General features: G+C 36.3%; 1 protein-coding gene across 1 annotated transcript; it reads right to left on the bottom strand.

Moving 5' to 3' along the window:
• Positions 1–35,461: 35,461 nt before the first annotated feature.
• Positions 35,462–42,654, bottom strand: LOC121416136 (RNA-binding protein MEX3B-like). The gene is made up of 2 exons (XM_041609609.1): positions 42,283–42,654; positions 35,462–39,543 (listed from the first exon to the last, which is right to left on the bottom strand). Exons 1-2 carry the CDS (start codon positions 42,503–42,505, stop codon positions 38,297–38,299), a joined length of 1,470 nt encoding a protein of 489 aa, XP_041465543.1. The 5' UTR covers positions 42,506–42,654; the 3' UTR covers positions 35,462–38,296.
• Positions 42,655–60,948: the final 18,294 nt, after the last annotated feature.

Below are 60,948 nucleotides of genomic sequence, written 5' to 3' on the forward strand. Positions count from 1 at the left end.
CACTTCGTGTTTTTTAAATAAAATTTTGGGGTGTTGTTGAATCATTGTCCCTCAATCTAAATGATGAGTTGTCTGACCCCCCAGCAAGACGTTAGTTTATGTTTGCCACTCTTCATCCAGGTCATACAGGACACTACCCCCTACAATTTTAATAGTAAATATAACATTGATTTCTTATAAATGTCTTTATATTGGTTCTGTGACAAAATTACTCCTACCGATAATCCACATTAAGCCAAACATACATTCACACTTCAAACCCAACCTCAATCCCATTCCTAACTTGATCTTGAACCAAAATCCTCTGACATCTTCAGAGAGATCAGAGTGAAGCTATTGTCTGTGTGAGCAAAACTCTTGCTTGTTACCTTTATATTGGACATGAGTTTTCCAAAAATCTACGTGCGGTAATGGACTGGATATTGTTGTTAATTCAAGACAGTGAAATAAAACAAACCAATAGTGAGTTGAGAATGTCTAGAAAGGAATTGCCTGGATTTTTTCTCCCTGGTAATTTATTCCTGGTTTTGTCAAAATTCTATTCTATGAAATCGCATCTTAATATCCTCAATACTTGTCCCTGGTGTGCAGAATCAAGGGGCATACGACAGTCCCTGGGAGAAGTTGTAGAAATTATGGATAAACTCAATATTTCTATAAAAGGAAGCATTAATGGTTGTTGAATAGGCATCCTGAAAAGTGATACTTTTTGGCATGTCTCATGAAATATTTATCAAGCAGCATTGGTAAGCTGTGAAAATAATCTAGTTTGAAAAAGCATTGTGTGTGTAACTATTGAGCAAGGCAATTGTCATATAATGATTTATACATTAAAGTGATTGGTTAACATTGGTTTAACTTTTTAAAAATCTGAGCTAGAAGGTCAAACTTGTCACCTGTGTCTTTGATATGCTACAAAAATGAAGCCCAGAAAAAATTGCGTTCGTAAATAATTATTTAGTGCTTCAAAAATTGAAGTATAGAGTGACCGGAAACACCTTCTTAATTTCATCCCATACACTTATGTGTACTGTTTAGGCATCTATAAGACACCTATTTACAAAATCGGGGTTTGCCTTGTAGTTTTGGCATTTCATTCTCAATAATGGTTGTTTTCAGGGTTTATTAGTTCTAATACATGCACTTGTGCACATGTTTCATCTTGGTTTGAGAATTTTTTAAATCTGCTGCTCACAAAGTTAAACAATACCTTTAATGAAGGATGAATTTCTGAATGATACTCATGCTAGTTATTGCATTGCTATGAACAATTGAAATAGCAGTAGTATACAGTGCGTATCCAAAAAAGCTTACACGTAGAAAAAAATCCTTAAAAATTATACATTTGTAATATCATGAAACTTTTAACACATTTAAACATTTGTACAGACCCATTCAAGCAAATTACCATATAACTGTCTAATATTTCCGCTTGAGTGAGCACAACTTACTTTTGAAAAGTTCGTGAAAATTGTTTGCGCAGAACTTGAAAATAGTTATGTGAATAAAAATAGATTTTAATCATGGAGAACACATGGACTTTAGCTAGGAAAATAGATTTGTAGACATCTTTTACCTTTTAAGTTGTTTCCTTGCCCAAAACACTTCATAGAATGTCAATGTGCCCCAACCCCACACACCGAGGCCATCGTGATGATATTTGCTCTACACTGAGCTGTGATTTATATGAAATGGCTTAGGATTGATTTTCGTTTATTAATCGTTGTCGAGCTTGGGAAAAATGTGGAGAAACAAGTATTAAATGAAATATGAAATGTAAACTCATTTTTAGTGATAAAAACTTTGTGAATGAATGATGAAGATGTCTGATATATTTTTGTGTTTAGATTCAGTTATGTCCTCAGATCCAGCTGACACAAAAAGGGTAAAGGTTGTGCTTTCCTTGCGTTAAAATTTGAATTTTTGTGGCAAAATTGTTACAAAATGTTCAAATGTATCCATTTTATTTCAATTGACTAAAAGTGCAAGGAAAATGTATGAGAAATGTTTCGCAGGTTCAGTTTGACTTCGCCTTTTCCCCTAGACACGGCATAAAAACTGCAAACAGATTTCTGCCAGCATTACAAAAATTGACAGTGCTCACTCAAGTGTAACATTCTGTCAAAACTTTTACTTTCAATGGATAGATAAGACCCAAACCCAAGAACATATGTGAAAGAATTATCCACATGTTGTATATTTTTCAATTCCCTGGACTCTTTCAAAGTGTAAACTCTTTATTGTTACACGCTGTTGTATGATGAATAGATAGATATATTATAGATAAGAATTTACATTTCATTCACTTTCCATTTGTTGGTAAGTAATATTGTAGCTTTTGTTTCCTTTCATTAGTTTCTAGCTTTCCTAAAGCAGTATTTATCATATTTATAAGAGAGTTGTATTGAAATATATATAGAAATGGAAATAATATAGAACATAACTTTCTCTTAATTCCTTTAATACGTTTGTACCTTCCGTGGCCCGCGTCTGCATTCTAGCGGCGTGTTTGAATAGGCTCTGATTCATCATGTGTCGATTCCTTTGATTGCCCACTGCCAGAACATTCTCTGTTTGCAGCATAAATCAATAATCTACAAATCAATATCTTCATAGAAATGGACACTCAATCTATTGATATTGTGTAATGGGATCGACTGTGGTCTGCGGTCATTTCTATTTAATTCCGTCCTTGGCTCGTCCTGCATCCAGAAAAAGGGGGTTGACATCATTAGTCTCTTGCTCATACAGCCAAGGGCGATTATGTAATCATGTACCTCCTGCTTGGGGTTTGGATAGCTGTTAGCATCAAGTCAATAAGTTTGTATTTTATATGGTTGGCTCTGTAGAGAAACAATATGATATTAAAACATACATTTCTACAGTAGACAAAAAACATATTGCAAGTCAACATATTCTTTTAGATATGTTATGATTCATAAATTCTATCATAGTTTTATTGATTGGTTAATGATATAATGAACTTTTCTAAATATGTTTTTGAACGGAAAATAAATCCCTAAGTTTTCTGATATTAATGCCGATGATTGCTTTTAATAACACAAGTTTTCTAGTGTGCCAAAACATACCTGCATTTCAAAAATGAAACAAACAATTTCAATTTATGGTGTATCTTCGTGTATAGTTAAATGGAAATTTCTGATTTTCACTACTGACCAAATGAGTAAAAGCTTGATTATACATCAGTGTTATCACAGTTTTCATTTACGAATGTATGACTTTTTTTAAAAGTATGCTTTCTGATATTTCCTCAAACCTTCTCTGATCTGTTTTAGTTTTCCTGTTTCTTTTTAACTGTATGATATTATAGCCCTCAACTAACAGACATTATAGAGAGCTTCAGTGGAGAGGTTTAGTACCGTTACTCCATTCATTTTTTTCTTGAATTAAAGTGGAATCATTGATGGAGCTCAAGATTTTGATTCTTATTGTCCTTGGCTAATGTTTATGAAAAGTATAAATAATCAACAGGTAGAGAGTTACAGCCTACGAGCAGACCTGTACAAATGGCAAAAAGCAAGGTCTATCTCTCACAGGACTTCACGGTCCAACGTGATTATATGCAACATATTGATTCATTTCAAATGGAAATAACTTTTGTCACGAATCGGTACAATCGTCCGTTAATCATCCCCAAGGTCATGTGACCTATCAATATGCACTGATCAATCTCACTGCAATCAACAATGATTAGATAATGATTTTGATTCCAGGTCGACCTTGGTTGGTGCCCCATCCCCAGACCAACATACGGTTAGACTGGCGTCCTTTGTGCAGCGTGGTGGCCTTTCTGACCCGTAGCCTATGTCCGATTGAATCTAACTTCTTCATCAATTACTAATGAGGTCCTACAAAGACCCAATCAAGGGTGGATTGAATAGAGTCAATCAGTTTTAGCTCTATCCAGGGAACTGACCTAGACAGGGTAGTCTTATCATCATTCTATAGATGTGTTCTTATAATTAGGCTAAAAGAAAAACTTTGTATGCCTTAGCCTTACTGACCCTTTTATTATTTTATTCATATTTGACCAAACAACAAATATTTTCATCCATTTCCAGTATTTGTTTTGTACAAATATAGTTGATAATAAATGGCATGAGGTGATGAAATGTCAATATCTTAATCAGTTGACATTTGTGCATTAACAAACTTTAATCTCCCTAAAAAACATACAACCTGGTTGACCCTACTTGTTTTTCCTTACTGCAAACAAACAATTGTTTTGCCATGACTATATGTTTGTATGTTTTCTTTCATGATCACATTCTTTTTTCAAGTCCAAAAGTCCTTCAAAATTTGCAATTAGAGCTTTGTTTGTCACTACCCTATACATTATTCTACCCCCCCCCAAAAAAAAATGAAGAGTTTTAATTCCCCCCAGTATTTTCTATTCTTTACTTTACTAGTTTCCATCTCTGCTTTTATATGATTACATTTACAATTTTTGTCTCACCTGCGAAGCAAAGTGAGACTATAGGCGCCGCTTTTCCGACGGCGGCGGCGACGGCGGCGGCGGCGGCGTCAACATCAAATCTTAACCTGAGGTTAAGTTTTTGAAATGACATCATAACTTAGAAAGTGTATGGACCTAGTTCATGAAACTTGGCCATAAGGTTAATCAAGTATTACTGAACATCCTATTAGAGTTTCATGTCACATGACCAAGGTCAAAGGTCATTTAGGGTCAATGAACTTAGACCATGTTGGAGGAATCAACATCGAAATCTGAACCTGTGGTTAAGTTTTTGAAATGTCATCATAACTTAGAAAATATATGGACCTAGTTCATGAAACTTGGACATAAGGTTAATCAAGTATCACTGAACATCCTGCATGAGTTTCACGTCACATGACAAAGGTCAAAGGTCATTTAGGGTCAATGAACTTTGGCCGAATTGGGGATATCTGTTGAATTCCCATCATAACTTTGAAAGTTTATGGATCTGATTCATGAAACTTGGACATAATAGTAATCAAGCATCACTGAAAATTTTGTGCAAGTTTCAGGTCTCATGATTAAGGTCAAAGGTCATTAGGGTCAATGAACTTTGGCCGAATCGGGGGTATCTGTTGAATTACCATCATAACTTTGGAAGTTTATTGGGCTAGTTCATTAAACTTGGACATTAGAGTAATCAAGTATCACTGAACATCCTGTGCATGTTTCAGGTCACATGACCAAGGTCAAAGGTCAATGAACTTTGGCCGAATTGGGTGTATCTGTTGAATTACCATCATAACTTTGAAAGTTTATGGATCTGATTCATGAAACTTGTACATAAGAGTAATCAAGTATCACTGAATATCCTGTTTGAGTTTCAGGTCACATGATCATGGTCAAAGGTCATGTAAGGTCAATGAACTTTGGCCATGTTGGGGTTTTTTGGTGAATAACCATCATATCTCTGTAAGTTTATTGGTCTAGTTCATAAAAAGTGGACATAAGAGTAACCATGTATCACTGAACATCTTGTGCGAGTTAGAGTAGTATTCAAAGTCAGCACTGCTGCTATATTGAACCGCGTGATGCAGGTGAGACGGCCAGAGGCATTCCACTTGTTACTTATCTAAATGATATTTTCCTCCTCCGTTAACCAACATTCGTCTCCCATTATTTGTTTACATAATGCCAACATTATTATTCATATTTTTGAAATATTATATCATCTGTATTGTGTTTACTAATCTCTATTCACCTATTACATCACGCAACCTTGCAGTTCTCTATGTATATATGTATATATATATATATATATATATATATATATATATATATATATATATTTTTAAGAAACTTGATGGAAATAAATAACCAACTGACCAAACAAGCAAACATATTTCTTATTCCTTGACTTTGTTGAACTCCTCTTGTATTTTTTAAAGAATTTGTCAAAAGCTAATTAAGAAATCCAGCCTATCCATGAATCAATATAGTTGAGGAATAACGCAAAGGCCAGAGCCGTCCTCTTTTGCATCACCAGGTTTTGAAATGTATCTATAGATGAGAGTTGTGATGATGATGTCTCAATGAAGTCTGGTATAGCTAGACTAATGCCCTGACCCAGACTGAGGCGTTAGTTCTGTAATTTAGCATGGCCCTATTGTCCATGGTTTTAGTGGCTACTCATGAAATATTGATGGTAATCTTCATAGTAGACAGTAAACTGCCAATTCGTCTATTGCCAGCTCGTCCACTCATCACATGGTCTACCTTCATTTAGTCTAATGCCATTCTGTCCACCAATTAACATTTCATCTAACAGCATTTGGTCCAATAATCACTTCTCCTAATCACTAGTCCGTCTATGACCATTTTGTCTCATAACCAGTTCTAATATCCATTTCATTTTCATTCATTTCGCCCAGTTAACACGTAGTCCAATTAGACCAAATGGTAAATGGACGGAATGATGATTGGACCAACTGGTTTTAGATGAAATGGTAGGTGGACAAAATGTCAACTAGACCATGTGGATAGTTGACGAACTGATGGTAGACCAAATGATAGAAGAGTTAATTGGGAATTGGACGAATTGGCATTGGACCAATCAGAAATAAAACAGTGACACAGAAGAATCATCAGTGGTGTTGTTCAATAGGTCTGCCCACAAACAATAAGGTGAAAATTACGAAATCCTAGCTGGCAGAAACCCTGGGGGATAGTATACAAATCAACCATAAAAGTCTGCTCATATTCAAAATGAGAATGATAAATGCTGGTCAGAGAAATGCAAATTATTATTTTTCTTGTCAAGGACAAATAAGCTATTTAAGGTCTAGATCGATATTCTTTTTGGGAGATAAAACTTAACCCATTGCTTTGTACTAGAAGTGGGTGTTCATTCTGCAAAGTCTATGGGAAATGTGGAATTTGGTAAAGTCAGTGAGCTCAATGAAAGCAAACAAAAAAATGCATTGCTAGGTCTAAGGCTTGCTTGGTAATGATCGCAGTATTCAGATTTTGAATAGATTCTGATCTCCCCCTCTTTTTATTCCAGAAGTATCAAATTATGCACTTATGTTCTCCATTACACCCAGATGAAAATTGATAGTAAATCATGGGTTATTCACGTGAAAGATAATATCTCTATGCACGGAGCACAGATGTTGTTTACGCCGGTGTGTTATAAAGTGTATTTTATACCTGATAATGATCATTATGCTTATTATAGAATAAACTCATTCATCATCCTTTATTCAATTGTGGTTTATCTAGATGGCTTCCCTTATTTTCTGTTTGCAAATAGAATGGTGTTAACCTAGCCAAGGAGATATTATTCAATACCTCATTAACTTGACAATTTCTTATATAAAAGTATATGGCTTCAAAGCGTGGTTTAATGAGTAAACAGTTGACAGGACATAGGCTCCTGCTTTATTTTCTCCTGTTGCAATATCTCATAGGGCATAGGGTTAGAGTTAGGATTGAATATTTGATTCAAAATATGGTAAAGATGAGGATAAGGGTTTATTTAGTTTTGGAGGTTAGGTTTTATATTGGGCTCAATGCGCAGATTTTGTATCAGAGAAATTGTTGCCGTAGCAAGTGTTATGCAGCGGCCTAATGAGCCAAAATCTTTGAGAGGGCCAAATGTGGGGTATTGGGCAAAATTTATAAAAAGTTGCAAGCAGCGAGTGAGCAAAACAAAAATTTCATTATATCTATTACAAAAATCCAATTCTGTCACAGATTTAGACATAATTTGCGGAAAATTATATCATATTTTACCCTTCTCTCCTTCCTTTTCTCTTTTTCTCTTGGTCGTGAATTTTAATTTATTCATTTTTTGTGGGGTGCTGATGTCATGGAAACTAGTAAACAGTAGTGAGAGTTGCAAAGGGAAGGATTTGGTAAAACCTGTTTGTTAGTAGACCTTTTCTTATATGTGGGGGGTAGGAGTTTGGATCTGTTACACCTTTCTAAAAGCTTCATGAACACACAGGAATTGAGTATTGAAGATATAACTCCCTGATATAAATTTAGTGTTACAGCAATCAGCTAAGGAATTCTAGTACCAAGGAAATGCTCTATCCACTCTGTTAGCATATGTAGATTCGACTCTACTTATTATGCAAAAACTGCTTTTTCCATCTCCAGGAGTAACCAGTAGGGGAAGGCAAAGTGACACTTTGCTTTTTGCATGTTAGAATTGATATGATTAATAATCTTGTAGAAATAAGTACCTTGCCTTAAAATTTAATTCTTCTGAAATATTTTTCACCTATATATAACTTTCTACCCCCACACTGAAAGTCACTGTCACTTTGAAAAAAGAGATGTCAAATGGCTCAACTTGCCCCATCTGTGGGGTAAGTTGAGCCATAAAAACTATGTACAAAGTGTATGCGGGAAAAACCAGCTTGTCATTTTTGTCTCACCTGCGAAGCAGAGTGAGACTATAGGCGCCGCTTTTCCGACGGCGGCGGCGGCGTCAACATCAAATCTTAACCTGAGGTTAAGTTTTTGAAATGACATCATAACTTAGAAAGTGTATGGACCTAGTTCATGAAACTTGGCCATAAGGTTAATCAAGTATTACTGAACATCCTATTAGAGTTTCATGTCACATGACCAAGGTCAAAGGTCATTTAGGGTCAATGAACTTAGACCATGTTGGAGGAATCAACATTGAAATCTTAACCTGAGGTTAAGTTTTTGAAATGTCATCATAACTTAGAAAATATATGGACCTAGTTCATGAAACTTGGACATAAGGTTAATCAAGTATCACTGAACATCCTGCATGAGTTTCACGTCACATGACCAAGGTCAAAGGTCATTTAGGGTCAATGAACTTTGGCCGAATTGGGGATATCTGTTGAATTCCCATCATAACTTTGAAAGTTAATGGATCTGATTCATGAAACTTGGACATAATAGTAATCAAGCATCACTGAATACTTTGTGCAAGTTTCAGGCCTAATGATTAAGGTCAAAGGTCATTTAGGGTCAATGAACTTTGGCCGAATCGGGGGTATCTGTTGAATTACCATCATAACTTTGAAAGTTTATTAGTTTAGTTCATTAAACTTGGACATATGAGTAATCAAATATCACTGAACATCCTATGCGCGTTTCAGGTCACATGACCAAGGTCAAAGGTCAATGAACTTTGGCCGAATTGGGTGTATCAGTTGAATTACCATCAAAACTTTGAAAGTTTATGGATCTGATTCATGAAACTTGTACATAAGAGTAATCAAGTATCACTGAACATCCTGTGCGAGTTTCAGGTCACATGATCAAGGTCAAAGGTCATGTAAGGTCAATGAACTTTGGCCATGTTGGGGTTTTTTGTTGAATAACCATCATATCTCTGTAAGTTTATTGGTCTAGTTCATAAAAAGTGTACATAAGAGTAACCATGTATCACTGAACATCTTGTGCGAGTTAGAGTAGTATTCAAAGTCAGCACTGCTGCTATATTGAACCGCGTGATGCAGGTGAGACGGCCAGAGGCATTCCACTTGTTTTTTATTGAAAGTCTTTTCACATCCTCTAAATAGAAAAGAACAGTCATGTAAATCTGCTCCTTTCTGCCTGCATATTGATGGCTTTTAAAGGTTCATTTTTTTTTATATATATACATTACCATAAGAATTACCATGGCTCAACTTGCCCCATGTTGGCTTGCTCAACTTACCCCAGTCCTAACTTAATGCGATAATTTTGCATCCACACATTTCTTATGCATCCATCATGTAAAAAACTATGACAAGAATGAAGATCCATACCTGGACTAACAATGTTGTTCTTATGTCTATATTATATTTAAGGACATGTGCGTGTAAAAAGCACTTAGCTATTTCACACCCTTTTTTACTTTTTTGGCTGAAATTTGTATTTTTCCCTCTAAAAAATTACCTTTTGTTTCATTTCAAAGTTGAAAACAATTTGGTGGGGTTAAGGGTTATGCAATGGGTCATCAATACATGACACCACCACAATGTCTTGACTCATTTATTATTAGCCTGGGGGTGGTAGCTCAACTTACCCCGCCTTCCCGTACTGTTCTCTGACCTGGATCATTATGACTTGTTATAAAAATAACAATGGCACAATTTCTATAGCATTTACTATCAGCCAATCAGATTGAAGGATTTCAGTAGCTTTTAACTGTTATTATGAATTTGTTTTTATAACAAACAGACTCCTGTGCCATCATACTGGAGGGTGGGGATTGGGAGAGGTGGGTGATAGGTGTTAAAACTTCTTGCAACATTATGCAAGTGCCCCCTGGTGCTTGATAATGAGGGGGGGGTCTCATTCTATCTCCATCTGTTCTAGATCACCCTAAGATGCCTAGATGCCATCCCATTTCATCTCATCATCCATTCTTCTTCTTTCTCTTTTATACCCACAGTGGGTTGACCATTAGCCCTGTCTTTCTATTTTATTGTTGTTCCAGCGCACAACACTCTCAGATAATGCAGATGCTTATTTTGGCTAGCGTGCCGCCTGGTTCTGGCCAGAGCCCAGGATGAAAGATTTGTTATGACATATGCCGCTCTGTATACATAAACCTATCTTTAATAAACAACTCTATATAAATCTTTGTAGGTTAAAGGAACACATCAGTCATGTATACTCATTTCAACTGTAAATTAATATAAACAGTGATAGACAATGCATTCTGACTCGGTGTACTGTAATTGTCCGAACTCTGATCTTCTTCTCAATCCACATGATGACTAATATAAGATATCATGTTTGAAATATATTTCAATATATTTAGTTAGGGATCAAGGCCACAACCATTGATCTCAAAGTAAAGGATGCTACAGTAAGTGATTTCACACCTGCCCAAGATATCCTGCAAATTAAAAAAACTTACTCAGGCCTCAAAATAACTGATACAATTAGGAGAATGCACACCAGCCCGGGCCTGAAAAAGTTATTATAGCAAAACTGCATTCCTATACAAAGGATGCCCATCCTTCTTGCCAGATATGTACATTCTTCATTATTTCCTTTCACACTTTATAAATCCCCACAACAACAAAGAGAACATTACGAATGTTCTTGTAAATATGTGGGTATTACTTCCAGAGAAATTATAACTGTTTTGTTTTCACACCATCAAATTAACAGTTTTTTTTTTAATTGAGGTCGAGTGTGAAAGCATCTTTGACTATGAAAAGTAGGTCCTTGATATAAGATATAGACCTGCACTATTGTTTATCTATTATAGTCCTATATCAGAAGTGCATTTCTTTTGCTTCTACCTATTACTGAATATTATCGACAATTGCAAAAATAGAAGAAACATAAGAATGAAATATATGAAGGATTTAAAGGGCTCTTGTTAAGCCATTTTAGATTGTATATTGACTCAGTCTGCGTTGGAGCATGCCATCAAACAAATTTTGTCAAAAAACTTTTTGGCAAGAGTAAACAAAGTGTTTGTCTGCTTTGCAAAAGTAAACATCTATTTTAGTCAACACCAGGGAATCTTATCTCTGTCCTTTTATTACTGTTAAATGTTTGTTTTCGGATGAATGTTATCGGTGGATAATTTCCTGTATTGGGGATGGACTTTGAAGTTTGAGTTCCAGACCTAGTCAGACAGTTTGTCAGAAGTTTCGCGCCAGTATTTACCTCTGAATATGAACTCAGCAATGGAAATCCCATCTATTTGAATACCTGGAATTCTTTCGACTTTGTCTATTTGTCAGAAAGTATATAATATTTGATATTTTGTATTGTTGCCAGTAAAATTGCATCTGTGTTCAAGTGGGTCTTTTTGGAACGGGAACTTTTAGCATTTGTTCAATTCACAGAGCTTTTCTTGTGTGCAAGCATGGGTATTTTGTTCCTTCCGTTGAACTCATATTTTCTGGGTGATACAAATATGCTGTCAAATGGCTTATGTTTGCATGCCCCTAAAGTCATGGAGTGGAGGCCTATGTTCAGAAAGAAACATATATGTGTTCAAGTTAATATCTAGAGAGAGGGAGAGATAGGAGAAAGATAGAGTGTGTTACCAACAAATTAAAAATTTCTTATATCTTATTTTGTAAGTTTAAGATTTAAAGAGTGATAGAAAAAGACCATTTCTTAAACAGATATATTTAATGATGCACATTACAGGGAGAGAGAGAGATTAAAAAAATGTACTCCCCAGAGCTTTGCAATCGTTTGACCCCCTCCCCCTCTAAAAAGAGGGACACTATTTCCCTGTTTTAGAAATCTGCAATGTGAAAGAAAATCAATTCAGAAAATGTGAGCCATAGAATAATTAATTTCTAACAATAGGCACGTACCCCTGCCCCTCATTGGCATATGCTATTTAAAGGAAAAGTCCACCCCAACAAAAACTTAATTTGAATAAAAAGAGAAAAATTCAACAAGCATAACACTGAAAATTCATCAAAATCGGATGTAAAATAAGAAAGTTATGACATTTTAAAGTTTCCCTTCATTTCACAAAACAGTTATATGCACATCTCGGTCGGTATGCAAATGAGGGCACTGATGACATCACTCACTCACTATTTCTTTTGTATTTTATTATATGAAATATGAAATATATTTTTTTTTCGTCATTGTCATGTGAAATGAAGTTTCATACCTGCCTGAACACGTGGAATTCCATTATTTTAACATTTTGTGCTTCGGGCAAGGAGGTCCTAATCATCAAATTCGTAAAAATTGAAATATTGTATAATTCAAACAATAAAAAAAAAAGAAATAGTGAGTGAGTGACATCATCGACTCTCTCATTTGGATGTAACTGGCTCGTTCATATAACTATTTTGTTAAAAATAAGCGAAATTTTGAAATGTCATAACTTTCTTATTTTACATCCGATTTTTATGAAATTTTCAGCGTTTTGCTTGTCTGATTTTACTCTATTGGTTCAAATCAACATTTTTCTGAGGTGGACTTGACCTTTAACATAGGGAAAATGAAATAAACAAATACCTTTTATTTGAATTTCTTATGTTTGCTGTTATTTCAAATTACAATTTGTATTGAACCAAATAGCAATTAATAAAGGATATTTGTAAACTTACAAGGTTGAGGGGGGGGGGGTGAATCACCATGTAAACTCACATAGTTCAATGCTGTTCCTGATATATGGAGATTGTATGGCAGGGAAAAGACTCATGGTATATCAGTATATGCCTACTCATTACTATTTTGACATGCAAACAGATGAGAAAGTGATTTTTCTAAGTTTATGATTCATTCCATCCATATATGAATGCATAATTCATGAACTTTATGAGCATAGTGAGAAATATTACTTCAAGCTCAGCGTTTCTTACACAAGGCAATCAGCATCCAGGCACTTTTCATATTGGCATCCACTCATCATCATTCAGTCTCAATCATCATATTTTTTCTGCTCAAGATAAAAAAAAATAATCGCAGTAATTGCAGGACTTCATTGGCCCAATGTCCTTACGAGGTACCTGACACGGACGTTTGTAGGGAAAAGATGCTAATGCGGGCAGCGCAACTCATGCGACAAATCAACCAGATTACATTGCTCACTCTCGACCCAAATAATCTTGAGCTGGATCGGACTAATATATATACCTTCCTGCGTGATGATCGCTTTTCCCAGGGATGAATTCTTCATGAGAAATCAGAGAGATTTTCATATTCATGGAAAAAGTATATGATGCATAGATGGGAGAAGTATTAGGAATTTGCATTTTGACAGGAAATGGAGCATTACAAAGTGATATATTTTGTGAGTCCAAGAGCTTTGTCCCAAGGCGATGCTTCGTTCTCAAGTATCTGTGTTGAACTTGGTCATTTAGGAGTAGTTTTTAAATAAGAAAGTGATTCACATAAAAGGGTATTATGAAATTTTATACTTTTTCATATATATTTTTTTTTTGGTTGGTAGGCCTAAATTTGTGTCCTCCCAAAGTCTTTGAATATAATTTATTCCTCAGAGCCATTGCATTAAAATTACCGGTATTTACTTTTGCTTGAGGCTTGCTATTAGTACTGATAATAATGTGCACCATTGCTCTGGTATTGTTTTATAACAATATCTTAACAATGCTCAGAAAATTAATATTTCCACTAATTGTATTGTTTATCCAATACCATCTAAGAAATGACTTTGTTTATTATATATGTAATATTTTGAGGTGATCCTCACCTATTAGCTGGTGCTTGGTGTCATTCTACCCTTGTTATTGTTTGTCAACGTTTCAATTTCTTCCAGGGTTGGCACCACTGTGGGGGGGAGGGCAGAGGGGGCGAGTTTTCAAGTAATGAAGAAAAAGAGGAAGAAAAGGGTTTTAAAAATATAGAAAAAGAAGGGTCTGGGCTATGTGACTCCATAGTTATAATGATAATGACCAAATTATTTAATTGTGAAAAATTTAATGTCATATTTAGGTCCCCCCCACAATAAAAATATCCTGGCACTGCCCCTGCAATCTTATTTGTTTTATCATCTTGCCTGGCAATAAAACTTGAAAAATAATAAATAAAATTGATATTCAGACAATATTTGTCATCTTATACAGTATTGTATCTCATTGAGCATCTTTTCCAGTGGTAATGAATGTGGATGCCTTGCTAATTTGTGTACAAGATTTACATCAACAGTTTACTTGAAAATGAGACCATCATATCTTATGTCCCGGGGGTAATAAAGATGAATCTAGTGGAGGTCAGTATTAGTTTCAAAGTGTAAGAGGAAATATGCTAATCTAAATGCATAGAGAAGACAGTGAGCTTAGCCATCCATGTTAAAAGATCCATTATTGAATGCCATCCAGAACCCTTGAGAAATGAACTCACAACAAAATGAGAGCATGACTTCATATACACATGAAGGATGGAGAGATGGTTAGAAGATGGAGAAGGGGGAGGAGAAGAAAGATGTGAAGAAGATGCTAGGTGGAGGAAGAAAAGAAGAAGAAGAAGAGAAAGTGGGAGGGAGGGAGAATGTGAAGGTAAAGGAGAAGGGAAAAGGAGTACAGAAAGAAAAGGAGTAGAAAAAGATGGAATTGAGGAGCATAAAAAAGAAAAGGGAGGAGGATAATGGAGAAATAGACAGAGAAATGAAACAGGAGCAATAGATAAAGGAGAGGAAAGGGTTGGAGTAAATGAGATATAACATCCATTGACATTGTTGCTAATTTTCTGCGCTTGCTCAAGTAATTTGAAAAAAAAAATAATGACAATTGTTGTGTTGATAACTTTCTCATAACTGTTTTAATATCGACATTGATATTTTTCTAACTGCTACAACAGGGAAGGAGATGAATATAATCAAGAAGATTTACAATTTAATGACAAAAATTTGTATTGATGCAAAATATGTACAAAAGTTTTTTTTTATTGGATTGATAATTCACCATAATTGTACATTATTATCATTTCTTATTTTGAAGGTACATTCTCATTTATTCTAAGCTCGATTAGGGAAAAAATAATTTATTTTTACAATGTATTTGAAGTTAAACAGTATGCCTTTAAATCACTCAGTTGGAGGTAATGACCATTGTCATGGTGTCTGTTATTCACTATTCAAGGATGTATTGAAAAGAGCTGAGATTAATTCCTTACAAGGAAACCTAAATAATGAAGTATTTACAGTTTTGTTTGCGCCCTTTATTTGACCAAGGACCTTTACTGTCTGTATATTGCATAATAGATAATAGTCCTTGACCCTGTTCTCATTGAGAGATAGCTGTACATCCAGGGGGTCAGTATAAACAGGACAGTGAAAACAGCATTCTGTTTTGTGGATCATTGGTGGTCCTTTCCTGGATCATCTTTCACAGAGACATTAAGATCTACAGGGGAAACTGCAAGCTAGTGCTCATCTATTCTCGATTCTGGTCAGATTCCTGAGCTGCTCCAAGTGACTGAAAGTTCTACAAGCTCCAAGAAAAGTCCAGCCGAAGACTCTGCAAGGATTTGGAAAATATCTATTTCCAAATCCTTAAATTTATTTGTTATTGTTTATATAAATTATGTCTATATCTACTTAACTACTATACAATTGCCACCTTTGTAATTCGATCATTATGTATGTTTGATGTTATATCATAGTTATAAATATGTAATTTTGATTTGTTAATAATAAATGCAGAAATACCTACTTGAATAAGCCTAATGTTATCTTCAGCTTCTGATGAGTCAAAGGACTGGGAGAATACTGCATGGCAGTGAAGATGTTATAAAATTAAAGATTATTCTAGGGCAGTGGGCCCTGCACTAGGAGCCCATGAAGTTCCCTGGAAATATTACATAACTTATGATAGATTGACCTCTTGAGGTGAGGGGTCATGACATTGACTCTGAGATCAAACTGTGTTATGAAGAGGTTAAAATGTATTGCTATCCAGACTCTCTTCACAGTGACGTCACGGACCCATCCACACCAGACCGATTTGACAAAGATAACTCCAATAAAAGTGTGAACGCAAAATGTATTTTTCATGTACGTTCTGATCCATGCAGCAACCCTGTTTACATCATATATTGAGCCCAGGTTTACATGTGGAATTGTATAAGTGATACTTGGGTTTATTTCCAATTGGTCCAATTACCAACTTGTCTACTATCATTGATACTATCATTGATACTATCACTGACATACCATCAGTTCGTCCACTATCCATGTGGTCAAATTGTCATTTTGTTCACTCACCATTTCATCTACTAACCAGTTTGGTCTGATAGCCATTTACCATCTGTGTTTTATAGTTCCATGCATATACCATTTGGTCTATTTGGAACATAAAGTGTTAATTCGGCAAAACGAATGAAAGTGAAATGATTATTGGACCAACTGGTTATGAGACTAAATGGTCATAGACGAACTGGTCATTAGACAAAGTGATTGGCCCTAATGGTTATTGAACCAAATAGTTTTAGACAAAAGGTTGATGGATGGAATGGCATTAGAGTAAATGAAGGTAGACCATGTGATGAGTGGACGAGTTTGCAATTTACCATATTAGAATTGCACTATTTTGTGTAGTGAGAATGGGGTCTCTTTCTCTCACCTTCTCTCTTTCTCTCTCTATTTCTCTCCCTTTCTTTCACTGTGTAATTATTGTGTCATCTCTTTACTGCTATTCAAGTCACATTTCAAAACAGGACGACTCATAGTATCAATAGTTGTGCTTTCCATTCCAAAGGGGATGACTTACAATGACAATATGTTTGAAAAACTGATCTCTCCAGCTATGAGTCTTTTTTACCAGACAGTTTTTCAATGCCTATGATCCTTGGCAAAATAGAACACTTTTGCCAAGCAAAAGCAATTTTGTGCTTCACCAATATTTTCTGTTTTGTTTTTTTTGTAGTTCACTGCATATATTTTCTCTTTGTGGAATAAAATTAAGCATTGGAATGCCGTCAGCTGGAAGTCAACTCCAAATAGTCGAATTGACCAATTTTCTATGACTCTAGGGGAATTTTCATTTGATGCCACCATTCTGGGCACTAATTTGAAAACCTGAGTATTTTTTTATTCTCAAATTTTACTCCAGGGAGACAAAGATAGTATGATCTTTAAAAAAAAATGAAGTAAGTGTTCAGTTAAAAAGCATCAATTTGATGCAAATATTTCCCCATTTGTTCTTGTCCTATATGTTGTTAGATTTATTAACATAATTATTTTTTCAGTTAATTCATATATCTCAAAGATTCTAATCATGTCTTTCATATTTCTTCATTTTCTTTGTTAATGGGGGTATCGTTATCATTTGTGATTGTGGCCAATGACATGAAATCATCTTTACATTTAAAGGGGGAAATGTTTGCTGTCAAAATACCAGAAAAAAAATAATAAAAACATTGGTGAAGGTAACTTTGAGGAAAGTCCATCAAAGATTAAAAAAGTAATTACAATTTTAGTTTATGATTTTGTGATATCACATACAAGCAACTGCCCTGTAGTTATGTAAGATAACATATTTTTCAGTGTTTGATGGTTTTCTTTTTGGAGTGGATGTGAAATAATTTGGCTATTGATAAACTGAAGGTACAATTACAATTCTTTTTAATTTTTGTCTCACCTGCGAAGCAAAGTGAGACTATAGGCGCCGCTTTTCCGACGGCGGCGGCGGCGGCGTCAACATCAAATCTTAACCTGAGGTTAAGTTTTTGAAATGACATCATAACTTAGAAAGTATATGGACCTAGTTAATAAAACTTGGCCATAAGGTTAATCAAGTATTACTGAACATCCTATTAGAGTTTCATGTCACATGACCAAGGTCAAAGGTCATTTAGGGTCAATGAACTTAGACCATGTTGGAGGAATCAACATCGAAATCTTAACCTGAGGTTAAGTTTTTGAAATGTCATCATAACTTAGAAAATATATGGACCTAGTTCATGAAACTTGGACATAAGGTTAATCAAGTATCAATGAACATCCTGCATGAGTTTCACGTCACATGACCAAGGTCAAAGGTCATTTAGGGTCAATGAACTTTGGACGAATTGGGGATATCTGTTGAATTCCCATCATAACTTTGAAAGTTTATGGATCTGATTCATGAAACTTGGACATAATAGTAATCAAGCATCACTGAACATTTTGTGCAAGTTTCAGGTCACATGATCAAGGTCAAAGGTCATTTAGGGTCAATGAACTTTGGCCGAATTGGGGATATCTGTTGAATTCCCATCATAACTTTGAAAGTTTATGGATCTGATTCATGAAACTTGGACATAATAGTAATCAAGCATCACTGAACATTTTGTGCAAGTTTCAGGTCACATGATCAAGGTCAAAGGTCATTTAGGGTCAATGAACTTTGGCCGAATCGGGGTATCTGTTGAATTACCATCATAACTTTGAAAGTTTATTGGTCTAGTTCGTTAAACTTGGACATTAGAGTAACCAAGTATCACTGAACATCCTGTGCGTGTTTCAGGTCACATGTCCAAGGTCAAAGGTCAATGAACTTTAGCCGAATTGGGTGTATCTGTTGAATTACCATCATAACTTTGAAAGTTTATGGATCTGATTCATGAAACTTGTACATAAGAGTAATCAAGTATCACTGAACATCCTGTTCCAGTTTCAGGTCACATGATCAAGGTCAAAGGTCATGTAAGGTCAATGAACTTTGGCCATGTTGGGTTTTTTTGTTGAATAACCATCATATCTCTGTAAGTTTATTGGTCTAATTCATAAAAAGAGGACATAAGAGTAACCATGTATCACTGAACATCTTGTGCGAGTTAGAGTAGTATGCAAAGTCAGCACTGCTGCTATATTGAACCGCGTGATGCAGGTGAGACGGCCAGAGGCATTCCACTTGTTGAAAAAATGACTCTAAATGGATTTTTGTTCTATACCATATGTGTGAAAGCTGCTCGCAATAATGATTAAAATCATTATTGGACTTTCCTCAAGCCATCATTGATAATTTTGGTTATTTTGTCCCTGCTATTTTTACAATAAACTTTTTTTGTCAGGGTAAAATTTCCCCTTTAAATGATTTTTAGTAAATAGTATGAACAGTACTCCATTTTTTCAATGTACTCCCTATCCAAATACAAGAGGTAATTAGGGGTCTGCATAAACACCTTCAAAAATAAAATCCCTTTATCCTATTTTCTTCTACTCACCCAGTATTAGGTGGTTTCAAACCGCCTCGATCACAAGAATCCCCGTTAAATTACGAGAACTTTTTAAGTCTAAAAAATACCCGTTAATTATTCCTGCATTCACACCGCCCCGAAACACATCCTTCGGGATAAGTTCCCGAAGTTACGAGCATGCGCAGTATAGTCTGATAAGCAGGCAAGGCGCGAGATTCAAAATCACTAGCCCAGCAGCCACCCACGCCGCCGCGCCCAACGACACGCTGGGATAAAAGTTCCCGTAATTTGCTTTCACATCGCCAAAATACCTGCGACCTTGGAAAAATCCCCACGAAAGTTCTCGTAATTTCGCCAAGTACCTACTATTTAGCGGGTATTTTCTTTCGGGGAAATTACGCGTAGTTTGCTTTCACATTACCAAAATACCTGGTATTTTCTGATCGGGGTAAATTTCCCGATCAGAGAATACCTGGAACTGGTGAACTTCGAGGCGGTCTGAAACCACCTATAGTCTCGGTCTCCCAGCTCGTTTCCAGCCTCAAGGCCGGCAAATTGATACTTTCATTCAAACCAAGTCAAACAATTATACCCAAATAATTGGGCCTATTCTGTGCTTTGGGGTGGACCCCCTATATCTTGAGTGACTTTAATTGCCCCCTTAAAGGTATTACCAGATCATGTTCACAATGCAAATCTGTTACTAGTATATATTTTCTACTTATATCCAATCTTGTTAGAAACAAGAACATTGATCCGAAACTACATTAATACTTCTGAATTAGTCTATATACCTCATTTATAAGGATATACATGTATATCTGATATTACAACTCATGATTCCTAGAGGTTTAATATTTGTAACAAGTAGAATGTGTGATGCTTATGACCTTTGTAAAGGCAATTGACCTCTTGTTTCTAGACAGTGCAATCCAAGTCAATTTATTTTGTATGCATGCAGTGTTCTGCAAGGGAAAACGTTACGTTTTATGTTTGCACATAATATGTGTGTAAAATCACTCATGGGTTTTAAAATTTGGCTAAAGTAAAAAATAAAAAAAAGGTATGGCTAATAAACTTGTATCTGACCAGTCAAAATGCAACTTTTATCAGATATCACTACAACTTTAATGTGAGCTAGAATTTTCTGATTGGGGCAGTATATGGATATTTAAAAAAAAAAAGGAGAAAGGTAGTGAAAATAAATACCAGAAAAAAATATTGAAGAGTAGTTAGGGAAATTCTGTGGCTTTTTATGTGTACAGCAATGATATAGATGACCCCCGCCCACCCCTTCAGATCAAATCTAAATAAATGACCAGTTAGACCTTTAATGACTCTTTAAACGACAATAACCTTTAATGAAAACAGGATTAAAACCCTTCCTGCACCCCACTTGTTAACTGCTTTTATCCTCAAGTGACAAAAAGAATAACTGAAACCTGGGATGGAAGGAGAAATTGTCCAATGGGGAGAGTCTTAAGGCCTGGGAATGTCACCACATGATGGTATTAATTTCTACTTCTTCGCAGAGAGGGGCGAACAAAAAAGACCGATAAGGGGTGCTTGTTCACCATTGGTAAATAGATGGGCCTATTAAAGGGTGCAAGGGCTGGGGAAAGTGAATAGGGGTTCAAAAGATATTGATTAGTCATTTTGAGGGCTTGTAGACCAGTTTCAAATCAATTAGTGGAGGGTCTTTTGGTAGATCCTCTTATATAGGATGGTGTTTTCGTTTTAATCTTGAGGATCTACTGATGATGAATGAGATTACATACATGTAAGTAGCTGGAAAGGAGACATGTGTTCTAATTATGATTTAACAGATCGGTGAACAGCTATAAACACAGATTATCTTTTAATGGTAGGTACAATTTGAACTTGCATAGAGTCATGCTTGAGAATTTTTGCTGTTTACTTCTATTTTTGTTCAATTTATTTTTCAATATTTTTCAGCATTCTCCAATTTATACTTTACACCAATACATGATTTGCTAATGTTACTGTTCTTTCCATCATTTTGTTTTGTATGTGGCATTTTGTAAATAACAGATAACTACTTAAAATTATCAACCAAAAGTTTCTAATGTAAAACCAATATTGATAAAAGATAATTAGGACAATGAATTACACTATGAAAGTGAATCCAAAATAATGAGTTGGATGTTATACAAACTAGCACGAAAACACAATCCCTGACCTATTTAGTATCCTAGCTTTCAATGAATAATATTGAAAAGCAAAAATGACAAGAAATGTACCGGAAAGAGATGTTTAGATGCACATCGCACCTTGCCTTCTTTCATATCTGGTGTTAAGTCATGTCCGAGTAACACCACAGTTCGAATTTGTATGAATTTGTTCTTGAGAGGATCTATCATTTTCAACCAGTGAGAAGTAAACATCAACCTTTAATGTGTTTATTCCATTAAACTGATGATAAGTATTGAATTGATCCCTATTGTCTGGCAAATGTATTATTAGGCTAGCTTTTACGTGCAAGCCCTGAGGTTTTAAAAATATATTGAAGATGTCTTGAAAGTGGCTTAGAAAACTTGGTTTGGCTAGACTTGTTTCATAAAAAGTGGGGCATATTTTATTGACCTATTATTTCAATGCTCATCCAATTTTATGGAAAATATGTTACTTTCTAATCCCAAGAAAATCTCTCATACTGTTTTGATAATTATTCGGAAAAGGGAAAATGATTTACCTTATTCAGAAGAGTAAACTGGAAGTCATTATCGACCAACACTTGATTTGTATCTCCACCCTTTAGCCCACTTACCAATCCATCTGCTCTTAAAATGGACCACTCCTGCATCTTGTTATGAAGCCCCATTCTTCAAATAACATTTTTGTTTTTGAGTATCCCATCTGATTCTGCCCAGCAGAGGGAAACACCGCCGCCGCCGCATCTTTCCCCAATTTGTTTCGTCACGGCTCCCCATCGAGTCTGAACTGGCGTAAATTCCATTCTCAAATTAGACTCAGCTGGTACCTGAGGGGCGCTTTTCAGGGTCACTATAAAGAACCCTCACCATGCAACGGAAAGTTGGTTAGAAATGGGCTGGAACGTGGTAATTTGAATTACCGGTCGCTTGTTCCATGCACGTACTAAAAAACCATGTGCAGTAGTGTGATAAGGGAGATGGATTCTGAATTAATTCAATACCTTTAGAGTCGGAATGGACAATAAATTATAATGACATGTATCTTTCAATATTGGGAATGGACTGGACCTCAGCTCACATAATCATGAACATGATATTTGATAATGATAACTGACAGGTTTAATTTGCCTGCTACAGTGCATACCAACAAAAAATGTGGTAGTGTACAATTACTATTTGCAAGAGATCTGACTATATAGGAACAAAGTCCTCCTCTCCCTAACACCATGATCCACCCGTATACCCCCCCCCCAAAAAAAAAAAATGAAATGGTAAATTATTTATCTACCGAATAAATTGATGAAAAGTTAAATAAAAGTTCATCAAATTAATGACACATTGTTGATAATGATGATCATTGTTTTGATTGGGTAAAGGATGTATATTCTTGGGCACTGCAAATTTGAGGTTTCAAAATGACCCCGAAATACCTACAGCAGGGCCTCGATGCATTAACTGTGAGAAAATGGTTTTGCATTATATGTCATTGAGCTTATTTTCTATAGGGTTGAATATTACTTGATAGGAATAGCCTTGTTATGCTGTTTTGAATGTCAGAAAGTGAAAGTCGATTGTGTCAGGGTGATCCGTGTTGCCTTGGTAACTGAAACCAAAAGCAAATGAACTGGAGAAGGATAACAGCTCTTAAAAATAGTTGATGGGCAGAATAACAACCCAATTATGTCTTTGTTCTTATAAACATAACTGCTACGTTGTCACACATTTTTATGTGAATAAGAATACCATCTAATTTGGTTTGAGTTGATCTCCATGGTATTGATGCTGTTCTTTATTCTGAATTGTAGATAGTAGTTTGTGTAAGCAGATGTATTATAAGTGCATGATAATGATGAAAATATGATATAAGGAATATTGAGGTTGATTTATAGGATGAAAGTAAGATCTGAAGATTAGTGTGCAAATAAAATATGTTACTCAGTCCCCGGGTGGGCCACTTTCATTGACGAGTGGTTACCATGCGCGACCAAAAAATATGTAAAAAGAATGTCTTTTTCAGGATAGGGCACGTTACGCACGTAACGTGATAAGAGTGTAAAAAACACAAAAATAATGAAAAAAAGGGTATCTATTTCGCTAGGAAAGTTACGTTTTTAGTGTAAAATTTGTGGGGATGATAAAAAAAATTAAAATGTTTTTATAAAGGATGTTCTTTTTGCCCCAACACTACGTGTTTAGAGTCCGATTTGTGCGAGGTGTGGAAGGTGGGGTCGTACTAAACCAGATGATGTGTAAAGGTAAAACCGACGACCGAAGGACCCGTAGCATAACAATAAAATATTCCTGTACTTGTTTAGGGGTTCATTTTGGGGAATACTTGCCAAGAGTATCATTTTGTTTCCAATATTTGTTAAAGGGGAAGTTCACCCTGACAAAAAGTTTATTGTAAAAATAGCAGAAAAAATAATGAAAAATATTGCCGAAGGTTTGAGAAAAATTCATCAAATAATTAAAAAGTTATTAGAATTTCAATTATTTGATTTGTGACGTCATATGCGAGCAGCATTCCTACATAGTGAATGGTAAAAAAATCAAGGAAATGTCATTTTCTCAGAAAATTGAAAATGGATTTCACTGTACCTTTTGTATACCAATAGACAAATCATTTCACACCCAATCATGAATAGAAAACAAAATTAAGTCATCTGGAACCATACAAAATTTGAAATTCATGCATTTTATATTACATAACAAATGGGGCAGCTGCTCGTTTATGACGTCACAAATCCAAAACTTTGAACTCTAATAACTTTCTTACTCTTTAACGGATTTTCCTCAAACCTTCACCAATATTTTTTACTATTTTTTCTGCTATTTTTACAACAAAGTTTTCTTCAGGGTGAACTTCCCCTTTAAGGGTAGGATTTTACACGCCAATACTTGTTAAGGGGTGCATTTTCAGTATATGGAAAATACACGTTTCGGGTGCTTTTCAAGACCCCATGGTCGCGCATGCTATCCACTTGTCAATGGAAGTGCCCCCCCCGCCCCGGGACTCAGTCCCAGAAGGGCACATCTCACAATGATTCTTGTGCCTCTCTGCCCCTAACGCCTAGATCTTTGAATTAAATAAAATATCAAAGATGATTTGTCAATCATGACTTTATGCAATAGTGTAATGAGTAAAAAGATAAGGGAGTTCAAGATTTGTATACAGTGCATGAAGTACCTGAAAATTAATGTTTGAGTGAAGAGAACTTTTCACATGACTAATTGATTATTTTATAACATTAATAGGTAACTTGATTGAGAGACCCTCTTCTTAAAAAGTATATATCAGTAAAATAGCAGAAAAGGGATAGATCTAATAGACCATTTTTAAAACTTCAATACCAATGCAACTGGTTTGAAATGTATACTTTTCTTTATTTTGGATGGGGGTGGGGGCAGGGCATGTAGCGCCTCACCATGATACCTTATTACCTATGACTGTATATTTCTTGCTTGGTACCTGGCCAATAATAGTTCAAAATAATTTATCATCTGTGCCAAGTCAGCTTCAATTACATGGTTATTTTGATCATGTATAACATATGATCAAAATGTGACAGTGGGGTTTATCCGGTTTAACATGTTTTAGTTTTTTATTGTTCAGTATTACATCCTTTCAATCATAAATTTCATATTATTGCTTGAATTAGCATTGTATGATGTATTGTTATTTCAATAGGACTTATTTCATATAATAGTATAGTGTGATTGTCTTGAGGAACCATGGATGTTCTTATTACCACTTAGTTTCATGAAACTGTATCTTTGTATTACCACATGTATTTGTTTATTTCATCATTTTATCTTACATTATTTTGCATGTGTTATCACTGTTGCATTTTTTATCACTCTGTTCTGTACTTTGTATTGTTTTGTTAATTGGAATTGAATAACACAATGAATTGAAGTGAGCATAGATAGTCTTTAACACATATTCTGTCTTTTAAAAGTGAAATAATTCAGTGATGCTGTGATATTTTAAGTTGTTGCTGATTATATTTGCAAGTGTTTACACTGCCTTTTATGTATACTTTAATGGCATCTTTCTATTTCTCATCTGCCCTGTCTTCTTGTTACATGTTCATTATCTCTTGTTTTCTCATTTTTTCTCTTTTCTGAACTTTCTATGTTCTATCTTTGCATATTTATTGTTTTTCTTTTTATTTTTCATATTTATTATAACTCATCCTTTTTGTTAATATTTTTGAAAATTATTTTTTTCTCCATTTGCCCTCTTTTTCTCTCTCTCCTCTCTCTCTCCCTCTCTGTTTCCCTCTGTTCTCACTCTCAATTTTCCTGAATCTATTTTAGTCAGTTTGTTGTCTTTGCTCAGTGTAGCCTGACCTTGAACTTGCAAGCTTGGCTACCTCACCAAACCCGCATTCAAACATCAGACCGCACAAATTGATTTTGACTTAATTAGATTGGTAGGACTCTTTCCAGACTCTGTCTTGTGCTAATTTCCCTAACATGAGGTAAGATAATAGAAATTGAAACGAAATGAAAAGTGTTATTATGCATGAATTTACTGGAACTGGAAATTAAAAAAAATTGCTGTCAATGATGATAATGAAAATGTGCAATATGAATCAAAATGATAAGTAGGAACCTCATTAAAAGTGATTGGCCTGTATTTTTGTGATATCTGGTACATAATACAATGGTATTTGCATTTGCCCTATATTATGATATATACCCCCCCAAAAAAATAATTAAAATTCAAATTGTAGTTGTAATATTTTTTTAAATCAGAATTCTCTTTAAGGTGCCATAAGCTACCTTCATGATTCGAGATAAGATTACATCCCACCTCCATACACATTGAGAGATAAGAATACAATATTGGGATGTATATAGCTTGAAATCAACAAAAACGTTCTGGAAATAAAATCATGCAGGCATTACCCAGGGGGAGGCTGCCCCCCTCCCTTTCCAAAACTGTGCACAAAAACTTAAATGACCATCTGAATGTGATATGTTGTATGGTCAGCTCCCTCCCCTGACTTTCAGCTCACCCCCCCCCCCTCCCATTTCGAAACTGTTTGATAGCTTCTGGTTACATATCAAGCTCTCCTGTGTTAAAAACTTTGGATATGAGCTGCACTGAATATCTTTTAATGTTCACCATTAAATCAATTTGGCATATGAACTGACATCAGTGTATGATCACACTTTTAGATGTAGGTGATTAAAATATGTAGCTGAGTAGTGTCCTGATTAGCTAATGAGGGGTGATTCATTAACCTGTATTATCAATCACCAGCCTTACCTGTGGAAAGGGAATTATAAACTCAATCCCTCCGACTCTAGCCTGGGATATTTTCTCTTAACGATTATTGCACAAAGTGAACATTTTATTTCAATACACAACACAATAACAATAATGAATTAAGCATTTAGTTTCCATTAGACTGGTCGTGCTATTGTATTTCTATGTACCTGGAGAGAAATTTAATTGCCCATAATAATCTGAAATGTTATAACAGCATCTTTGAGAATTGATACTCAATATTCAGCACTTTTGATACTCTCATTTTGATAATATTGTCTGGCAAAATGGGAAACGATGGTTTTCTTCACCATTGAAACAGGTGCTGGTACACAAGAAATGCAATCAACATATGAAGTACAATATACAGTATAAATGAAGTTTTGACACGCTTGCCTTCTTTTGAATTTAAGCACATACTCAGACTGCATTATTATGTAATGTTGCATAAATATCATTACTTGTATAGCAAAAGAAACTTTTGATATTTCACAAACGTATTGGACACTTTTTGTAGTTATGTAGAGCTCGAATTCACTTATAATTATACATTTAGGAAGAACAAGTGAGAAAAGATTGGGGTCTATTGAGAGCAATCTCATCAAATTTTTCTATCAAATAAGCAATTCAAACCCAAGCAATAAATTATGATCTTAATGACTATTTTGTTGAATTCTATACTTAGTAATCATGTCATTTCTTAGTGTCATGATACTGTATATACTGTTAAAAAAACCTTTAATGTACTGTTTCAATGTTTTTAATATAAAATTTGCAATAGCAACACCCAGATATTGGAAATGAATAACTGTTTCACTATGTGGGGTGGTACTCAATCATTTTATTTGTCAGTGATACTTTTCACCAATTTTCCTGTCCTCTGCTTTCTGCATACCCTGTATACAAAATGAAAAGTGAGTCACTTGATCGCGTAAAAGTGAGTAAATTTGTCCATATAGTGCCACATTTTGAGCCAAATTTGTCATTATAGAGCTATAATGACTCACTTTTTATGTTGTGTGTATAAACCAGTGTTTGACACATGCCCCTATTCAAGGGAATCAGCCAATTAAACAGAGTCAACTCTAATTCCAAGTCAAAGTGACTACTTTTGTTGTGTTCTGTCAATTGACTCGCAATTGAGTGATTTTCAGCTGATGTCACACTATTCCGAGTCAAATTTTTTTTGGAATCCAAGTCACCATCTTGTGGCATTTGGAGTCATATTTAACCCCACAGAAATAGAGTTTAGAGATGGTAAAAATTTATTTTTGATGTAAATACACTTAACTGTCTATTGTTATTGTATTTTAAGGATCCAATAAAGCCTCTGAGTCACATTCATACTTATGCTGGTATTGTTATTGTTTTAGGTTGTCAGTGAAGTATTATATTACTGTACTTGTACACACTATGCAGTTATATTAAACAGATAAACCTTCAGGCAGTAATGCATGCTAGCATGAGGTGTAGAGCATCATGTGTATGCATCAAATGCTGGATGTGTTGCAAATTCAAAGGAAACCAAACGTTAAGAGAAAATCAATATTGAAGAAAAAAAACATGATGGATTTGTTCATCTTAATGGCAGAAAATGTCTGTTTCAATATATTTGCACAACGTTTGTAGATTAATGTCCGATGTAACAAATCCTAGGAACAAACAAAAAGTCTGTATGAAGTGGGGTTTTTTGGGGGGTGGGTAGGGGGGTCTACATGCTTATGGTTTAGTTTGGGTTTTTTTTGCTTACAAAATCATAGTATACATACATGTTTTAGTAGTTTGTATCAATTTTCTGAAGAAATTGGTGGTTATTTTACCCTCCATCCTGACACACTAGATACAATGCATGATCAGTTTTGAGGAAGATGAATATTATTACCCTTTTGGATGATGCTCTGGGTGTTCATTATTGCCTGTGTTTATCTGCTAGGAGATGAATATTAAATGAGATGTGGTGTATTTTGGGTATCGCGTCTGTCATTATGATGAATGCATGATGCAGGGCTGGTGTGAAAAGGCTAGCTGAGCTCCAGAAAGAGAGAGAGAGAGGGGATGGGGGAGCAAGAGAGAGTGGGGGGGGGGGCACATACTAGTAACATGATGATGCAGGGTAGATATGAAAGCATGGAGGTAGAACCTCTATGATGGAAGAGAATCAAGCACGAGTAGAGAGGTAGAGAGAAAGGAGATAGGCATACCTTTGTATAAGCTGGATTAATGTGAAAGCTCCAGAAAGGGAGAAAGAGGGGGGGGGAGGAGAAGGAGGGAAGAGTGAAAAGAAAATATATGAGAGACTGACTATAAGAGTAGGGAAGATCGAGAGAAGGAAGGAATTAATAGATATTCACTCTTTCAGGGTTGAATTTACATAAGAGTGAAATTTTGAGTGAATATTCCACCCATTTAGGTGTTGTCTTTCCTACAGTGAGGGAGTCATCTCAAAGAATAAAAGTACAAATTCATGAATTGTTGCTCATATCCTGAAGAGTAGGCCTATATGTATGTGTAAACCCTAGGTCACTAGCGTACCTATGGGGGGGCAGACTGCCCCCCCCCCCGACGAGTCACAACTTATGCAATGGACGTATCCCTGGATTCCCTGCCCCCCCACGAGTTTAAGAACCTTTATTTATTTTTTTGCTTGTCTTTCTGGTAAGAAACCCTTTATTTGTTGAAGACCTTTTTTTGCTTGTCAAATTTTTTGGCGGACAATTTTGCCCCCCTGTAGGAAATCCTAGGTACGCTACTGCCCTAGGTGCTTGTCTGTTTTACATAAGAGTGAATTTTGAGTGAATATTCCACCCATTTTGGCGTTGTCTTTCCTACAGTGAGGGACAACTCTTTTCACTGAGTAAAAAATACAAATTGCTACTCATTTTCTGAAGAGTAGGCCTATATATGTGTAAACCCTGGGTGCTTGTCTGTCGAGAACATGAGATAGAAAAAAATGAGGGGTGGGGGTTTACAGGTGCAGATCAAGGGGTGAGGTAATGGTGCACCCTCCAAAATATGAAAAGAATGCTTGAGAAATTTGTCAAATTATCCAGACAAATTTGCTCCACATAAAATTTTGACGCTTGATCCGTCTCTGGGGTTAAAAGGTGTGCTTTATCATACATGGTAAAAAGTTTGAAAATAAGAATAAAAGATGAAACAAAGGACAACAAAATTACATAGGATCTTTATTTATGGAGGTGGTTGATTTTGTTTTGTATATGGTGCCAAGGGGGGGGGGGGGTGAAAAGGGCCTATATATTCTATAATGGGGGGGGGCTTTTTGCCTACTTCCTCTGTGTTGTCCAAGAAGGACATTTTGTATTACCAAGGCATTTTCAGGGGGGGGGGTCAAAATTTTAGCCCGTGTGTATTTTTACCCGTGATAAGGCACAGTCTTTGAAAAAAAAATAAACAGGCCATTTGGGAAATCCTAATTTTGCCTTGTTATTCATTGCTCATTACACCCCCACCTAGTGAATGATTATAGGCCTGAGTCATTACATAACATTACATAATCCAATCAGAGTATAATAATAACAAGTTAAATGTCAACACTCTATGTGACTGATTTGTTTTCACAAATTATGTCTAAATTCTTATTCACTCATTTGAAAAACAGATTTCGAGGCTCCTGTGAAAGTCACATTGTTTCGGAAAATCATGGGTCCATGGGAAAATTAACCACCAGTTGGGAAACAGAAAAAATATGTTATGATATAATTGGCATTATGCGGTTACATGAACTAGGTCACACATCCCTATATGTAAGTCCTACTTCCCTGTATAGCAGCGACATCAAACGAATCCCTAGGCAATTTACCCCTCGCATTAATTGCCCAGGGTTTAGCATTATCAAGAAACATGCAATCAATTATTCCTGCCTGATCTGTGCGTACATAAAGAGAAAACAGCATGTAAACCCATCTTGGACTCTTGGAGAGAGAGCTAGAGCCACTTGAAATGATTCTAAACTAGCACTTACTTTGAAAAATCTAAGGGAAAGAAAACTGGAACCGAGCCAGCGTGGACTATTCTTCCTTGAAGAAATGAGAGGGAAAAATCCATCCAACCTTGTAACAATGCATCAACAAAAAAAAAGAAGCTCAATTGTATGTTTTACTGCTGCATGCAAATCAAAACAAAACCTTCTTTCTACAATTTCCCTTGCCATGCATACTCACTCACAATACACTGTACTGAAGCACTGGACTGTGAAGAATGGTGCGCACACACAAAGAAGTCAGGGGTAAATTGAAAATTAGTCTACAAGCCATACCCATGTGAAATTCCTCACCTTTTCAAAGAAGGCAGCATGTACAAAAAAGAAAAGCAAAACAAAAACAAACACACAAACAGAAAAGAGAGCCATCCTTCTCTCAAGTATGGGGGGGGGGTACAATTTCAGTAAATTGACAGAACTTACGGTATATCATACACTTTCTTTTTTGGGGGGGAGGGGCACAGGTAGTACTGGTATCTCATAACTAGCCCTTCTACATTGAATAATATCAGAATTATATTTTAGAGCAAAGTTACTCTAAAATTAAAATGTGTAAGTTTCCATAAGTGTGGTGCTGGTGGACAAACCAAATAAGTTTTATGGAGGAAAAAAGATCAGTGCAAAGTCGCAAACAAACTATGGTTAGGTGTGCCTGTATGACTGCACAACATGTAGCCTCTGTATCTGAGGTGGCATGGTCTATGTGTAGAAATGACTTCAGTATTTATTCAGCAGTGGTGATTTATCCTTTAAAGCTATTTTGAGAGGTGTCATTAAATCATTACACAAGCATAGTATCACAATATAGTTCAGGTACATTTCAATCACTAATACTGCCCCATCAATTAATAAATTGACATGGAAAATTCAATACCATGATTTTCTGCATTTGTTTACAAATAATTCTTGAGACGGTGCATGGTAGAAAATTGGGGTCTGTGCATGGAAGACTATAGCACAGCTAAGAGACTTCTTGAATAATTGGTATTGATGATAGACAACACAGATGCCTTGCACTAATTGCATCATCGGGTCTTGTTATTGCTCAGTTATTATTATTTTCCTTTGAAAAAGTTCTGTTTTTCAATTGATGTGCATTAATATTTCACAGCTTACACAATCTGTTATTTTTTTAATGATGGTTTTAGTTTAATGAACAACTACAATTTATTATTGTACTCATATGACATATATGTACATGATGACAGGCATTGGATGTCTTACCCCCCAAAAAAATCCATGTAAATAAGAAAAAAAAAAGATAAAATAAAAATAAGAGAGAAATACAGAAGATAAAAAGGTGTTTATACTTTTTTAAAGGAAAACAAGAAATTGATGTTTGGAAATTTGAGCTAATAACTTATTACTAAGTATCAAGTTCTAACTTTCCTGCTAGAGAAACTCCTCATAGGGTCTGCAAATTGTGCATTTTATGTTGAGATCAATGTATTTATAATTCCAATTCAATCCAATGGGTTGATGATAAGCAGTCTCATCTTAAGAATTATTAAAGTTGAAGCTTCATCTTTTAAACCCTCAGCAGAGTGGAAAATCAATGTGGCAAGAACAAAGCCAATATGGCTACATAGTATTTGAATAACCATGAACTATTGTCGGAAAATAAAAACTGCTTTGGATATTCCTTTGTGTGACCTTGCAGCAGGCATTACATTTCATATTTGCATTTGACCTAGCCTCTCATCTGAAGAGCACTCATTACTCATGAAACCTTTTGGAGTTTTCTTTTTCCTTATTTTTACTCCTCTTTTATTTCCCTTTATCCCCAACTCTCTCTCTGCTTTTCAATAACAATGTGCAAACATGTACCTGAATATACAGTACATTTCAAGGGAGCACACAAGTTTGGGTTCTTTGTTCAACCCAACTGCCACAATATTGCTGCCAATTTAATAGGGAGCATTTATTCAGCGAGCGAGCGTGTGGCATGTGCTCAGGCCACATGCATGGGGACAAAGAGGGAGCGCTCGGCTTTGTTTGCCTGCCGAGCTGGAGAGATCAGGGCGAAAAGCAAGGGGAATAAAAGAAGAGAGGGAGAGAGAAGGGATTTGGCGCTCTTTGTCCCCACCACATGGCCTGGTCCTCAAACAGTATTATTGCCTTCTGAGATTTTCACCTCTTCCTTTAAATTTTCTCCTTTTCTTTTTCATCCTTTCATCCTCCACTCATCTTTTCTCCATACCCACCAACCCCTGTTCACAAGAATAAAGAGAACCCTCCCTCTTTGTTCCGCAATATTGGAAAAGCTCTAAATAAAGCCAGAACAGCTCACGGAAAGAAAGCATAGAAATAATAACCTCATGGTATGGAACAAACGATGCACATGGACAAAGAGAAAGATTTGCCAAAGTGGGGTAGGAAACAGTTCAATGAGGGCCTCTTTTGGTTGGGATTTTCTTGTTTGAAATTTTAGTGTGGCAGTGCAACTCTAATTGAAAAACATAGCATACAGGATGGAGCTAGTACTTTTCAATGCATACATGTAATGCAATGCAGTGCAGCATTAAAAAGTTCTAGTATACCATTGCTTTTATATTCAACTAAAACATGTAAATGTTGTAAGTTAAATTAAGTCAAATTATGTTTTACTTTTTTAGTGTTAATTCAATTTGCAATTTTTCAGAATGTGATATGGAATGGAGAAATGACACAATACTCAGAAAATTATATTCTTTTAGGTTTCATATACAAAAACAAAGTTTCACTTGTTGCCTCTTAAATGTTTATTCGTGGGATTTGAATTTACATTGGTTTTAACGAATTACTACAGGAACAAACGCCGAATCTGAACACTAGGAGAATGAGAAAAAAGTTTTTTATGACAGGGATTTTCAAAAATAATTTTTTACCCATACCCAAAATTGAAAAATACACACTGATAATTTCATAGGGCACAAGGTATTTATCCTTTTTACTCCAAAATTGATATAGACCGAGGTATGAAAAATATTTTGATTCCTCTTTTGACGACACTGGCAGAATTCAAGCAAACCTTGCTTAATTAATTTCGCTCTCCATTACTGTAAGAGCTGACGTCATAGCCTTCATCCAAGGTTTGTGGACTCAGTCCATCATTAATGGTCAAAGTCTCTCCTGCTATGCAAACATTATTTTTTTGTTTTTCTCGTAAAATGCCAGTTGAAAGATAAGTGTTGGAATTTTCTCACTTTTAACAAATAACCACATCCTGAATGGATAAGTATATCGTAAAGGAAACAATTGATTTTGAGTTGATAATGCCTGTCAGAAATAGTCTTTTAGAGAGCAGGTCATGACTTTTGTGTGGATCCAGCAAACATCCAAGCTCTATGATCCAAGTATATTCCTTAAATTAAATGGAAAGTAAGATATCCTGTCTTGGACAGTTCATCAATGAAATGCACTGTAGAACTAACAAAGGGATTTAAAAAAAAAACTATAGCACTGAACTTTGGACTAATGACTTGATTGGGTTGAATACAAGCAAGTCGGAGTGTCTATCATCGAGATCATTCAATTGGCAATGCTTGCATTCTTGCGAGAAGGGGGGGGGGGGCTGGGTGGCAAATCTGAGTTCAACATCACAGTAAAAACAAAGACCTATAATCAGAATTAATGCATAAGTCATCCTTTCAAACCTTTTGGCAGTTGGCACATTTTCATTATCAAACATGTACAAGAAACAATATTCCAAAGTGCAAAGGTACAGCTGGGGATTACAGTTACCCTTGCCATTGGAACATTTACGATGCATGTTCTGTACATACAAATGTATTTATCACAAATTCACAATATCTCACTCTTCATCATCTCTTGAACATCAGCTATTCACTTTTTTTCTGAATCTGATCATCTTCACTTTCACCAACATTAAACCAAAATACTAGAATTCAAAATCATTAATAATTGTCATATTGTGCACATATATGTAAACTCTCATTACTTCACTAGCACATACATTCAGAACACCTACATGTAATAATTTCTGAGGGAATCGAGTAAAAACTGCCTCAAACTGAGGCCAAGAAAAAGATACTTCAAGGCCATGTTCAGGCTAATAACAATTGTATCATTTTATGGTTGACTGTATGTGGTAGTTCTCATATCTTTACATACACATGCAACTCTCATACTTTACATCATAATTGGTATTGTTAATTTTGCAATTTTCAATTTGAAGGCTTTAATATAACTGATTCACAACAGACATCAACAAAACGTCTTTCTCTGTCACTAAATATAACATTGTACAAGGGGTCTGGTGCCGAAAAAAAGGAATTTCATGATGGAAATCCCAACTGGGATTCACAAATACATTATTCAAATTTGAGATGATTTCATAGTTACTTTTAAATTCTTCAGCAGCAGACCTCAAGCCAACTTTCTCTCACTTAAGTTAAAAAACACTGGAACCAAATATACAGAAAATTGAAACATCATTTCTGAACAAATTTAAGCTTTTTATTGCTTCAACACAACTTTTAAATTCTTTCTCTGGAATTCTTTGCATGAACAGGTTAAAAAAGGTGATACAACACTGAAAAAACTTTTTTGAAGATATATCATTTCATAAAAAATGACATTTGTGCAAGAGTGATCTTTTGTCGGATATGACCAAGAAACGTTTCATCTTTTTTTCCCCCTGAAAAATTCACATGAACTTTTTTCAGGAGAGAAAAAAAATAACCTCTTTTTGTCAGTGGGTTTGCTTGATATAAACTCGTAATGCACATGGTAACAGTCACGCTAAATGTTGCAAATTTGATGTACAGTAGTCTTTATAGTCATTCGTAAACAGTACTGGGTAAGTTTTCTTTCATAAATACTATATAATTTGATTACTAGTCATATTACTATAATTGAATAATTAGGCTAAATGATCATACTTTGAGTATCAAATGTTTACTATGAAAGTTTACTCTGTAATGATTATCACTTTGAAAAATACAATTAAAATATTCAGACAATATGCAAAACCTTGTTAAGAAAAACTGGCATTATTTGTTTGCATAGATTAACTAAACAAAACATGTTCAGCTCTACGAATTATTTAATTTTCTTCAATTATACGTAAGAAAAAATGGAAAAGGATAATAAAAAAATACTGATTTCTGGTAGAAAGGAGGTACTAAAAACTAACAATTAAATTCTATTTCAAACAAAAATAGCACTTTTACTTGAGTGGTAGGCCTATATATGATATACGGGCAAGGACAATAGGGTCTAAATCTATGACATGAAACAGACATAGTGATGTGTGCATAATACATGCATGGAAAGTACTGTATACTAGTATAGAGTAATAAAACAAACTTCTTGGATTGTTTCACAATTTTGCACCTTTTTGAGATTATGGTATGAACGCATGAACAAAAACATATGTCATCTGTCCAGATGTTTTGCTATTTCAAAGAAATTTCTCAGAAAAAAATATTTTTCTTTCATATTCTGTCCATTTCTTGTAACTACTACTGATTGCATTTTTCTGTATTTATAATAATATAACAAAAATAACATTTACAGTTATAATACACATAATAGACTTCACAGATTGGTCACAAATAATTATTTTCTTGTACAATAAATCTGTAGTTTTTGGACACATAACACATACACCACACGATTCGCACACAGACTTTTACAAGGTGACAAAAGAGTAGTTAATAAAACTTCAATATTCATCTTCTATTTTTTTTCTCTCCTTTTCACAAGACGAGAACTGGTACAAGTACAAAGTGAGTTTTTGTCCATGTATATGCGGCATAGGGCTATTAGCAAAAATAAAAATGTATAGAGGTTATTGATTGGTCATATAAGACACTGATGGGTTTGATATTACAGAGATGATGGTGTTGGTTAATCTCCATCTACTAACACAAAAGGAGTTGGCTCATTAACAAATAAGACAGTGCATTACACATTCCTATAATCATTTCACTGATTTCAATGTACAGGAAAGTCATTAAATCTTTACATTTGCAGCAATTTTTTCAGAGATCTCACCATAAGAGGAATCAACCCTAATTCATCTTTTTTTAACTACAAAAATAGCAAAATTTCATCTCATCATAACTCTATATCTTAATATATAATTATATCATTTCTTTTTCATAATATCTGAAAACTTGGCAAAAAACTGGTCAACATTGAGACGAAAAAAAAAAATCATGCACTTTCTCCTCCAAACCAGTGGATGTGATTTTTTTTCCTAACATAAAAAAGCTCAAAGTACAAAAACCAGCACACAATCACTTCTCGGCAACATATCAATTATACATTAGACTTTTTGACAAAAAATAAAACTCTTTTATTTTTATGTATTTTTCTATTTTTCATTTTGAAATACATGTTTTGGCTGAATGCAGGTTGGGTTTACATGGAAAATAAATGAGATATCTCTTTGTCATATTTTCAGTTAGACATCATACCATTGGAATATTTGGTCAAATATAGCAATGCTACATATACATGTATACATAACTGCTTTGAAATATATTAAAAATAAAAACACTAAAAATGAGGTGCAACATAAATTACAATATGACAGTATTTTTCACTTTTGTACAAATATAATAATAAAGAGTATGTATGATAAATGCTAGGCCTATTGGCACGGGCACCTAATAACGGGTTCCAGTCCCATTAATACAAATAGAATAAAAATAACCTCTATTGTCACAGCTATTTAAAATATCAACAGGGTAAAATATACTTGAAGTAATACTTAGATATATTTCATTATTTCCATGGTTCTCTCTTTCTCTTTTATAACTGAAAGTGTCATGGTTACTTGTCACATATGCGATAGAATGAAAACTCTTGTTTAATACTCTTCATTTGTATGAATAGGTATACTGTACAAGCCGAATGCTTTCTCTCTTTAAATAAAGCTCTTACAATGCACAACATCCAGCAGATAAATTCAAATTAAATAAGACCTTTATTCTGTAGACATATTGTATCAAATAGAATCTCTTTTTTTATTGTATGATGAATAAAATACTTGATGTCCTTCATAATCTCTTCGACTACATATCACAATACACATGAAATAAAAAAACAAATATTTGCAATTTTTTATAAGAAACACTCTCTTTCACTCACAACTCAAATAGACAAAAATGTTGACCTCTAAAAATTAGAAATATAACAAAATTCATATGAAAAAATATCTCTTCATAAGGGGAGTACTTTATATAGATTTATGTTGAAAACTCAACAAGAATGTGTACATTTTGAGGGGGTTATAGCCAAAAGTGTCCAGGGGCGTATTCCTACGTGAACTGGATACGAATGGCTTGAGTGACGGGCTCATGGCACATAGGACAGGGAGAATTCTCCTTGTTGATCAACGAGTTGGCACATTCCATGCAGAAGAGATTGTGGCCACATGGCACAAGAGCAGCAACAATTTCATTGTCGCTACAGACCATACACTGCTTCTTACTCTGCGCCGACAGGGACCCAGATCCGATTGAATCCGTTGGGCTGCTGCATGTGCTACTTGATGATGTGACGGGGAAGGCTGAAGGCAGGGGCGTTGGAAGCACCGATAATCCACCGTTCAAGGGATCACTACGGATGCGTCTCGCTGGTGGATGCTCGTTGATTCCATTGACTGCCGGCTCGTTGCTCCCTGAGCTGATGCTGCTGCTGCGCCTGGAGATCTGAGGTATTCCAAAGGCAGCGTTGACCCCTGTCAAATCCTGCCACATAGAGAGCTGCTGCTGGGTTGGGATTCCAGTCGCTGGTAGAGGACCTTCATAAACATGAGAATCCACACCAAGCTCTGGCGTCGAACCGTTGAAGAGGTTGTATGCCGTCTTAGCTGTTGAGGTGAAGGAATTGGCAAGAGGGTTGAACTCTGTGGTACCGTTTGTTGTGGTTGTTGATGTCGACGTTGTTGTGATGTTGGTGGGGAAGAAGTAGTTGTCACTGCTGCTTCTCTGGATCATGGGCTTAGCACCTCCGACAGGTTGAGCAAATGGACTTGGACCAGTCTTATACAGACTGATATCATCGACCATTCCCCTGTCGGTACCATTGTTGGCAAAATCATCCTCTGGACTTGTGGAATCGATCAAACCTCCAGTGCGCATTGCAATGTGGGCTTCGATCTCCTGCCTTGCTTGCTCAACGCTATCGGGCAGTCCAGTCACTTCAAACACGGGCTCATTATCTCTGCTTGGTGTGACGATGTACGTATTGGTTTGCTGCTGTATTCTCTTGATGGTGGCGCCCTTCGGCCCGACAACCAAACCAACCACTCTGTACGGCACTCGTACTTGTATTGTTGTCTGGCCAGGGATGTTAGGAGGGGGTGGACCGGGAGGCACTCCAGAATGACCTTGGTTTCGCTTCGCTCTGATCTGGCTGAAGTGCTCTGCTGCCTGTAAGATCTCCCTCTTTGCGGCAGCGACATCCTCCTTCCTGCCTGTGACAACGAAGACTGGCTCCTCGCCCCTAACCGGTGTCTTGATGTATGTGTTGGTTTTTGCTCTCAGGGCTTTGATCTTGCAACCTGCAGATGATAAAATGCAAACAAAGAAAACATTTTAAGTATGACAAGAGAAACGTGGATCAATCAGACAAAAAGGAATCTAAAATTGAAAAGTCTGAGAAGAGAAAATTATCAGACACAAAGGGGGCTCAGCAGTTTCCCCATTAAAAAAAAATCTTGATTTTTTTTGTTCTCATTGAAGTGGAATCATGAGTGGGTGTAAATTATATTTACTTTTCATTCTGCAGTATTTGTCATCAATTCATGCATGCACTATTGCACACAAATAAGTGGAGCCGACCTATTGTACAAGTACATGTACGGATCGGAGAACAGGAAAACCCGTCATAATGGAAGGAAAAAAATCTGATGTACATAGTGAATTGCATGGTTATTATTTGATGTTCTGTGACATTGCAAGCCATCTCTCTACTCTACAAGGATCAGATGCACAATGTTAAATTGTGGAATGGAAATACATGTAACATCTGTCAGAATTATGGTAGTGATTGAAAGCAACACCAACAAGAGTAGAATTGTGGATACCTAACATATCATGATGCAATATAACTACAGAACATATTGTTAGAAAGGCTAACCAACGGAAAGCTTGCTGCCACCCCAAATAGGCATTCTGTACCAAAATAATGTAACAAAATCTCCAATTTTCCTCCAAAAATAACATTCTACAAATTGTTTAGCTTGGGGGGGGGGGGCAGCAATGTTTGAAGAATTTAGGATAATAACTTTTAACTCATCTGCTATCCTGCACAAACAAATTAACATAAAGGAAAACTGAAAATACATTGCCTTGTTTTCAATAATTTGGGCAATTCAACATACAACTGAATGAGCAAATCAATGCAAAGCTAAATGGAGATCCAACATACTTGCTTCCCTAACATAACATTATCTTTTTCCTAATTCATTAGTACTTGATTGAGAATTACTGGTTTTCAGATTTCAATCTTACATTGTTGGATCTATAACTGCCCAATGAATCACTGTAAATGAATTGGGTTTCACATGCTAGTAGTGAATAGAAAGGAATGTCACAAGGCACTATTCTTTCTTTGAAACCAGTTTTGTACCAACAGAGTGCAGACCACAGGCAAATGCATCTCCTTTTACACACATTTCTAGATATTTCTAGGGGCCTACACCTGCATGTATGCCTACAGTACCAATCAATGGCAGCTTGCTAGAGACAGTTTAAAAGGTTTTGCTAAATGGTCACACTGACACTTTCCCACTTTAAATTTCAATTCTCTAGTAAATGATCCATGAGGTGCCAAAACCCCCAACACTAACAGGATATATGATCAGAATAAATCGAGAATTAGGATGTCCACCTGCTTGAAGGCAAGAACATCTTGTGAACAGTCAGCCATCATGTACAATGCAATTTCGAATGGAATGAAAGTTTTCATTTTTGTTTTATAAAAGGCATCCTCTATTTAGAGGTACACACTCTAGTACAGATTTTTCAACTGGAACAAGAGTTGTCGGATATGCCCAATACTCTCCTTTCCGAGTGATATTCCTCCAGCAAGTTCCACGAACCTTATTCAAATAAATTATCACTAAATTATGGTCCTATTCTTTGAAAATTAAACCAGTTACAATTAGCTATTTGGAAAATAAAACTATGATTTCTTTGAAAGTATATTTAGAATCATAATAACCTCACAGGATGAATTTGAAGATTTGAAAAGCAAAAGAGAACTACAACTAGTACAAGTATTTGATCATTCCAATCTCAAGTAGAAATCACCTGTTTTAACATATCTCAATAAAAGGCACTTCACTCTGTTCTGTTCCCATTTTCTTATGAAATTTTCTACATCTCATTAGACCTACAACTGAATTAGTTCCCTACTAAATTATAATCTTCACACAAGTATTCTTAGGCATGATATAATAACATATTTGGAACAAACGTTAGGTAAAATGCTTATCCAATTTCCTGGCCACCAAAAGTTTGAATATTACTATCCTCACTATATTCAATTGCCATTACATTTCAAATAGACTTGCCCCAAACAATTCTCAATGAATATCAGAAGGGATTTACTACTTTTTTACTTTATAAATTAATTGCATCGTTTTTACTTTAGTCTTTACTCTTAACGTGTTAACACGAAAAAGTTCAAAATCAGGTAGACGCGAATCACTGTTTCAGTAGAGAACATGAAAAATTCAGACAAATAATTTTTTCTTGAACCCCTGAACAAAAAAAATGCTGAACTTGGAGTCAACAATTGTCAATAGGTTTATTCTCACGTTAATTGTTCAAAATTTTAAATAGCATTTTGTAAATTCAGTGTTTAATACTACTACTAGTGACATCACTACATAAAATATCAAATAACTAGAAAAAATTCTCAATTAGGGTTCATGTCTCACAGAATAGTAGTCTCCCCAAATACCAAATATGAGGTATGAAATTCAAATTCATGGCAAGAGCACATGGAGTGTACATGCATGCCCCATAGTACATCCACACACATTCGATGACAAACTACAGTGCAGCATGCAGTGCCAGTGCAGAAGCACGAGGCGGCCAAGCGCGCGAATGTAGCAAACAAAGGCCCGTGCATGCACGTAAACCACGTTGTCCAATGCAATGTAATACATGCACATTCCCGAGCCGACCAAATTTTCAAATCGGACGGATTCTTGAATGTGAACCAATTACATTACACGAATACACATGTATTTCACTGAAACAAAACATTTTAAGTGTCCTGGAGATCGTACCTTGTCGACCAACAATTTCTGCTACATGTTCCGAACTTGGTACAGGTACACATTCCGTCATATTACTGCTTTTCCTTCCCCTATCATCCATAGCTGACGGGCCATCATCTTCATTGCTGAGTCCGAGCATGGACAAATTAAAGGCTAACGACTGAAGGGCCCTTTGATGGTCCTCCAGCCCATCAGTATTATGATCCATTTCTGTAAAAAGTGTGCTGGGCATTCTAGAATAATGCTATATCCGAATCACGAGGTAGAAATTATGAGAAACCATGGGAGTTGTACGGCGTATTTATCAGAAACTTAGGATCTCCACACGTTATATCCGTAGTAATCGTCTCAGGCGCGGTCTTCAAATGACATGCTCGTTGAAATTACATTGGGCTACGATATACGTACCGTACAGCGCCACTGTTTGAGTGACGTACAAAAAACACGTTACTCTGCAGATAAGCCCCACCTCTTCTTTCTAACGAAGCACCCGATTGGTCAATAATCTCAGATAAGGGAGTGGTTCATTAGCATGCATCCACATTCCGATCTGATAACCAGCATGGAAGAACGAAACAAACAGCCTTCGCCAGTGAGTGTAAAGCGCGCCAATATTTTCAGGATTGTGCGCCATGTGCATTGGCTCTTTGTTCGTAGAATAGTAAAACCCACGCAGTTTATCTACGACTCATAGTCCACGTTTATGTTTTTCTCTTTGTTCATAACATTTGCCCAAACGTGTGATTCACGTTGAATCACTGCCAGAGTAATATTTCGTTAGATGTGTCATTTCATAAGAATATTTCTGAAAGGTGTTTTCAAAATTCATTCCTTACTTGACACTAACACCAGATCTGTTAGTATTTTCAAACTCAAAGAATAAATTCAATTCAATTCATTTTTTCCACATGGAAATTCGTTTTGCTCACATAATAAACATTTGAAATATAATATTACATATTACATATATCACATACATATTATACAAAATTACATAAGCCTAACCGTTATAAATGTCCACCTCTGTCTGTTTTCTTCTCAATGGTTATTTACCTTTTGTTATAGAACGATATCCATTCTTAGGTTTATGGCTGCGTTCAACAACGTCAACCAAAGGCTAAATCAATAACATTTCTAATTATTTCGACGTGAGAAAACACATTCAAATCTGAGGATTATTGATGCAAAAAGGATGAGAAATGTTAATTCTCTTGAATTGCAGGTCATGCGTTTGCCTACGAGAACAGGGGCCGCGGACTCGGGGGAGGGACTGGGGCTTCAGCCCCCACTTTTTTCAAAACTCGTGTACAAAATTTTAATTATGACCATGATTTTTTGCATGGTTAGCCACCCCCCCCCCCCCCCCCCTCCTATCAAAACCGTTTCGCGGCCCCTGCACGCGCTATTAGGATCTAGAACATTCTCCTCATAAACAGTTTCCCATCTCTTCATAACTCTTTGAGCTGATTGCAGTACCATGGCATGCGGGGTCGATTGCACCATGGACCTACTACTACTACTGCTGCTGCTGCTGCTACTGCTACTACTACTACGATTGTACCAAAGGGTCTTTGCAAGAACCGTTTTTCGTGTCGCCCATTTATTATGATGCACCATGTGAAACGCATGAAAATAAATCATCAGCAAACATATTTCGTTCGTTGTTGAATTGAACAAAAATGGTGTGATGTCTCATCAAATTGTACAAAAAAACGAATTTTGTTTATGTTAATTTCAAAAATATCCCAGATACATGTACGGTGCAAAAAAAAAGATGGGCGACACGCAAGACCCTCCGTGTAATCGGCCCCTGGATATTGTTTTTTTTATCCCTTGTTGTAGCCCATTTATGGTATCTATCAATTTATCTGTCAATATATCCTTCGATAAATTCATCTGCAATTATATATTTAAAAAAAAAGAAAAACAATATGTGGTAGGGGGAAAAGATCTGTGCGTTTTAGGCTCTATATGTTGTCTGCAGCATTCTTTGTCTGCATGAGTCATTCGAGCTCCTCGCGCTCACTGCTGTCTGTTGACATAAAATGAACGTTACTTTGACCCTGCTAGGTGTGCTAAAAATAGACACGCGCCGTTTTGATAATTTCGAGACCTGGAAACGGAGAATAGAATGTGCTCCGCTCCCTCTGATAGCTCCATGCATATACAGAACACTGTCACATACATCGCAGGCCAGGGATTGCAGCCGGTGATGTTGGCCATGTAACTAGCGTGGAATATGCCGGGAATATGTAGACCCAATTGTACCCGTCTTATAATTTTGGCACCACGAATTCAGCCTCGTGTTTTCGTCTTAAACAAAAAAATGTTTCTCTCTGGCTACTGGCTCTTATTTTTTTTTTCAATCCGCACCTTCTCGTTCGAGTGATCAGTTGGGCTCGTACATGGTAAACTTAACCAGGCATGAACTGAAACAAAGCTGGCGCGGTAGCAGATAGCCACTTCGAGAGCCGAGGCTTTCCTGCGCCTGCCGACAGGCACGTGCCAAAAGACAAAGCTAAATTTGCGCGGGAAAAGTTTGTTTACAGCAAGCTTTGTGTAGCGCACGCGCCCTGACCTGACAAAAGTTTTTATTTTTTGGCGCGGCCGAAGAAAGCGCGCGCCGATCATCTCACACCTGTCCATTCACCAATTTCCGGTCAGTTTCATCCCTCAGAGGCTCAGATCCATTTATCTTGAATTACATAAAGAGGGATTCACAGCAATGAACATAAGAGGCTATTAGACCGGACAGTATACATTAACGTTGCATATAATAAAAGGGATAATAATCATCATTATCTTGATGATAGGTTTCGGAAAAAAAAAATGTTTAAAAGATAAAACAATATTTCCGTTTATTCTTACTTTCATCTAGCTCCTCTCTTTTATTTCATGTTTTCTGTTCTATTAATTTTCTTTCTTTTAATAGGCCTATAAATATATATTTTTTTCTTTTTGCTTGATCGTGGAACTTAAAGTAAGCATATTGCCCAAAACACTGCATCTATTAAAAAAAAAAAAAAATATATATATATATATATATATATATATATATAAACCCCTCAAAAAAAGTTCTGCAACTCAAGTTTGAGTGCTAATAAATTTCTTAGTATGCCATGATCATATGTAAAAGTGGTATCATTGGAAAGTATGATTATTCCTCTTTACGATCATGTGTCATTTGTAATGCTAGTGTTATCATGAAATACACAGACATGATAAATATGCAGCAATGTAAAAAATGAAATGTTGCAAAATTCGTTGCCATGTCATGCTTTATTAGTTCTACAACTCAAACTGCAAGTTTGAGTGCTAATAAATTTCTTAATGTGCCATCATCATGTGTAAAAGTGATATCTTTAGAAAGCATGATTATTCTTCTTTACAATCATGTGTCATTTGTAATGCTAGCGTTATCATGGAATACACAGACATGATAATACGCAGCAATGTTAAAAATGAAATGTTGCAAAATGCGTCGTTTCCAGTTGTTTCGAGGATGGACCGAGTGCATTCACTGTCACCCGCATGGTGGAAATTCTATAGAAATGGAGACTCTTGTTAGAAATCAATGCATTTTGCAACATTTCACTTCTGACTTTTCTCAATGTTCAGGGTGATTGCATATTCCATGATTACATAATCACAGCAAATGGCATGTCATTGTAAAGAAGAATAATTCAGCTTTCCAGTGATACCAGTTTCATCTTTTATACTTCATTAACCAAAAAGATATCATCCCCCAAAACTGAGTTGCAAAACTTTTTTGAGGAGTTTGTATATATATATATATATATATAAATGTATAAAATATATATATATAAATATATATATGCGCTGGTCAGCGCATGAAATTGTAGATAATTTACCAACTCCCCCTCCTGCTCTTACTCCCTTCCTCTTTCACAAATTACTTGAAATCGTCTGCAGACTCTTCACTTTAGCTCTGCCCCCCCCCCTTTTTTTCCCGGTCAGGGGGGGGGGGCAATTCCCTAGGCAGTAAAATTGGTCGGGGCGTGGCGCGCGCAGTCGGGGCTTCCCCATCTAGGTATCACGTGATTTGCGTACCTCAGTACCTACACCTTTCTTCTCGGACATAACAAGCAAGGTTATGCAGATGTAGTGCAGTTGAAGAAATATATATTTATAGATCTGATGATGAGCGATGGATCGAATTTCCAGCAAAGTCAAATCAAATTTCTTACAGGTAAAATGTATTTTTGACATGTATGAGGCCTTTTCAAGTAGGGAGTTCGGTGAAAATGCCCCCAAATGCCACTAATTTGTATCTGCAACAGTGCAATTGCAAATTTAACCCAGGTCCAGGGAGCTCCGCCTCCGGCCCGCTTCCCTGGCCGGGTTAGTGCAAATTATGCATAGAGATGTTACTGTGCACCCATGTAAAACAAGTAGGTTCTACAGTGCGTATAAAAAAAGTTTACACTTAGAAAAAGTCCTGAAAAATTATACATTTGGAATAACCTGAAGATTTTTCTACATTTTAATATTGGTACTGATCCATTTAAGCGTATGACGATATAATTGTCGAAAAATATTTCCGCTTGAGTGAGCACCTCTTTTGAAAAGTTAGTGAAAAATGATTTGCGCAGAACTTTGAAATAGTTATGCGAATAAAAGTAGACCTTAATCATGAAGAACACATGGAATTTAGTTAGTAAAATTGATTTGAAGATATCTTTTACCTTTTTAAACTTTTCCTTGCCCAAAACACTTTGAAGAGTGCAATGCGCCCCACCGCACTCCCCCACACACCAAGGCCATTGTGACGATATTTGCTTTACACTGAGCTGTGATTTACATGAAGTGGCTTGATATTCATTGTGTTAATGATTGTCAAGCTTGGGAAAAGTGTGGAGAAACAAGTATTAAATGAAATATGAAATGTAAACCCACTTTCAATGAAAAAACCTTAGTGAAAAAATGCTGGAGATATCTGATCATTGGCGGCAGAAGCCAAAAATTATAGAAGGGGACAACCAAAAAATTTTTGACAAGCAAAAAAAAAAGGTTCTCAACCCAATTTTTAAGGGGTACATAGGAAAATAAATTGACAAGCAAAAAAAAAAAAATTTAGGGGGGACACGTCCCCCCCGCTTCCGCCGCCTATGTGTCTGATATAAACTTTTGTTCAGATTCAGTTATGTCCTCAGATCCAGCTGGCACAAAAATGGTAAAGGTTGTGCTTACTAAGTGTTGAAATTTCAATTTTGGTGTCAAAATTGTTACAAAATGTTTGAATGTATCAATTTCATTCAATTGACTAAAAGTGCAAGGGAAATGTATGAAAAATGTTTCGCAGGGTAAGTTTCATTTTGCCCTTTCCCCTTGGAACAGCGTGAAAATGAGCATTTCTGCGCAAACAGATTTCTGCGAGCTTTGCAAAAATGGACAGTGCTCACTCAAGTGTAACATTCTGTCAAAACTTTTACTTTCATTGGATAGATGAGACCCAAACCCAAGATTATATGTGAAAAAATTACCCACATGTTGTATATTTTTTAATTCCCAGGGCTTTTTCAAAGTGTAAACTTTTTTTTGATACGCACTGTAGATCTAGGCCTATCTATGAAGCTTTTAAATGGAGGAGGAAAAAACATACTATAGAAACCTACACCAATGAGAAACTTTGAATTTTTATGAATAAAGTGATGTAGGCCTATAATAATTTAGCCCTGAGGACTCCATGATGATATTTTTTAATATTTTGACATACTTCTTAATCATGGAGCCTTGAAGTCCTCCCATATATATGTATAGATCTAAGAGACACATCAAAACAAAGATGGATTTCCCTAGGAAATCATCTTTGTAGATAGAAATCATGAAAATGTTTGTGATTTTATTTATTTTTACACCTTCATACACCTAATGTGTATGAAGGTTAAACAAATTGGTTAAAAAAAAGGTGAAAAATTGAAGGTTTCTTACCAGACCGATCTCGTATAGATCCCTCGATCCGTTTGTCAACAAAAGCAAATACAATAGCTAAGACCCCTGAACCGCTTCATTATGATGTTCCTTCGATTAGCAATGTTACAAAATGCCGTTTTGAAGAACAATTTATGGATAAAAATTATTATTTAACAAATACTAAAATGTAATATGTGATTATGAATAATTATTATTTTCATCATATTAGTAATTTTAGTAATTATTATTATCATTTTTGTTGACAAACGGATTGAGGGATCTACACGAGATCATTCTGGTAAGAAACCTTCAATTTTTCACCTTTTTATTAACCAATTCTTTTAACCTTCATATGCATTAGGCGTATGAAGGTGTAAAAATAAAATCACAAACATTTTCATGATTTCTATCTACAAAGATTGATTTCCGAGGGAAATCCATCTTTGTTTTGATGTGTCTCTGTTTTCATATATGGGAGGCGGTTCAAGGCTCCATGATAAAGAAGTATATGTCAAAATATTAAAAGATATCATCATGGAGTCCTCAAGGCTATGTATAATTCAAGGGTATACCTTGCCTCACATGTCAGCGCAATGCACTTAAAAAAAAGAATTATCACAATCCCATTCATGGCATTTTGTTTTAGTTATGGAGGCTAAAGCTATTTTTTTTTTTGTAAAGTCTGCACATTCTCCCTTTAAGCAGGAATATCTCTGTCAATATTTGATGCAGTATTTGGTACCCTGGGGTACCAAATAATAATCTGCCATTTTGTTGAATTATTTATTTTATTTTTTGCGCTGTACCCTGGGTTACCAAAAAATGTGTACAAGTATATTTTAATGTTTTGTACAGATTCTTTTTTTCTTTTTAGTGATCTTATGTAACAATTACCGGTAATGCATGCAAATGATAACTTTATTCTATTTGTTTACTATACTTGGCATTGGTTGTATCAAAGAAAGGAAATAGGCGTTGTGATCATTGTCCCCATTCATTGTCATGATTATCGCACCGATCGTACAACCGTGATCACCATGACAACAATGTAACTGTACACTATTACAACACGAGATGGCGCTGCACAACGCCGTACCCCGGTGTACGGCGTGGTGCATCATGATGTCAAATATTGACATCATGAGTTGATTTAAGCACCATTCTGTTTCTTATTTCACAACCTTTCTAATTCTATTTGTTGGGATTCCTTCAAGTTATAAAAAAAGTCATTGTCTCCCCACCCTGGGGGGGGGGGGGCACTTACATTGACGAGTGGATACCATGCATGACCCAAAAAACATGTACCAAAGGATGTCTTTTTCAAGAAAAGGCTCGTTACATATATGTAATGCCATAAGGGTGTCACAAACACTAAAATAATGACAAAAGGGTTTTTATTTTCGCTAGGAAGCCACATGTTTAGGGCCAACTTTGCGATGGTATTAAAAATCAAGACTAAATTGTTTTATAAAGGATGTACTTTTTAGTCAACACTACGTGTATAGAGTACAATTATCGCGAGGTGTGGGAAGTGGGGCCCGGGGGGGGGGGCACTCAGTATATAATGCATAGTGGGTATGAGCCGCAGAGGGGACCCCCATTTTTACGCTCAAATTTCCGTTCCAAGGCTTAGCATTTTTGTCTTATTGAGAAGAAGAACAAAGAAAGCCGCTCCAAGGCATAGCATTTTCTTCTTATCGAGAAAAAAGAAAGAAATCCGCTTCAAAGCTTCGCATATTTTTCGTTACGCCGTTCTGATCACATTGATCTGCTATACAATGAGCTGCAATTTTGATGAATAGCTACCGCAGAGCGCTGTCCTACCATTGCCTCAGCTCTCCGCGAGTGCACCCGGCGGAGGCCGCGCTAGCTGCATCATGCACTCACACGCTTGGGATCAGTTTCAAGGACCACCATTTTCACAAACATTTGTAGTTCCGAAGCCCGTTCCGAGGACCCTCCTTTTTACAATAAGACTGCTCTAAGGCCCCCGTTTTTTGTCTCACCCGCGGCATACCCCCACCATTTGTTTGGTCGAGTGCCCCCCCCCCCCCCCGGGAAGTGGGGCTGTACTAGCTAAACCCAACTGTAGGTAAAGGTAAAACTGACGACCGACGTCCGTGACATAACAATTAAAATATTGCTGTACTTGTTAAGGAGTTCAATCCAGGGAATACTTGCCAAGAGTATTGTTTTGTTTCCAATACTTGTTAAGGGTAGGGTTTCATCACACGCCAATACTTGGTTAGGGGTGCATTTTCAGAATATGGAAAATACATGTTTAGGGTGCTTTTCGAGACCCTATGGTCGCGCATGGTATCCACTCGTCAATGGAAATAGCCCCCCCCCCTTTTTTATAACTTTTTTACTTCTTGACCATTTTTGTCTCACCTGCGAAGCAGAGTGAGACTATAGGCGCCGCTTTTCCGACGGCGGCGTCGGCGTCAACATCAAATCTTAACCTGAGGTTAAGTTTTTGAAATGATGTCATAACTTAGAAAGTATATGAACCTAGTTAATAAAACTTGGCCATAAGGTTAATCAAGTATTACTGAACATCCTATTAGAGTTTCATGTCACATGACCAAGGTCAAAGGTCATTTAGGGTCAATGAACTTAGACCATGTTGGAGGAATCAACATCAAAATCTTAACCTGAGGTTAAGTTTTTGAAATATCATCATAACTTAAAAAATATATGGACCTAGTTCATGAAACTTGGACATAAGGTTAATCAAGTATCACTGAACATCCTGCATGAGTTTCACGTCACATGACCAAGGTCAAAGGTCATTTAGGGTCAATGAACTTTGCCGAAGTGGGGATATATGTTGAATTCCCATCATAAATTTGAAAGTTTATGGATCTGATTCATGAAACTTGGACATAATAGTAATCAAGCATCACTGAAAATTTTGTGCAAGTTTCAGGTCTCATGATTAAGGTCAAAGGTCATTTAGGGTCAATGAACTTTGGCCGAATCGGGGGTATCTGTTGAATTACCATCATAACTTTGAAAGTTTATTGGTCTAGTTCATTAAACTTGGACATATGAGTAATCAAATATCACTGAACATCCTGTGCGCGTTTCAGGTCACATGACCAAGGTCAAAGGTCAATGAACTTTGGCCGAATTGGGTGTATCTGTTGAATTACCATCATAACTTTGAAAGTTTATGGATCTGATTCATGAAACTTGTAAGAGTAATCAAGTATCACTGAACATCCTGTGCGAGTTTCAGGTCACATGATCAAGGTCAAAGGTCATGTAAGGTCAATGAACTTTGGCCATGTTGGGGTTTTTTGTTGAATAACCATCATATCTCTGTAAGTTTATTGGTCTAGTTCATAAAAAGTGGACATAAGAGTAACCATGTATCACTGAACATCTTGTGCGAGTTAGAGTAGTATTCAAAGTCAGCACTGCTGCTAAATTGAACCGCGTGATGCAGGTGAGACGGCCAGAGGCATTCCACTTGTTTGTGATTAAAGTTGAATTAAGAAGGGGGTGAGTTTCCATAAATATGGTTTCCACACATAATATAAAGTATATATCAGTTGTTCAAACAAATAGCATGTCACAAAAATCTTCTGCCCTCTCGATATTTTGCTTTGAAAGTCTATGAAATTAGCCACCTGTCAGAGCCCGAGAGACGAGTGTACAGAAAAATCACTCTGAGTGTGACGTCACCGGAGGGAATTTAGTGTAAGAGGTGCCTGGGTGTAATACAGAAATGCTATGCAGAGAGTGAAAGATGATTTTACAATTTTTTGTCAAAGCAACTCAAATCAAACAAATAGGAATCATATGTACAAATCTTTACTTTACCTGTATAAAGAACAGTATGAATAACTATCATGAACTCTTAAATCATGATGAAAGATTGAAAACAGTGAGTTATTGAATGATATTTTCACTATTTCTCATTTATTTTATCACGATGTTCCATCAAGTGAGTAGCTGGAAAGTAATTCCGGCGGCTAGCTCAGCTCTGCGCGCGCTGCATGCCTATATACAATACACTCAAGTACACCCAGGCATTGAGTGTACTGCACTGTATAGTGGGGAAGTGTTCTGGTATGTCGACCCCCAGACCATCCCCATATATATCTCTATGGTCGAACCGCAGTTCATGACCATGCAGCAATCCCCTGACGTCTTTTTCTCCTTTCCTTTTGTCTTTGACTCCATTTTTATATCCTGTGGATCATTTCCACTCATGGCTCATTCCACAGAACAATCTTGAATCAACTTACTATTCTCGGCCTCCCGAGTTGTTTTCTACATGTATATTTAATTACGCTAGAGGTCACCGTCAAACATACAAATGCAATTCGCAAGTGAGTTCAAGACAGCATGAAAGGTATGCGGTCCGGCAGCTCGACAGCTAGCTGCGCCGGAGCGGGTGGCCGGTCGGCACAAAGCAATTCCGCAACCAACTGTGTTTTTTGCAAGAGCCGCGTCACACGCGGATAAATATATCATGATAACACGTCTGCTACGTTATCGACTGGTGAGAAGATCTTGGTCAAATTTCATATTATTCGTCTTGAAATTATTCCTTTAGGGTCTATGGTATCATTATGAGGGAATTTACATATTTGGAATAATAGTATGGCCATAAATATAATTTTAATCATTTCCTTTTTGCAAGTTCTCCGGCTCGAAATACAACTTCAACTGCAGTTTATTCAATTGTTTCGCCACGGACACAGTCCGGAACGAAAACAAGGCATTAAAATCGTCTAAAATTGCTACAAAGAAGAACAGTTTTAACAATGTAGGGTCATATTATTGACAATATGTCTTATGATAATTATTACTTCCTTTCAACATCGTTCACATAAAATCAATAGCGATAAAATGAAGTTTTGACACAAAAGTAAATATGAAGGCGTACGTGCATAGTACACAAAACAGCACTGCCTTGTTTACTACGATACCCCCGGTGACGTCACAGTCAAAGAACACCCGTCTCGGTAGGCATTGCAGGAGCGAACTCGAGGAAAATGAGTAGGGATAAATCGTTCAAATTCACTATTTTGAAAAAAGAAAATGGGGGGTTGAATCACCTCTTAGTGTTTGGTGGGTTGTAAGGTTGCTATTAATGTAAATATCTCAATATTTTGAATCGTCTTCTTAATTCAACTTTAAGGCATCAAATAAATGAGCAGATATTGAACTTTTTAGGCATGTGATTTTCTTTTTGAAATTCAGATACAGCCCGCCAAATAAGTTTTTGGTTTCCTTTCTTCAACTTGTTATTGCTCCCTCATGCGTGGATGGGGAATAATCTAAGTAATATCAGATGAAAGAGGAGATTCTAAGCTTTACATTGGTAGGTCATTTGTCTATTGTATTTGTGATTAAGTTATGATAAATCATTGCTTAATCTCGGTTTCATTTTTTCTGGGACGCACTGTATATCAGACAATTAGTTGATCGGAGCACCATTATTTTTCTTATTTCACAAGCTTTCTAATGGTAATAAATTTGTTGGGATATCTTCAAGATTTAAAAAAGTCACCGAACTCCCTTCTTTTTATCAGTCAGCCAATCGACAGGCAGGGCAAGGTGCCACACCAGGTAAGCGTTTCATAACAACCGCGTAGCCAGGATTTCATTTTGGAGGGGGCGGTAAATGCACGCAAAGCGTGCCAACACGAAGCGTGCTCCCTAGGGGGTAAGTGCAGGGAGGGGGAGTTTCTCTGTCCTGCGTAAAGCTTTCAATGTTTCATGAATTAAAATGAAAAGGAGCTGTCTCTCTTGTCTCTAGTACTTACATCAGCTCCAATTCAGTTGAATTTATTGTGATTTTTAACCTTGTTTTAAAAAGTGATTGTGAATGCACAAAAGCAGAACGCAGGACCAGAAGTGCCGAAATGTTGACATTGAAGCTCTGAAATTTCAAAATTTCTCTGAAACCTTAACGTGCTCTAATTTTGATATTTCTTACATATAACTCTTTTACGAAAAAAGAGCTCAAATTGTGAAAGGAATGATGCTAGAAGAGGAACTTTTTCATTCCTATGCACGCGAATCACGGAAACCTCTGTGATTTATTTTGTAAGAATTTTTAAAATAAATTTTACTCATATTAAGCGCTTCCTTTTGTATGATTAAGAAATTTCAGTGACATTCAAAATTTCATATTAATGGTGCAAAATGAAATGGGAGGTGGATATGCAGCAATATATAATAAACTTAAGTTTCATTTTAAATACTTTTTCATATAGCATGGGAATGCCTCCCCCTTTGAGCAGATACTTTGCTAAAAATTGCTTGCTGAAAAGCGGAAGAAATAGCATTGGGGACTCGGAGAGTGACGGTAGTCTTTACCAGCTCCGAACAGAAGAGCCGAAATTTTGTGTCAATGCGATTTTAAAAATATATTTTCATATTCTTGTCACCCATGCATACTTTATGATTTCTGGTCCTATGGCAGGGGAGGGAAAAACATGTGAAAAAAGAAAGGGAAAGGCATTTTAGATATTTTTCCTGCACGGAGTGCGGAAGCAGAATTTTGTATGTAGAGAGAAAAGAACGCCTTGTTTGAGTAGGTTTTGATTCTTTTTATGAAAAAAGAAAAGAAAAACGATAAAGCTTTACCCTTCTTCCCCTTCTCTCCACTTTTTCTGTTTCTCCTTTCCCCCTTTTTTTCTTTTGGGGGGCCACTGCCACTGCCCCCCCCCCTGGCTACGCGCCTGCTACTCCCTAACCTAGGGCCAAACCACTCATGTCTCCTCTTCTGTAGTCCAGGTCCCACTCTAATCTGGTAATAGAAATCAATAGACCCAAATAGTCCTTTTAAGTATGTGCTAAAACTTGACCCAAACTTTGAAGGATAATGTACACAATGAGCTATTCAATGACATTGTGTGAATGTTTTCAGAGCAAGAGAAAGGCCAAACACCTGTACATAATCCTATTTGAATAATCCTTTTTTCCTTCTCATTCAGACAATAACCAGCTAAGCCCCCAAGCTCTTGAAAGGGCAGACAGCATAAAGACAAATATTTGGGTGTAATGTAATTATAAGCAAGAAGACTGTTTTTGGATGAAGATTGGTGAGGCCTTGTTTATCATTTCAGCAAATCAAACTCATTTATGTTTACAACATGGGAACAATTTAACGATTGGTTATTGATTACTGTTCTCCCTAAGGCAGTTGATTATAAGTAATGATAATTGTGGTAGCTAGATTTATTTAGCACTTTTTGCCTGAGGATCTGAAGTGCTGCTATCATTACTCCGGCTTAGCTGTGCTGCCATAGGCGCTGAAGCATTATTTCAAGGAATTCCTTCCTACCAGTACCCATTCACCTCACCTGGGTTGAGTGCAGTACAATATGGGTAAATTTCTTGCTGAAGGAAAGCATGCCATGGCTGGGAATGGAACCCACGTCCCTCATATTGAAACCACTTAACCACTAGACCATGACGCCCCCACAATATTGCATTCTGATTTATCTTGCCACTTTTGTAAAGTAATTTTGGGTTTTCAACAAGCCCGATTTAATGTTTATCAGGAATAAGAAGACAATATTATTTTGATTCAACATTGCCAACATATTTTGCATTTTATATATTGAGTCCTCGCCACATTTATGTGTGTATTTGTGAAAAATAGGCTAAAATTGAAAATATCCTCACTTGCTTCTTTTTACATCTCATTTCATTACATATTTCAAACACTGTTCTCACTACTGTCCTAAAACTAGTTTACTGGAAACTAGTTTAACATGTAATGAGAATGGTCTTAGAGGCTGTTCTCACTACGTTCCTAAAACTAGTTTACTGGAAACTAGTTTAGTGGAAACTAGTTTAACGCGTAGTGAGAACGGTCAAAGCGGTCTTGGAAGCGAGCTTCCAAACCAGTTTGGAAAACCACCTCGCGATGTAGTTTTCAAGATCGCTTTGCCTCGTTAAACTGGTTTTAGCGTAAGTGAGGACACAACCGTTCTTCGGGAAGCGATCTTCGCACATTTTGAGCGCGCTACTCCACATGACAGGTGTTTGTTGCCTATGCTGTGGTTTCGAAATTCACGCGAAACGTGTCACCCCACTGAGAGCGTTTCCATAGCAACAAGAGCGCTTTACATGAAGTGATTTTGAAAACCACTTTCGTGTGATCAAGTGGGAACGCTAGCAAAGCGATCTTCCAAAGTGGTTTCCTGAATCGGTTTCCATTAAACTAGTTTTAGAAAGCGTAATGAGAACGGCCTCATAGCGATCTTCATAGCGATCTTCCAAACCAGTTCAGAAAACCACCTGGCGATTCAGTTTTGAAGATTGCTTTGCCTCATTAAACTGGTTGTAGTGTAAGTGAGGACACAACTGTTCTTCGGAAGCAATCTTCGCACCGTGGCCTGTGCAGAATGCCTAAGCTGTGGTTTCAAATTTCACGCGAAACCGGGGGCATACCCATAGCAACAAGATCGTTTTCTGTGAAGCGGTTTCGAAAACCACTTTCGGATGATCATTTCATTTTTTTTCATTTATTGATTCACTTTTAAAACAAATATCATAATATACATAACAAATGTGGTCATAAATATAGTGTATCAATGATAAAATTAAGTATCTAACATAAGTTTTTAAGCATAAGGTACACTACAAAATGTAAAAAAAGTGAGGAGCCTAAATAAAAAGCAGAGTTTGTAGAAAATTAGGCTCCCAATGGGGAAAAAATATAAGTTGTTACTTTGAGCGAACAAATGTGGAAATGGAATACATATTTATAACATGGATTGTTTTACACAAAATGTATATCGAAAGGCATCAAGTTACCAGAAAATGATGAAATAGAAAAAAAAAACGAATAGAAATAAAAATAGCAAAATAAAAAGAAATTGAAAAACGACCAAAAAGACGGGGGGGGGGGGTCAAGGGATATAAAGAGTATAAGAAAGAAAGAATAGACAAAATTAATTGCAGTCATCAGTACGATCCAGCATTGTATCTCTCCAAGAGGTATAACTTAAGCTTGCGTTTGAAACAATTGAGAGATGTGAGGCTACCAGATCAAATGGGAGCGCTAGCAAAGCGATCTTCCGAACTGTTTTCCTGAATCGGTTTCCAGTAAACTAAATTTTAGGTTTGTAATGAGAACGGTGTCTTAGTGTTCTGCTTGTTCCATTTTCTTTAGATTGATTCTACTTAACCTTTTTTCTTGGGGGGGGGGTTGGAGTGGGCATGACCTTTATGCTAAAATCATTAGATTGTTTTGCCTTCAACCATGTTTTAGTTTAATCACATTTTAAATATAAAAGATTTACAGTATTCATTTGCAATTATGTGCACCCGAGCTGCGCTAAGATCACAGCAAATTTTATAGAAAAAGTGACCCTTTTGACTGCCTTGACATGGTTCTGATAGAAAAGCTGTAATCTTGTACATGTTTTAATTACTAAAGCAAACAATGGTAAATAAGCTAGATTGGCTTGTAATCCAAACAACAAACATTGATTGCTTTTAAGGTTGAGCCAGCTAACATGTGTTGACGATTTGTACTTGTTCTCTTGCTGACAATTGTATTTTTTGACTGGCATCTCATTGCTGGCCTGTTAAATACTAGTGTCTCAAAATGTGAGAAAAAAAAATTAGGACAATTAAGAAAGAGTTAGATTTTTAGAGTTATGATATTGCAACCTTCTTTCTCCTAGAAAGAGTTCTCTAAAAATACAGGGACTTTTTCAGATAATGTGAGGTTACCAGCATTGCCATATTTCTAAAATATAACTTTCTCTTTTTTGAGCAGCCCATTAATTGACTAATAAAGATTTCTGTATTTTATAAAAGTTTAAGCACACTGCTCAAAACACAGATTTCTCAATAAATCACAAATTTTCATTAAGATCACAATTTCTTTGATTTCAGTAAAAAAGATATTTTCCTTATACAGTAGGCCTTTACCCTGTCAGGATTTTTTTTTTTTTTTTGGGGGGGGTTAACAACTGATTTCATCTATAATCAAGGGTAAGCTGTTACAGCCTGATGGCATAAAGCTAGTCTACAAATGTAGACCCACATCTACAGTGTGTGTACCACAACTGATTCAGACTAGGTCTACTGTGGCTGCAGATGTGAAATGGCACACTTCGCACGCTGAGATCCCACCTCACGAGCCATTCAGAGTCTGCATAGCAGGCTAGCATAAAGCTTGGCACTAATTTGGTTTGAGCCATAGGCGGCGGAAGCGGGGGGGGGGGGGGGGATGGGGGGACGTGTCCCCCCCTAGATTTTAGGTGGGGGACGGTTCCCCCCTAAATTGTTTTTTAATATTCTTTTTTTTTTTTTTTTTGCTTGTCAATTTTTTTTCTGCGTCCCCCCTAAATTCACGTGGACCCCCCCTGAAACGTGTGTTGTCCCCCCCCTAAAATTTAGGTTGATGACCTTTTTTTTTTGCTTGTCAAAAATTTTGGGTTAGCCACACCTAAAATTTAGGTTGATAACCTTTTTGGGGGGCGATTGTCCAATTTTTTTACCTGTGTCCATCCCAAAATTTCAGGTGGACACCCCCTAAATTTTTGGGCTTCCGCCGCCAATGGTTGGAGCTGATAATTGCAATTGATTGCATTTGCTTTTCTGTACTATCAATCATAAATATCAGTCTAATTAATTCAATCAGTTGATAAGCATTATGTGATGGGCCATGGTAATTGTTTTCTATATGAATCAAATCAACATCATGCAAAAGATCGAAATTACCGTACATCTTATATTAAAATCAAATGTACAATGACATTTAATCATTGTAGTTTATGAACAATATGTTCATATTTGGTCTAAAATAACGAAACCTAACACAAACTTGTTTACACCGAAAGTGTCTTGATTGATAAGTTGATAAGATAAGCCATGAAGCAGCTATCTACATAGACCCCTCATCCTCCCTATAAGATAAAAAAGAGACCCCAACACTTCACCTGAAATGGTTAATTTCCTGTGTTGAAGATGGTTTAGTTGGGAATACCCCTTTCTTGTTTTCCCTCCATTTTGGAAGCAGGGTAATTAGGCATTTTGGTACACAGCAGGGTCAAGATAGTGTGTGACCTTTAAAGGTGTTGATGATGTGAAGAGGGGAAACCAACAGATCCAGGATTGACAGATGGGTAGGGGACACTTCCCCTCCCCAAAACAGGACAAGCAAAAGTAAAGTTATTTGTGTGTAAAAAACGATAAGAACCCCCCCCCCACACACACACACAAAATAATAAGGTTATCACCGCATGAAAAATGCTTTTTTTTAAGTGATAGGGATCCTAAAGCCCCCCCCCCCCCCATCTTTGGTTGGGTGTATGGGGGTAGCAGGGTGACAGAGGCTTTGGTTAATTTGTTTACCTAATAACATTTTCTTCTTTTTTTTTAATTGGAAAGGCCTATGTTTCTGTAAATTATACATGTTTATCAATCTAATAGGAGATATATCAGTTATTTATTTAACTTCATCTACATAACAAACTTGCTTGTACATACATGTATGTACCTTTCTTCTTGTCTTCATGCAGACATCCTGGGGCAGACATCATGTGCATGGAGCATACATTTTGAGAGTTTTTGGTTCTACCACCCCGTGCTTGTGCCCATCCAGTCACCCTCTTTTTATTTCTCTGGTTATGCCCCCATTCACATGTGTAATCCAGCTTGAATGACCCAGAAAACTTAAGATGTAGGGCAAACATTTCTAGCACATTTCAATGACTTTGGTTAAGCTTCTGAGAAAAGAATACAAGGCCAAAAGAAAGAAAGAAAATCTTAACCATCCTTCCCAAATAAGTTGTTTACATCACCCAAGTGTACTCCCTTAAAACTTGAACTTAATCCTCACCATAAACTTCCTTTCAAATTCAGGATCTAACCAGGAGTTCTAATCCCCAATTTTCTCCTAACACAATGAAGTGCTAATGGGCACATTGTGGTCGGAGCTTATCTAACCATGAAAGGATACAAAGACCAAGTTCTTGGTTCTTTTGCTTTGGGTCTGAATAACTTCTTGTAAATTGGTTATTTTTACGACCAGTACTTTTGTATATTTCTATTCTACACGGACATGGAAGAGAATTCAAAGGATAAGTCCATTCTCTGAAGCATGATAGTAGGAACAGAATAATTACAATTACACCTATCCAAATACTGTGTTGTTGTTGGTTAGTTGGGTGGCTATCAGTCAAGATTTGACATCACCAACTGCATTGTAAGCAAGTAAGCTGAAAAAGAAAAAAAGGATATCTTGGACCTTTTGTAAAAGAAGCTTAACACCTTCCAAGAACGGAAATCCTTCCCAGGATGCCATTCATGTTGAAACTTGTATGTACTACAGTACACTGGCGGATCCAGGGAGGGGGTACAGCTGGCCCGTGCCCACCCCCTTTGGAGAGGCACAATCTGAATTTGTAATGTAAAAGTGCAATTAAAACCGAAGTGTGCCCCCCTTTCGAAAGTGAAGACCTTTATTAATATTTATTTTTCTTATTTATTTTTTTTGTGGACAAATCCATTTTTGGTTTGAAACCTTTTTTTATTTTTTGTTTGCTTTTCATATTTTTCCTGGGAAAAATGTGCACCCCCCCTTTTTGAAAAATCCTGGATCTGTCCCTGGTACAGTATATTGGAGTCCAAAGTGCTCAAAAAGCTATGGAAATTAAGAAGAGCCCTGAAAACCCATATTCAATACATATGTGTAAAGCTTGTCCAATGTTGCAGATTTACACTGTAGGCAGGAGATTGTGAAAAGTAGCC

This window comes from Lytechinus variegatus, chromosome 5 (assembly GCF_018143015.1).
Source record: "Lytechinus variegatus isolate NC3 chromosome 5, Lvar_3.0, whole genome shotgun sequence".
NCBI lineage: Eukaryota > Metazoa > Echinodermata > Echinoidea > Temnopleuroida > Toxopneustidae > Lytechinus > Lytechinus variegatus.

Coding starts and splice junctions, on each gene's coding strand:
- LOC121416136 (XM_041609609.1), bottom strand. CDS start 42,505: ATGCCCAGCACACTTTTTACAGAAATGGATCATAATACTGATGGGCTG. Junction 39,544..42,282: donor AGAAATTGTTGGTCGACAAG/GTACGATCTCCA, acceptor TATCATCTGCAG/GTTGCAAGATCAAAGCCCTG.